The sequence below is a fragment of the Rutidosis leptorrhynchoides genome, chromosome 5, assembly GCF_046630445.1.
Source record: "Rutidosis leptorrhynchoides isolate AG116_Rl617_1_P2 chromosome 5, CSIRO_AGI_Rlap_v1, whole genome shotgun sequence".
Taxonomy (NCBI): domain Eukaryota; kingdom Viridiplantae; phylum Streptophyta; class Magnoliopsida; order Asterales; family Asteraceae; genus Rutidosis; species Rutidosis leptorrhynchoides.
In genome coordinates this window covers 121,136,755-121,208,843 of record NC_092337.1, presented here as the reverse complement: position 1 = coordinate 121,208,843, position 72,089 = coordinate 121,136,755, and the positions used below count along the sequence as shown (strand labels likewise).

Below are 72,089 nucleotides of genomic sequence, written 5' to 3'. Positions count from 1 at the left end.
TGAAGAATAAAGAAGTGATTCTAGTAAAGTTATATTCAAGTTCTATATTGCTTGAGGACAAGCAACGCTCAAGTGTGGAAATATTTGATAATTCTAAAAATGAACATATATTTCATAGCATTATCCTTCAAGAAAGACAAGCTTTTAGTTGCAATTGTTCTATTTCCAAGTGATATTCGTTTAAATAATAAAAGGTGAAGACAAAAGACAGATTCGACGATTTGAAGACGCAAACGACCAAAAAGCTAAAAAGTACAAAGTACAATCCAAGTGGTTCAAATTATTGATGAGAAACATCTAGAAATTACAAGAGTACAAGCCGTAAAATGCAAAGTACAAGATATTAAATTATACGAAAAGGCGTTCGAAAATCCGAAATCGAGACATGAACCAACTATCAACGTGCGACTCAACGGAGCAAAAATTACAAGTTAACTATGCGCAAGAATATAATATAATATATAATTAATTATATATATTATTATATATTATATTTATAAGCAGCCCACGTTTTAATCACTATGGTGAGCTGGAATCCATATCTCCTCACTCACGGAGCTGTGAGGCACAAAACCTCAGCACTCTCGGAGATGCACAGTTCAGAGTGAGCCTATAAAAGGCAACGAATTCTGCTCAATCGAGCACACCTTTTTCTTTTGATTTTTCATATCATATACGATATATATATATATATATATATATATATATATATATATATATATATATATATATATATATTTATATTTTATAATTATAATTTTAATTTAAGTTTAATAATAATAAGGTTATAGTGGCGAATGTTTTAAGTTTGTAAGTCGAAATTCTGTCAATATAACACTACGCGATTAATACTCATTGTAAGTTATTAAATTAATGTCTCGTAGCTAAATTATTATTATGTTTATTTAAGCCAAAGTAATCATGATGTTGGACTAAATATTAAGACGGGGTTATTGGGCTTTGGACCATAATTGGGGTTTGGACAAAAGACCGACACTTGTGGAAATTGGACTATGGGCTATGTTTAACTGAATGATAGTTCGTTAATTTAATATAGAGATTTACAATTTGAGGTAATTATAAGTAACCACATACACTCGATCGGACACGATGGGCGGGATATTTATAAATACTAATAATCGTTCATTTAACCAGACACGGGGGTGGATTAATAGTCAATAGACTCATTAAGACAGGGGTGGATTACATACAAGGACACTTGGTGTAATTGTTAACAACGTATTAAAACCTTGGGTTACACGCAGTCGATAACCTGGTGTAATCATTAACAAAGTATTAAGACCTTGTTACAATTTAAGTCTCCAATTAGTTGGAATATTTGACTTCGGATATAAGGGTAATTTGACTAGGACACTCGTACTTTATATTTATGACCGATGGACTGTTATGGACAAAAACAAGATGGACATATCGAATAATCCAGGACAAAGGACAATTAACCCATGGTAATAGATTAAAATCAACACGTCGAACATCATGATTACGAAAGTTTAAATAAGCATAATTCCTTTATTTTATATCTCATCGCATTTTATTTATTGCACTTTTAATTATCCTACTTTTAATTATCGCACTTTTATTTATCGTCATTTACTTTACGCTTTAAATTAAGTTGTATTTATATTTAATATTTTATATTAGGTTTTAATTGTGACTTAAGACATAAAATCGACAAACCGGTCACTAAACGGTAAAAACCCCCTTTTATAATAATAATAATACTATTTATATATATATTTTTATACAAATATAGTTTAAAATAAATATAGCGTTAGACTCAGCTAGCTCCCTGTAGAACGAACCGGACTTACTAAAAACTACACTACTCTACGATTAGGTACACTGCCTATAAGTGTTGTAGCAAGGTTTAGGTATATCCAATCTATAAATAAATAAATAACTTGTGTAAATTGTATCGTATTTAATAGTATTTCTTAGTAAAATATAATCTATTTCGTACTACACCTCGCATACATCAATACTTCTTCCCACTACAGCTGGCTATATTAACAGGACCAAAAAGATCCATATGAAGAAGGTGAACTGGTTTCTCAATAGATAAAATCTGCTTTGATTTGAATGAGGCATGGTGATGCTTCCCTTTTTCACATCCAGGACATAATCTGTCCTTCACATAAGACATTGTGGGTAGCCCAGACACCAAACTTTTACTAGATAACTTATGAATATCTTTGAAGTTGAGAGTCTCTTGTGCCATAACCACTTGAGGTTGCCTGCTGCCTTTGAATAAAAACAAGTATCAGTTATTGTGACTGCTGTGTTCATGTCAATTTGATACATGTTCTCGTGTCTTTTTGCTGTCAGCAGTGGCTTCCCTGTCTTATCAAAAATAGTGACAATCTTCCTTCTGAACTGGACTATCTTACTTTTGCTTGTCAGTTGGCTTATGCTGAGTAGATTATATTTAAGCCCAACGACATATGCTACATTTGAAAATGTAACATTACCATTTGTTAAAGTACCAAAACCCTTTGTGTAACCCAACGAATTATCTCCATATGATACAACTGGACCATTCTTTTCTTGATAGTCCATCAGCAGGGACTTACATCCGGTCATATGTCTCGAACAACCACTATCGAGATACCAAATTTGCTTGTTTTGAATGCCCTGCACAGTAGCTAAGAGATTAGTTCTTTTTGGGAACCCATCCAAGGATGAGTTCTGGAAGGGTCATCTTTGATGATCTCTTCCTGTCTGCTGGTTTACTTAAAGAGGCAGTAGCAGATGGGGTTAGGGTTAGAGTACATCGATTGGCTAAGTGAAACTTGCTGCCACACTTGTAGCATTTTCTCACATTTGGTATCGGTGACTGGTCATACCTTGAGTAAATGGGTGCAGTAAGATTGGGTCTACTTTCAGATATGGCAGCTATGAGCTGGTGAAGCTTGATAGTCATTATTTCAGTGATAGATGACCCAGCACTTGATTCTACAATTTGGTTTACTTTAGCTTTTCCCTAAAGGGCATCTTTCCTTTTAGAACCAGTACCATAATCATGGTATACTGCTTTGCCTTTGTTGTTCGACGAGTCAGTGTGGGAAGTTACTGACCCGTCAGCTGATGCTGGTCGATTCTTGTGAATCTTGATTGCTACCTTTGACTTGCCAGTATTGCGTTTTGCTGGTTTGTCAGCAGCTACTGGTTGACCAGTATAATTTTCATCAGCTGGCTCAGCATTGGTGGAAGTAGAACACGAAGGGGAATCAATTGATTTTAACTTCCTTTGATTGTTTTCAGTGATTTCCCTTTTAATGCGTCTTTCCTTTGGAGTCATATAGTAAATGTTTGAGGGATCAGTAGTTTCATCAATTGAAGTACTGGTTTCCTTGGCTTTTACTTCATCCTCCAAAATTTCTTTCATAGACGGTGGTGGGGTCTCAGTAGGTCTGACAAACTTATTTGTTAAGACCTTTTTACCCTTAACTATCTTGGCAAAGGTATTTGGCAAGACAGCTTCAGGATCTCTTTCAAGAATGGGGTCCATGTAAGTAACTTCTGCGAGAGCAGCAGCAGTAGCATAGTCACCAGCAAAGAAAGCTTCAACTTGGGTAGGTACCTGCTCATTTACACACTTAGCTGTGCGTTGAGTAGATGTACACCATGAAGAAACAACCTTCTTGAGGTAGTTTAGCTGGTTCTTAACATCTGTTGCCTCAACGTGAAGAGACTTTAAAGCAAAATTTTGTTTTTCAAGTTTTGAAATTTCATCCTTCAATATCTTAATTTCATCAGTTTTGCTTTTAAGTTTATCATTTAAAGATTTGTTATCATTTTTCAAAACTTCTTCAAGTTTACTGCCTCTACATAAATCAACTCTTAGGTAGTCAAACATTTCAGCTTTTTCATCATCAATATAAGTTCGAAAATTATTAACCTTATAAAGCATTTCAGATTTCCATTGAGGTGAATCCTTTTTTCGATCAGCTTCCCTCATATCAGCCAAAAACATACTACCATTATCATCCTCATCAGACTCCTCGACCTCCTTGGCCATTAAACACAGCTTTTTACCAGAAGCATAACCAGCATCATCATCATCAGTATCACTGTCAGAAGATGAAGAAGAGCAGGTTTCATCCCAATCATGATGCTCAGCAACTAGAACTTTTTCTGGCTTCTTTCCCTTCTTATCAGCCTTTGCACTTTCCTTCATCTGAGCCTTCATAGCTTTGTACTTGTTCTTGTACTTATCAGCTTTTGAGAAGGAGTTAGCATGTGATGTTGAAGGTTTCCTGGACATGCATTCAGCAGCAAAATGTCCAACCTTCCCACAATTGTAACACTCAGATTTAGGACCCTTTACTGATTTGCTGATATACCTAGCACTTGGTTTCTTACTCCCTTTGTATGGCTTGCTGGTTCTATTACGATTGAACCTTTTGAACTGCCTAGCCAGTAAAGCCATACCTTCAGCAAATCCTCCCACATCATCTTCATCATCACTGCTTTCTTCAGATCCAGTACCACTATCCACCTCATCTTCAGCTGACTCATCTTCTGCCATCAACTTTTGAACCAGTAAAGCTTTTTGAGCTTTCTTTTTAGCAGCAGCAATAAGAGCAGTATCATCAGTTTTTGAGGATTTTGAGGTGGTGGGGGCAGACTTAAAGTTTTCTTAAAAATTCAGTTCAAGTTTAGCTTCTGCCTTCTCATGGTTCCAAAGTGTACCATAAAGAGAGGACATGTTAAAGTTCTTTAAGGTCTGGGTGGTTCTTAAGGGGTCAGTGACAGGTTTCCATTTAGTAGGCAGTGAGTCAATGAATTTGTTTACTTATTCAAAATCAGTATATGTGATTTTTAAAGTAAGCAGGTCAGCAGCTAAGGAGTTAAACCTAATGAAGGTTTGCTTATGGGTCTCATTCTTATAGGGAAAGAACATTTCATACTCTCTTTTCAAAGCAATAATCTTGTTCTGCCTAACTTCATCCATGCCTTCATAAGTAACATCTAGATAGTCTAACATAAGCTTAGCATTCAGCTTTCCCTTAATCAGTTTGAACGGGTGGTTAGGTAAAGTTATAGCTAACAGAGTTCTGATCTTAGGGTCAAGTCCAACACGACGTTTGTCCTCAGCATCCCATTTGGCTGGAGTGAGAACAACCTCTCTGCCTGGAATGGCAGGAGTGTCAGCAGTGGCTGGAATGCTATCAATAGTTTCAGTTGGGAAAATGGACCATCTGTGGCAATACCAGGCATAAGTGGGTCAATAGACTCCAGGTGAAGCATGAACCTTGTCTTTCAAGTTTCATACTCATCTTCATCAAATTTGGGTGGTCTATTGGATGAGCCATTTTCAAGGTAAGTTGTATTTGAGTATGCAGCCATGAGAGAATTCAGATCCAAGATATTAAATTATCAAGACTGAAGCTCTGATACCAGTTGTTGGTCCCTTGATTAACAACAGGAGTATTGTAGAGCGGGGGTGAATACAATTTCTTTTAAATTAACTTACCAATTAATCACATATTAGTATTCAAGCATGTAATTTAAGTAGAGTCAAAGGTAATTTTTCAACCGTTCTTCTTTATTGATTAAATCACAAAGAATTACAACTATTCTTGACGGAATGATAGTTGGTTGATACAGATTTACCTAAGTATAGCTATGAGGGTAAACTTAAAGCTATTACACGTTTTGGACTATAAATAAATAAATCCACACCACTAGTTGTTACAATAGTGGATACAACAATTTATAGTAGTCCTATTAACCGTGTAATGGTTCTATTGTCCACTGGTATATAGGATGTCTGTACTTGTGGGAACAACTGCATCAAAGAGCGTGCTCTCCTCTTTCCTCTTTGGTAGCTATTTACAGGAACACCCCAATTTGGTTTGGCACCACTATTCATTTAAACAAATAGAAAGTTGTATTCCCTAGGCATTGACAAAGTATAGCACATGTCTGCACATGCGTTAAACTTCTGCATTCCCACGTGATCTTGTAAGGTCACTTGTCAGCCGCCGACGCGTTTCCTTTCCTGTTCAACTTTGTCTTTGACTTCTGTTGAATAGTACAATTGATGTAGACCACTCGGGAAACCACCATGCTTGTAATGGAGCATGGCTGTCTTGTGTTGTATGCTGCTTACCAGGTTTACTGGTTCTTCTTATACTGAGTCACTTGATATTCTTGAATTGCTGAGTACTCATCCTGTGCTGATTCGAAGAATACACTCTACATTGTGCTGGTAGACTAGGCAGCATACTGAACACTTGACATAGCAACATTTGTTGTTTATACATAAACAAACTTGTGCTGGCTGCACATAACATTTTAGTACAAATAAATTACAGTTTTGTCATAATTAAATCCTTAATTATTTTGGGGACTCAACAAGATTTTTACCGAACCTTGAACGATAGTTATCAAGAGAAGATTAGTGTGAACGTGGTGAAAAGTTTTGATGAGTTGTTTAATATGGCCAAAGGTTTTGAGTCGCTCGTCTTGAGAAAAAGTGGCTTTACTTTTGGCAAAAGGAAGTTTGAAGCTATTAGTTATTCGAACTTTTCAAATAAAAAGAACAAGAAGGGCTCCGAGAGTGTTGGTAGTGTGAAGAAGGGTGCTTCCGGAGATTTTACTTATGCGTGCTACAATTGTGGACAAAAGGAGCACATGGCTCTTGATTGTCCGAAACCATCATCTGCAACCAATCTCACTTGTTTTAATTGTGGTAAAGAAGGGCACAGAAGGACGGAGTGTCCCGATTTGCGGGGTGATCATGTTAAGAAATTGGAGAAAGCGGCGGGTACGGCTTGAGGGCGAAATTATTTGATGTCCAATGATGAGGCCAAGCAATCCAATGAAGTTGTCTCAGGTACTTTCATAGTTAACTCTAATCCGGCAAGGATATTATTTGATAGCGGTGCTAATTTGTCTTTTGTGTCGCCTCGATTTGTGTCTAAGCTTAACAAACCGCTAGCTAAGTTAAGTCATCCAGTAGAAGTCGAAATAGTGGATGGTAAGAAGGTGCTAGGGGTTGGTGTGTGTAAGGATTGCAATATTGTGTTTGGTACCGAAATGTTTAAAATTGACCTTGGGTGAGTTTGATATTGTTGTTGGTATGGATTGGCTCGATCGTTATAGAGCCGATATTGCATGCCATGAAAAGTTCATTTGTGTAAAGACCCCAAGTGGGGGAGAGTTGATTATTCATGGCGATAAACGAAGAAGACTCGTACCATTATGCACTTATGCACGGGCGCGACGTTTTCTTAAGAGTGGTGGTATGGTTTTTCTTGCCCATGTGGTTGATACTCATGATGAACCACCATCTATTCGTGAAATTCCGGTGGTAAAGGAATTTAAAGATGTTTTTTCGGAGTTACCGGGTGTTCCGGCGGAAAGACAAGTTGAATTTCGCATTAATTTGGTTCCGGGAGCTACTCCCATTGCTAAACCCCCTTATCGTTTAGCGCCGACGGAAATGCAAGAGTTGTTAAATCAAACCCAAGAGTTGCTTAAAAAGGGTTTTATTCGACCGAGTGCCTCGCCATGGGGTGCTCCGGTTTTATTTGTGAAGAATAAAGATGGTAGCATGCGGATGTGCATCGATTATCGAGAGTTGAACAAAGTGACGATCAAGAATCGTTATCCATTACCTCGGATTGACGATTTGTTTGACCAACTCCAAGGTGCAACCTACTTTTCTAAGATTGACTTACGGTCCGGCTATCACCAAGTGCGGGTCCGTGCGGAAGATATAGAGAAAACGGCTTTTCGAACGCGTTACGGGCATTATGAGTTTGTGGTTATGCCTATTGGTCTTACGAATGCACCGGCGGCATTCATGGATCTTATGAACCGGGTGTGCCAACCTATGTTGGACAAGTCGGTAATTGTGTTCATTGACGACATACTTATTTATTCTAAGAATATGAAGGAACATGAGTACCATTTGCGTGAAGTGTTGAAGATCTTACGAAAGGAGAAGTTGTATGCAAAATTCTCCAAATGTGAATTTTGGCTAAGGGAAGTGCAATTACTTGACCATATTATGAATCGAGAAGGTATTCAAGTAGACCCGGGGAAGATTGAGACGGTGAAGAATTGAGGAAAACCGACTACACTTACAGAAATTCGAAGTTTTCTTGGATTGGCCGGTTATTATCGTCGGTTTATCCAATACTTTTCTAAAATCGCTTCTCCGTTAACGAAGTTGACCAGGAAGAACGTGAGGTTTAATTGGGAAAACGAGCAAGAAATTGCTTTCCAATTGTTAAAGGAGAAATTGTGTCAAGCTCCAGTGTTGGTATTACCGGAGGGAATCGAAGATATGACGGTTTATTGTGATGCCTCATTAAATAGAATCGGGTGTGTTCTAATGCAAAGAGGTAAAGTCATTGCTTACGCCTCCCGACAATTAAAGGAACACGAAAAGAGATACCCGACTCATGATCTTGAATTGGCAGCGGTGGTTCATGCGTTGAAAATTTGGCGCCACTACTTGTATGGTGTCAAGTGTACGATTTATTCGGATCATAGGAGTTTGAAACATCTCTTTAATCAACGAGATTTGAATTATCGTCAACGTAGGTGGATGGATGTGGTAAAGGACTATGATTGTGAGATACTTTATCATCCGGGCAAGGCGAATGTGGTCGCGGATGCGTTAAGTAGAAAGAGTCAACATCCGGCAATACAAGTAGGATCGTTACGCATGATTATTACTAATGATTTTCTTGTGAAGCTCGGTGAGATTCAAATTGAAGCTTTTGTTAACAACAAGCATGAAAAACAAATCGTGGGGCAAACGGAGTCTATTACCTTAGGCCCGCATAGTTTGTTGTCCATTCAAGGTAGGGTGTGGGTACCCAAGATGGGCGATTACCGAAGGGTGCTACTTGATGAAGCACAGAAGTCAAAGTATTCTGTTCATACGGGTGCAACAAAGATGTACTATGATTTGAAGAAAGAGTATTGGTGGCCCGACATGAAACGTGATGTTGTTAAGTATGTTGAACAATGCGTCACGTGTTTGCAAGTTAAAGCCAAGCACCAAAATCCGTACGATAAGCTACAACCATTGGAAGTCCCAAAATGGAAATGGGAGCACATTACCATGGACTTCATCACCAAATTACCAAAGACGGCGAGAACCCAATTTGATACGATTTGGGTAATAGTTGATCGGTTGACGAAGAGTGCTTTGTTTCTTCCCATTCGGGAAACGATATCGTCGGAGACTTTGTCCAAGTTGTTTATCAAGGAGGTGATATCGAGACATGGGGTTCCTATATCTATTGTTTCAGATCGAGATACTCGTTTCACGTCTCGGTTTTGGAATAAGTTTCATGAAGATATGGGTACTCAATTGAAAATGAGCACGACGTATCATCCTCAAACGGACGGTCAAACCGAGCGTACAAATCAAACGTTGGAGGATATCTTAAGGGCGTGTGTTATTGATTTCGACGGTAGTTGGGATGAGCACTTACCATTGGTGGAATTCTCGTACAATAATAGTTACCACACTAGTATTGGGATGCCACCTTATGAGATGATTTATGGGCATAGGTGTCGAACTCCTATTTGTTGGGGTGAAGTGGGTCAAAGAGAAATCGGGAGTACCGATTTGGTTTTAGAGATGAATAGTAAGATTGAGATGATTCGGGCTCGACTTAAGGCGGCGCAAGATAGACAAAAATCTTATGCCGATAAATGAAGGTGACCGATTGAGTTTCAAGAAGGTGACATGGTGATGCTAAAGGTCTCGCCATGGAAAGGTGTTATTCGGTTTCGAAAACGAGGAAAGTTAGCTCCTCGGTTTATTGATCCTTTCAAGATTTTGGCACGTGTTGGCGAGGTTGCTTATAGACTAGAGTTACCCGAAGAGCTTGCGGGAATCCATAAAACGTTTCATGTTTCCCATCTCCGTAAGTGTCTTGCGGATGACTCGACTTGGGTGCCATTAGATGAGATTACTTTGAACAACAAGCTAGAGTATGTTGAAGAACCGATAGCTATTCTTGATGAAAAGGTTAAACTATTACGTAATAAAGAGGTGAGGACTTTTAAGGTCTAATGGCGTCATCGAAAGGGTTCTGAGTTTACGTGGGAATCCGAAGAGTTTGTTTTGGTTTATCTTCTGGCTTGTCATGTGGCATGGATCGTGAGGACGCGCTCCGATTCAAGTGAGGGAGAGTTGTAACATCCCGTTTTTTCCATACATGAATTAAGGTATATATTTAATCGTTAGTACGTTTATAATTCGTTTGTTTACGTGATTAAATGATTTAAAGAGTTAATTTGATGTATACGAGATATGTATATATATATTACGCATGAGAATGTATGTGTGTATGAGTATACATATGGTTTAGGAGTGTATTAAGTCCTGTAAGACTACGTGGTGAAGTCTAGACGAATATATAAAGCGGGAACGAAGTGTACAAGTCGTATAAATAATTGTTGATTTAAAATAGTCAAAACTGGTCAGTTCAGGCGTATTACCGCGCCGCGGAGGGTGAGTGTCGCGCCGCGACACGTAACACAAATCAAAATCAGGAGTCGATCAAAACAGCTTAAAAATCCTGTGAAACGCCGCGCTGCGGCTAGAAGTGGTCGCGCCGCGACCTTGCTGCCAGTCTGACTCCGGATTCAGTTTTAAAAAGGGCTAATTCGAGGGTATATTCATCTTTTTGCGTGTGGATCTGATTGGGACTCTAAATCTCAGCCACTTATCCATTTTTATTCATTTCTTTTCTATTTTCTTTCTCTATTTCCTCTCAAAACACAAAACCCATTTGAGTTCAAAGTGAGATTTGAGAGTGAAGATTTGAGATTCGATCTTTGGGGCAAGAAGTAAAATTGTTTCCTCGTTCTTAGCTACGAGTGGATAGTGTTGGTAAGTTATAACTCCGTGTTTTGAGTTTTAGTTAATTATGGCTAGGGTTTGGCCATTTGAGACTTGTAGGACCCATTTGGGGACTTAAAGGGGTGAATTTTGGTTAATTTGGTGTAAGGAAACCCAAATGGTGTTGATCTAGGGTTTGGTCATGTAGATTGGGATTTGTAAGTGTTAATTGTGTTATTAGTCACTAATACACTTGTAAAATGATGAAAGAGTGTTAATGGGCTAAGTTTGACTAAAATTGTAAGTCTAATTGTTAAAATGGGTCAAATGGGTAATGGTTGACCTAGTTAGGTGAGATGGGTATGAAATACCCATCAATTGTGTTAGTTGGTGTTAGTAGACTCTAATCACTAGCTTTTAGTGATTTATGATGAGTCATGGCCATTAATGGGCGGTTTTGGTGGATGTAAGTCATTTAATGCATTTAGGTCATTAAATGCTAAAGAGTTAAGTGTTGGTGGTTAGTCCACTAGATTGTATGTTAATTAAATGCATAATGTGATAGGTGCATTACATTGAAGGTTGCGAGCTTGATTCCTAGTTCACCAAAGGCGATAAGGTGAGTGGAATAATTATATGCGTGCATATATAATGTATTTATTTGTGTAGCATGAGTTGTGAAGTGTCGACGTGCTAAGGCACCACATATCATGTGATGAGTAAAGTGTCGACGTGTTAAGACACCACTCGGGGGTAAAGCATCGACGTGTTAAGATGCCACTTCGAGAGTTGTAATGGGTGAAGTGTCGACGTGTTAAGACACCGCCCGGGGTGAAGTATCGACGTGTTAAGATGCCACTCGTGGAGTTAGTGTACGACGTGTTAAGTTGTAACGACCCTACTTTTTCCGTTATCTTTTGCCGTTAATTATTTAACGACCGTTAATTGTTATTCGTGCCACGTCATTTCTATGACCTATATTATTATTTTTGTAATAACATATTAATTATTATATGTTAGATGAATATTTATATTCATATTTTAAATTATACGTTCCTACGAGTCGCGGATTTCTATCCGGCGAATCTTTTCGGTTTTCAAACCAACGGTCGAGTTTTTGGGATTTTTAAGTCCTAATTATTTTAAATATGATATTTTGATATCATATGATTATATATAGTGTTTATATATTTTATTCATCGCGTATTTGTTATTTCTCCGAGAAATCAATCGCGTAGTAGTGTTTTCGCTTTTCGGGCTTCGATTGGGTGTTTGGGCCACAAGCTATTGAACATTTATCAAATTTGGGCTACAAGGGGCCCACCCTAGTCAATATACAGCCGAAATTTTGAAGGGGAGGGGTGTTTGGTGCAATTTTTGCATACTTGTGGCTTTTAGTCAAAATCTCACTACTACTTTCATTTTAATCATACCCTAAAAGCTCTCCTCTCCTCCCTCTCATTTAGAACGAATTATTCAGCCTCCCTAGCCTCTTCCATCACCAAAAATCGGCCAAGAACAATAAAACATCAATTGATCATCATTTTGCAAGACTAGATACACAAACAGATTCTCCATTTCGCGATCTACATGCTTCATCTTCTTGATTCTTGATTAGGGTATAAACCCTAACCCTAGAATTTTCAATTTTTCAATACTTTTCTGTTTTTGATGCTTATTTTGATAGTATGTTAGTTACATGTTGTTGTTATGATGATTGTATGCGTAGAATTGCTCAAAAACATATGTTCTCGGTTTGATTTGTTTGGGACAGCAGCTTTTTATTCATTTCTGAGTTTGTGACTGATATAAAAGTGAAAATAAAGAAGTTATATGAGTTCCTCTCATCAATACATTAATTTTAGACTCCGGATTCATGTCGTTTCGATTCCCACAGCCCTTGATATGATCAAATTGATATTTTATTAAGATTGAAATGTGGAATTGGTATGAACCAGGTTTGGTCCGACTTTGTGACCATCTTTGGTGTCTTTAGGGTGTGTTAGTGTGTTAGGATTGATGGTGGGATGAACTTTCATGTTCGGGTCACCTAAATCCTTGCCAACGATCACCCGTTATGACTAAAACACGTTTTTGATTGAATTGAAGTTCCAAGTGGTGTCATGGCTGATCACCACAACTTTTGGACTGTTCTTGGTGTATTCTTGAGTGCACCAATATATCGGGTGGTTTGAATAGGCGAAGATATATATAAGGCTCGCCGAAAATCGACACCCGGGGCTCAAGATATGGCCCGATGAACTTTTGAATTAAAACTTATGGTTAATTATTAAAACTTATAATAAAAATAATGATTTTCATTATTATTAAATTATCTAAGATATAAGAAGTAATTATTATTATTTAAGACCTATGATATATATTTATTATATCATTTACTTATTACTTATGATTTAATTAATATTTTAATTAAAGTTATGACTAATAATACTTTTATTATTAATGGAAAATACTTATGATAAGTATTAAACTTATATTATGAGATTATTATTATAAGACTTATAATAAGGATTAATTTATTATTTAATTATTATAAGACTTAGTTATTATTTAATTATAATTTAATTATTAAATACTTATGATTTAATAATTATAATTAGAAACTTATGATATGATTAATAATTCATTATTAATTAATAATACTTATGATATGATTTAAAATTTATTATTAATTAGTAATACTTATGTTATGATTAATATTTAATTAATTAATTAATTACTTATGTTATATTAATTATATCATTTAAACTTATGTTAACTTTAATAATTCATTTTTTTATCTAATTAAACTTATGTTATAACATAATTATGCATATTTAACTTTAATAAACATTATAACTTATATTATTATTATAACTTACACTTTTAAAATTAATGTTGACTATGTTTGACCAAGGTTGACTTTTGAGTTGACTTTCAGTTGACTTTGACTTTCAGTTGACTTTTGTTGACTTTCTAATTAAGGAAACTTTCCTAACTTAAAATTTTCTAAAAATAGAACTTTCTAAATTTGGAAACTTTCCAAAAATAGAAACTTTCCAAAAATAGAAACTTTCCTAAAATAGAAACTTTCCTAAAATAGAAACTTTCTTAAAATAGAAATTTTCCAAAAATGGAAACCTGCTAAAAATAGAAACTTTCTAAAAATAGAAAGTGTGTGTCCGTACGCTGTTCCAATCAAACCGATGCATGTCGAGTATTATTCTATATCTACTTGCAACATGTACAATAGCTATCATACTAAGACTTGACCTAAGTTAGTTATTTATATCGACCTACTTGTTTATAGGTTGGCGTTGTGGTCATTCCTGATCACTTTACTCTCTTTGATGTTCGCTTAGTTTTGTGGTTTCTTCAGTTGCTTTTAAGGTGAGTTATAGTCCCATTTTCTATTTTAAATCTTTTGGGATGAGAAAATATGCAATTTATTTTATATTTTGGACACAAGTGGAAGTTGGTTTAAATTATTCATTGTGAGTTGAACAAAAATATTCCCTAGTCTGGTAACTGTAATCACTGGTTTCTACTAGTGAACGCGAATCCTACGGATAGATCTATCGGGTTTGACTACCCCATTTCGAGCTAGTCGCGCTAGCAATTTATAATCGGAATGTTTAGTACTTCGTAATTTGTTGTATATACACTTGTTCAGTGTATATTATTTATTGTGTTTGGCAAGGGTAAATAAAGGGTTAAGTGGTTACCAGGTGGCTCACGGAAAATGGAATAATGTTTTATTATATGTTTTCTAGCATATAATTTTGTGGTCCGAAAAGGGGTTTTTATGTTTTCAAACATAAATTTTTATGGTTTAAATTTAAATATTGTTCACAATATTAAACCTATAATTCACTCAACATTTTTGTTGACAGTTACTCGCATGTTTTATTCTCAGGTTCATGATTGATTGCTTCCGCTGTGCTTAGAGAGTCTGCATTTTTATGATGGCAGCTTTGTTGAACATTAACTTGCATTCTATTTTGATACATTAAATAGTGGGTATTTGTTGGCTTTGTTTTGGTCAACTTTTAGTTAAAGTATTTATGTATAGTTTTTCTAAACTTATACATTTTGGTAGATTTCCTTTATAAGAAATCATTTTTAAATAAAGAATGCAAGGTTGTTTTATTAAATTCATATAGAGTTTCAATCAAGCTGTGGGACCAAGATAACGATGGTCGTCAAGTGTACTTTGACGGGTCGTTTCAGTTGGTATCAGAGCATTGGTTGTAGGGAATTAGGCTGCATTGATGTCGTTACCCGAGTCAATAGGGTGCATTAGTGAGTCTAGTCTACAGCCCGACCTATTATATATTATTATATGTGATTATTTGTATCGTATTGGTATGTATATGGTTATCATACATACATTTCTATTATGTTCTGAATCCGGGAGGAACTCTCATTCCGATTTAAACGTATTTTCCGACTCAGTTCATCTTTTATAGGAACACCTCGGTTAGTGAAACAAAGGGGGTGTCATTCTTGACTTCTGAAATTCTCGACATTTCTATGTCATAATTTGTGTTTATTGATATAACGTTTGAGTCACATTACGTTTTCTAGAATTCTAGACATATCTATGTCATCTATTAGGGTTATGTATATAACGTTTGAGTTATATTACGCGAGATGTCATCCTTGACTTCTAAAGGCTCAGCATTTCAATGTCAGCTATTGTGTTTGGGTATATAACATTTTTGTTATATTACGTGCCTTTGTGCCGTTGTGCCTATGTGCTTTGGTTTTTGAAACGGAAAACGTCATTCTTGACTTTTAGAGATTCTTGGTACTTCGAAGACATTTTTATGTCATCGTTACTCATATTCATTACTTTCGATGTCTTTGTCTCTTGTGCTATCCTTAGCACATTGTTAAGAAATTGTTTTAGGGAAATTTTGTTGAAATTCGAGGTTGACCATGAAATGTCCCGTTCTTATTGATTAAAAACGTTCCATATTAATTGATTTCGTTGCGAGGTTTTGACCTCTATATGAGACGTTTTTCAAAGACTGCATTCATTTTTAAACAAACCATAACCTTTATTTCATCAATAAAGGTTTAAAAAGCTTTACGTAGATTATCAAATAATGATAATCTAAAATATCCTGTTTACACACGACCATTACATAATGGTTTACAATACAAATATGTTACAACAAAATAAGTTTCTTGAATGCAGTTTTTACACAATATCATACAAGCATGGACTCCAAATCTTGTCCTTATTTAAGTATGCGACAGCGGAAGCTCTTAATAATCACCTGAGAATAAACATGCTTAAAACGTCAACAAAAATGTTGGTGAGTTATAGGTTTAACCTATATATATCAAATCGTAACAATAGACCACAAGATTTCATATTTCAATACACATCCCATACATAGAGATAAAAATCATTCATATGGTGAACACCTGGTAACCGACAATAACAAGATGCATATATAAGAATATCCCCATCATTCCGGGACACCCTTCGGATATGATATAAATTTCGAAGTACTAAAGCATCCGGTACTTTGGATGGGGTTTGTTAGGCCCAATAGATCTATCTTTAGGATTCGCGTCAATTAGGGTGTCTGTTCCCTAATTCTTAGATTACCAGACTTAATAAAAAGGGGCATATTCGATTTCGATAATTCAACCATAGAATGTAGTTTCACGTACTTGTGTCTATTTTGTAAATCATTTATAAAACCTGCATGTATTCTCATCCCAAAAATATTAGATTTTAAAAGTGGGACTATAACTCACTTTCACAGATTTTTACTTCGTCGGGAAGTAAGACTTGGCCACTGGTTGATTCACGAACCTATAACAATATATACATATATATCAAAGTATGTTCAAAATATATTTACAACACTTTTAATATATTTTGATGTTTTAAGTTTATTAAGTCAGCTGTCCTCGTTAGTAACCTACAACTAGTTGTCCACAGTTAGATGTACAGAAATAAATCGATAAATATTATCTTGAATCAATCCACGACCCAGTGTATACGTATCTCAGTATTGATCACAACTCAAACTATATATATTTTGGAATCAACCTCAACCCTGTATAGCTAACTCCAACATTCACATATAGAGTGTCTATGGTTGTTCCGAAAAATATATAGATGTGTCGACATGATAGGTCGAAACATTGTATACGTGTCTATGGTATCTCAAGATTACATAATATATAATACAAGTTGATTAAGTTATGGTTGGAATAGATTTGTTACCAATTTTCACGTAGCTAAAATGAGAAAAATTATCCAATCTTATTTTACCCATAACTTCTTCATTTTAAATCCGTTTTGAGTGAATCAAATTGCTATGGTTTCATATTGAACTCTATTTTATGAATCTAAACAAAAAAAGTATAGGTTTCTAGTCGGAAAAATAAGTTACAAGTCGTTTTTGTAAAGGTAGTCATTTCAGTCGAAAGAACGACGTCTAGATGACCATTTTAGAAAACATACTTCCACTTTGAGTTTAACCATAATTTTTGGATATAGTTTCATGTTCATAATAAAAATCATTTTCTCAGAATAACAACTTTTAAATCAAAGTTTATCATAGTTTTTAATTAACTAACCCAAAACAGCCCGCGGTGTTACTACGACGGCGTAAATCCGGTTTTACGGTGTTTTTCGTGTTTCCAGGTTTTAAATCATTAAGTTAGCATATCATATAGATATAGAACATGTGTTTAGTTGATTTTAAAAGTCAAGTTAGAAGGATTAACTTTTGTTTGCGAACAAGTTTAGAATTAACTAAACTATGTTCTAGTGATTACAAGTTTAAACCTTCGAAAAAGATAGCTTTATATGTATGAATCGAATGATGTTATGAACATCATTACTACCTTAAGTTCCTTGGATGAACCTACTGGAAAAGAGAAAAATGGATCTAGCTTCAATGGATCCTTGGATGGCTCAAAGTTCTTGAAGCAAAATCATGACACGAAAACAAGTTCAAGTAAGATCATCACTTGAAATAAGATTGTTATAGTTATAGAAATTGAACCAAAGTTTGAATATGATTATTACCTTGTATTAGAATGATAACCTACTGTAAGAAACAAAGATTTCTTGAGGTTGGATGATCACCTTACAAGATTGGAAGTGAGCTAGCAAACTTGAAAGTATTCTTGATTTTATGAAACTAGAACTTTTGGAATTTATGAAGAACACTTAGAACTTGAAGATAGAACTTGAGAGAGTTCAATTAGATGAAGAAAATTGAAGAATGAAAGTGTTTGTAGGTGTTTTTGGTCGTTGGTGTATGGATTAGATATAAAGGATATGTAATTTTGTTTTCATGTAAATAAGTCATGAATGATTACTCATATTTTTGTAATCTTATGAGATATTTCATGCTAGTTGCCAAATGATGGTTCCCACATGTGTTAGGTGACTCACATGGGCTGCTAAGAGCTGATCATTGGAGTGTATATACCAATAGTACATACATCTAAAAGCTGTGTATTGTACGAGTACGAATACGGGTGCATACGAGTAGAATTGTTGATGAAACTGAACGAGAATGTAATTGTAAGCATTTTTGTTAAGTAGAAGTATTTTGATAAGTGTATTGAAGTCTTTCAAAAGTGTATAAATACATATTAAAACACTACATGTATATACATTTTAACTGAGTCGTTAAGTCATCGTTAGTCGTTACATGTAAGTGTTGTTTTGAAACCTTTAGGTTAACGATCTTGTTAAATGTTGTTAACCCAATGTTTATAATATCAAAAGAGATTTTAAATTATTATATTATCATGATATTATGATGTACGAATATCTCTTAATATGATATATATACATTAAATGTCGTTACAACGATAAACGTTACATATATGTCTCGTTTCAAAATCATTAAGTTAGTAGTCTTGTTTTTACATATGTAGTTCATTGTTAATATAATTAATGATATGTTTACTTATCATAATATCATGTTAACTATATATATAACCATATATATGTCATCATATAGTTTTTTTACAAGTTTTAACGTTCGTGAATCACCGGTCAACTTGGGTGGTCAATTGTTTATATGAAACCTATTTCAATTAATCAAGTCTTAACAAGTTTGATTGCTTAACATGTTGGAAACATTTAATCATGTAAACATCAATCTCAATTAATATATATAAACATGGAAAAGTTCGGGTCACTACAGTACCTACCCGTTAAATAAATTTCGTCCCGAAATTTTAAGCTGTTGAAGGTGTTGACGAATCTTCTGGAAATAGATGCGGGTATTTCTTCTTCATCTGATCTTCACGCTCCCAGGTGAACTCGGGTCCTCTACGAGCATTCCATCGAACCTTAACAATTGGTATCTTGTTTTGCTTAAGTCTTTTAACCTCACGATCCATTATTTCGACGGGTTCTTCGATGAATTGGAGTTTTTCGTTGATTTGGATTTCATCTAACGGAATAGTGAGATCTTCTTTAGCAAAACATTTCTTCAAATTCGAGACGTGGAAAGTGTTATGTACAGCCGCGAGTTGTTGAGGTAACTCAAGTCGGTAAGCTACTGGTCCGACACGATCAATAATCTTGAATGGTCCAATATACCTTGGATTTAATTTCCCTCGTTTACCAAATCGAACAACGCCTTTCCAAGGTGAAACTTTAAGCATGACCATCTCTCCAATTTCAAATTCTATATCTTTTCTTTTAATGTCAGCGTAGCTCTTTTGTCGACTTTGGGCGGTTTTCAACCGTTGTTGAATTTGGATGATCTTCTCGGTAGTTTCTTGTATAATCTCCGGACCCGTAATCTGTCTATCCCCCACCTCACTCCAACAAATCGGAGACCTGCACTTTCTACCATAAAGTGCTTCAAACGGCGCCATCTCAATGCTTGAATGGTAGCTGTTGTTGTAGGAAAATTCTGCTAACGGTAGATGTCGATCCCAACTGTTTCCGAAATCAATAACACATGCTCGTAGCATGTCTTCAAGCGTTTGTATCGTCCTTTCGCTCTGCCCATCAGTTTGTGGATGATAGGCAGTACTCATGTCTAGACGAGTTCCTAATGCTTGCTGTAATGTCTGCCAGAATCTTGAAATAAATCTGCCATCCCTATCAGAGATAATAGAGATTGGTATTCCATGTCTGGAGACGACTTCCTTCAAATACAGTCGTGCTAACTTCTCCATCTTGTCATCTTCTCTTATTGGTAGGAAGTGTGCTGATTTGGTGAGACGATCAACTATTACCCAAATAGTATCAAAACCACTTGCAGTCCTTGGCAATTTAGTGATGAAATCCATGGTAATGTTTTCCCATTTCCATTCCGGGATTTCGGGTTGTTGAAGTAGACCTGATGGTTTCTGATGCTCAGCTTTGACCTTAGAACACGTCAAACATTCTCCTACGTATTTAGCAACATCGGCTTTCATACCCGGCCACCAAAAATGTTTCTTGAGATCCTTGTACATCTTCCCCGTTCCAGGATGTATTGAGTATCTGGTTTTATGAGCTTCTCTAAGTACCATTTCTCTCATATCTCCAAATTTTGGTACCCAAATCCTTTCAGCCCTATACCGGGTTCCGTCTTCCCGAATATTAAGATGCTTCTCCGATCCTTTGGGTATTTCATCCTTTAAATTTCCCTCTTTTAAAACTCCTTGTTGCGCCTCCTTTATTTGAGTAGTAATGTTATTATGAATCATTATATTCATAGATTTTACTCGAATGGGTTCCCTATCCTTCCTGCTCAAGGCATCGGCTACCACATTTGCCTTCCCCGGGTGGTAACGAATCTCAAAATCGTAATCATTCAATAATTCAATCCACCTACGCTGCCTCATATTCAGTTGTTTCTGATTAAATATGTGTTGAAGACTTTTGTGGTCGGTATATATAATACTTTTGACCCCATATAAGTAGTGCCTCCAAGTCTTTAATGCAAAAACAACCGCTCCTAATTCCAAATCATGCGTCGTATAATTTTGTTCATGAATCTTCAATTGTCTAGACGCATAAGCAATCACCTTCGTTCGTTGCATTAATACACAACCGAGACCTTGCTTTGATGCGTCACAATAAATCACAAAATCATCATTCCCTTCAGGCAATGACAATATAGGTGCCGTAGTTAGCTTTTTCTTCAATAACTGAAACGCTTTCTCTTGTTCATCATTCCATTCAAATTTCTTCCCTTTATGCGTTAATGCAGTCAAGGGTTTTGCTATTCTGGAAAAGTCTTGGATGAACCTTCTGTAGTAACCGGCTAGTCCTAAAAACTGGCGTATGTGTTTCGGAGTTTTCGGAGTTTCCCACTTTTCAACAGTTTCTATCTTTGCCGGATCCACCTTAATACCTTCTTTGTTCACTATGTGACCGAGGAATTGAACTTCTTCCAACCAAAATGCACACTTTGAAAACTTAGCGTACAATTCTTCCTTCCTCAATACTTCTAACACCTTTCTCAAATGTTCACCATGTTCTTGGTCATTCTTTGAGTAAATAAGTATGTCATCAATGAAAACAATGACAAACTTGTCAAGGTATGGTCCACACACTCGGTTCATAAGGTCCATGAACACAGCTGGTGCATTAGTTAAACCAAACGGCATGACCATAAACTCGTAATGACCGTAACGTGTTCTGAAAGCAGTCTTTGGAATATCATCTTCTTTCACCCGCATTTGATGATACCCGGAACGTAAGTCAATCTTTGAATAAACAGACGAGCCTTGTAGTTGATCAAATAAGTCGTCGATTCTCGGTAGTGGGTAGCGGTTCTTGATGGTAAGTTTGTTCAACTCTCGGTAGTCGATACACAACCTGAATGTACCATCTTTCTTCTTGACAAACAAAACAGGAGCTCCCCACGGTGATGTGCTTGGTCGAATGAAACCACGCTCTAAAAGTTCTTGTAATTGGCTTTGCAGTTCTTTCATCTCGCTGGGTGCGAGTCTGTAAGGAGCACGAGCTATTGGTGCAGCTCCTGGTACAAGATCTATTTGAAATTCAACGGATCGATGTGGGGGTAATCCCGGTAATTCTTTCGGAAATACATCGGGAAATTCTTTTGCAATGGGAACATCATTGATGCTCTTTTCTTCAGTTTGTACTTTCTCGACGTGTGCTAGAACAGCATAGCAACCTTTTCTTATTAGTTTTTGTGCCTTCAAATTACTAATAAGATGTAGCTTCGTGTTGCCCTTTTCTCCGTACACCATTAAGGGTTTTCCTTTTTCTCGTATAATGCGAATTGCATTTTTGTAACAAACGATCTCCGCTTTCACTTCTTTCAACCAGTCCATACCGATTATCACATCAAAACTCCCTAACTCTACTGGTATCAAATCAATCTTAAATGTTTCGCTAACCAGTTTAATTTCTCGATTCCGACATATATTATCTGCTGAAATTAATTTACCATTTGCTAATTCGAGTAAAAATTTACTATCCAAAGGCATCAATGGACAACTTAATTTAGCACAAAAATCTCTACTCATATAGCTTCTATCCGCACCCGAATCAAATAAAACGTAAGCAGATTTATTGTCAATAAGAAACGTACCCGTAACAAGCTCCGGGTCTTCCTGTGCCTCTACCGCATTAATATTGAAAACTCTTCCACGGCCTTGTCCATTCGTGTTCTCCTGGTTCGGGCAATTTCTAATAATGTGGCCTGGTTTTCCACATTTATAACAAACTACATTGGCATAACTTGCTCCGACACTACTTGCTCCGCCATTACTCGTTCCGACACCATTTGTTCCTTTCGTTCTATTAACCCCTGGTCCGTAGACCTCACACTTCGCCGCGCTATGACCATTTCTTTTACACTTGTTGCAAAATTTGGTGCAGAACCCCGAGTGATTCTTTTCACACCTTTGGCATAGCTGCTTCTGATTGTTGTTGTTGTTGCGGTTATTATTGTTGTTGGGATGATTGTTGTAGTTGCTGTTGTTGTTGTTGTTGTTGTTGGGCCGTTTGTTGTAGTTGCGATTGATGTTGCGATTGTTGGGATAATTGTTGCGATTATTGTTGTAATTGCTGTTGTTGTTGTATTGGTGATTCTTATCACTGTTTTCCTCCCACTTTCTTTTGACTTGCTTCACATTGGCCTCTTCAGCAGTCTGTTCTTTAATTCTTTCTTCAATCTGGTTCACTAGTTTGTGAGCCATTCTACATGCCTGTTGTATGGAGGCGGGCTCGTGTGAACTTATATCTTCTTGGATTCTTTCCGGTAATCCTTTCACAAACGCGTCGATCTTCTCTTCCTCATCTTCGAATGCTCCCGGACACAATAGGCACAATTCTGTGAATCGTCTTTCGTACGTGGTAATATCAAATCCTTGGGTTCGTAACCCTCTAAGTTCTGTCTTGAGCTTATTGACCTCGGTTCTGGGACGGTACTTCTCGTTCATCAAGTGCTTAAATGCTGACCACGGTAGTGCGTACGCATCATCTTGTCCCACTTGCTCTAGATAGGTATTCCACCATGTTAACGCAGAACCTGTGAAGGTATGCGTAGCGTACTTCACTTTGTCCTCTTCAGTACACTTACTTATGGCAAACACCGATTCAACCTTCTCGGTCCACCGTTTCAATCCGATCGGTCCTTCGGTTCCATCAAATTCCAAAGGTTTGCAGGCAGTGAATTCTTTGTAGGTGCATCCTACACGATTTCCTGTACTGCTAGATCCAAGGTTATTGTTGGTATGTAGCGCAGCCTGTACTGCGGCTATGTTTGAAGCTAGAAAAGTACGGAATTCCTCTTCATTCATATTCACGGTGTGTCGAGTAGTCGGTGCCATTTCCTTCAAAATAGTTAAATGGAACAAGTTAATCATACAGAATATTAAGAGTAGTTAATAGTATTTCGTAGCATAATATGAACTCATTTATAAAAGCTTTTTCTTCATATTAGCGTTTTATAAGTTTAAATTCGGGTAGTACCTACCCGTTAAGTTCATACTTAGTAGCTAATATACAATTCAACTACTACAATTCCATATGAAAAACTGATTATAATAATATTTCGCGTTCAAACTTTTATACAATATTTTACAAACTTACAATACCGCTTATTTTACATAAAGCATGAAATATAGCACACAATAACTTTGATACAAGATAGTTGTGAAGACAATTCTAGCTAGTACACAAGTCGTTCAGCAAAGGCAATAAAGACACGTAATTCATACGTCCAGAAACAAGTCATGCATTCTGGTTTTACTAGGACTACTTCCCATCCTTGGTCTTGTGCAACATAACCGTTATGGCCGTTGATAAGACAGCGTGTTGTAACGTCATCAAAGGGACGAGGGTTACGTAATGTCCAACAGTCCCGTAATAATCTAAAAACCTCATTTCTTACCCCAATTACCGACTCCGTCACTTGTGGAAACGTTTTGTTTAATAGTTGTAGCCCGATGTTCTTGTTCTCACTTTGGTGAGAAGCGAACATTACTAATCCGTAAGCATAACATGCTTCTTTATGTTGCATGTTAGCCGCTTTTTCTAAATCACGAAGTCCAATATTCGGATATATTGAGTCAAAATAATTTCTTAACCCGTTGCGTAAAATAGCATTTGGGTTCCCCGCAATATATGCGTCAAAGTAAACACATCGTAACTTATGGGTTTCCCAATGTGATATCCCCCATCTTTCAAACGAAAGTCTCTTATAAACCAAGACATTCTTGGAACGTTCTTCGAATGTCTTACAAACTGATCTCGCCTTAAATAGTTGTGCCGAAGAATTCTGGCCGACTCTAGACAAGATTTCATCAATCATGTCTCCGGGTAGGTCTCTTAAAATATTGGGTTGTCTATCCATTTTGTGTTTTTAAACTGTAAAATAGACAAGAGTTAGATTCATAAAAAAAATACTTATTAATACAAGCAATTTTTACATATATCATAAAGCATAAGAACACTATATTCCATATATTACACCACACGAATACAACTATCTTATTCCGACTCGTTCGTTTCTTCTTCTTCGGTTTTGGTTCGTTTTGCCAAGTTTCTAGGGATATATGATGTTCCCCTAATACGAGCCGTCATTGTCCACATTGGTTTAGAAAAACCTGGTGGTTTAGAGGTTCCCGGGTCATTGTTACAACTTAAGGACTTCGGGGGTTGACGATACATATAAAGTTCATCGGGGTTGGAATTAGATTTCTCTATTTTTATGCCCTTTCCCTTATTATTTTCTTTTGCCTTTTTAAATTCAGTTGGGGTAATTTCTATAACATCATCGGAATTCTCGTCGGAATCCGATTCATCGGAGAATTGGTAATCCTCCCAATATTTTGCTTCCTTGGCGGAAACACCATTGACCATAATTAACTTTGGTCGGTTGGTTGAGGATTTTCTTTTACTTAACCGTTTTATTATTTCCCCCACTGGTTCTATTTCTTCATCCGGTTCCGATTCTTCTTCCGGTTCCGATTCTTCTTCCGGTTCCGACTCTTCTTCCGGTTCCTCTTCGGGAACTTGTGAATCAGTCCACAAATCATTCCAATTTACATTTGACTCTTCATTATTATTAGGTGAGTCAATGGGACTTGTTCTAGAGGTAGACATCTATCACATAATATCAAACACGTTAAGAGATTAATAGATCACATAATATTCATATGTTAAAAATATATAGTTTCCAACAAAAATGTTAAGCAATCATTTTTAAAGAAAACACGGTCGAAGTCCAGACTCACTAATGCATCCTAACAAACTCGATAAGACACACTAATGCAAATTTTCTGGTTCTCTAAGACCAACGCTCTGATACCAACTGAAATGTCCCGTTCTTATTGATTAAAAACGTTCCATATTAATTGATTTCGTTGCGAGGTTTTGACCTCTATATGAGACGTTTTTCAAAGACTGCATTCATTTTTAAACAAACCATAACCTTTATTTCATCAATAAAGGTTTAAAAAGCTTTACGTAGATTATCAAATAATGATAATCTAAAATATCCTGTTTACACACGACCATTACATAATGGTTTACAATACAAATATGTTACAACAAAATAAGTTTCTTGAATGCAGTTTTTACACAATATCATACAAGCATGGACTCCAAATCTTGTCCTTATTTAAGTATGCGACAGCGGAAGCTCTTAATAATCACCTGAGAATAAACATGCTTAAAACGTCAACAAAAATGTTGGTGAGTTATAGGTTTAACCTATATATATCAAATCGTAACAATAGACCACAAGATTTCATATTTCAATACACATCCCATACATAGAGATAAAAATCATTCATATGGTGAACACCTGGTAACCGACAATAACAAGATGCATATATAAGAATATCCCCATCATTCCGGGACACCCTTCGGATATGATATAAATTTCGAAGTACTAAAGCATCCGGTACTTTGGATGGGGTTTGTTAGGCCCAATAGATCTATCTTTAGGATTCGCGTCAATTAGGGTGTCTGTTCCCTAATTCTTAGATTACCAGACTTAATAAAAAGGGGCATATTCGATTTCGATAATTCAACCATAGAATGTAGTTTCACGTACTTGTGTCTATTTTGTAAATCATTTATAAAACCTGCATGTATTCTCATCCCAAAAATATTAGATTTTAAAAGTGGGACTATAACTCACTTTCACAGATTTTTACTTCGTCGGGAAGTAAGACTTGGCCACTGGTTGATTCACGAACCTATAACAATATATACATATATATCAAAGTATGTTCAAAATATATTTACAACACTTTTAATATATTTTGATGTTTTAAGTTTATTAAGTCAGCTGTCCTCGTTAGTAACCTACAACTAGTTGTCCACAGTTAGATGTACAGAAATAAATCGATAAATATTATCTTGAATCAATCCACGACCCAGTGTATACGTATCTCAGTATTGATCACAACTCAAACTATATATATTTTGGAATCAACCTCAACCCTGTATAGCTAACTCCAACATTCACATATAGAGTGTCTATGGTTGTTCCGAAAAATATATAGATGTGTCGACATGATAGGTCGAAACATTGTATACGTGTCTATGGTATCTCAAGATTACATAATATATAATACAAGTTGATTAAGTTATGGTTGGAATAGATTTGTTACCAATTTTCACGTAGCTAAAATGAGAAAAATTATCCAATCTTATTTTACCCATAACTTCTTCATTTTAAATCCGTTTTGAGTGAATCAAATTGCTATGGTTTCATATTGAACTCTATTTTATGAATCTAAACAAAAAAAGTATAGGTTTCTAGTCGGAAAAATAAGTTACAAGTCGTTTTTGTAAAGGTAGTCATTTCAGTCGAAAGAACGACGTCTAGATGACCATTTTAGAAAACATACTTCCACTTTGAGTTTAACCATAATTTTTGGATATAGTTTCATGTTCATAATAAAAATCATTTTCTCAGAATAACAACTTTTAAATCAAAGTTTATCATAGTTTTTAATTAACTAACCCAAAACAGCCCGCGGTGTTACTACGACGGCGTAAATCCGGTTTTACGGTGTTTTTCGTGTTTCCAGGTTTTAAATCATTAAGTTAGCATATCATATAGATATAGAACATGTGTTTAGTTGATTTTAAAAGTCAAGTTAGAAGGATTAACTTTTGTTTGCGAACAAGTTTAGAATTAACTAAACTATGTTCTAGTGATTACAAGTTTAAACCTTCGAAAAAGATAGCTTTATATGTATGAATCGAATGATGTTATGAACATCATTACTACCTTAAGTTCCTTGGATGAACCTACTGGAAAAGAGAAAAATGGATCTAGCTTCAATGGATCCTTGGATGGCTCAAAGTTCTTGAAGCAAAATCATGACACGAAAACAAGTTCAAGTAAGATCATCACTTGAAATAAGATTGTTATAGTTATAGAAATTGAACCAAAGTTTGAATATGATTATTACCTTGTATTAGAATGATAACCTACTGTAAGAAACAAAGATTTCTTGAGGTTGGATGATCACCTTACAAGATTGGAAGTGAGCTAGCAAACTTGAAAGTATTCTTGATTTTATGAAACTAGAACTTTTGGAATTTATGAAGAACACTTAGAACTTGAAGATAGAACTTGAGAGAGTTCAATTAGATGAAGAAAATTGAAGAATGAAAGTGTTTGTAGGTGTTTTTGGTCGTTGGTGTATGGATTAGATATAAAGGATATGTAATTTTGTTTTCATGTAAATAAGTCATGAATGATTACTCATATTTTTGTAATCTTATGAGATATTTCATGCTAGTTGCCAAATGATGGTTCCCACATGTGTTAGGTGACTCACATGGGCTGCTAAGAGCTGATCATTGGAGTGTATATACCAATAGTACATACATCTAAAAGCTGTGTATTGTACGAGTACGAATACGGGTGCATACGAGTAGAATTGTTGATGAAACTGAACGAGAATGTAATTGTAAGCATTTTTGTTAAGTAGAAGTATTTTGATAAGTGTATTGAAGTCTTTCAAAAGTGTATAAATACATATTAAAACACTACATGTATATACATTTTAACTGAGTCGTTAAGTCATCGTTAGTCGTTACATGTAAGTGTTGTTTTGAAACCTTTAGGTTAACGATCTTGTTAAATGTTGTTAACCCAATGTTTATAATATCAAAAGAGATTTTAAATTATTATATTATCATGATATTATGATGTACGAATATCTCTTAATATGATATATATACATTAAATGTCGTTACAACGATAAACGTTACATATATGTCTCGTTTCAAAATCATTAAGTTAGTAGTCTTGTTTTTACATATGTAGTTCATTGTTAATATAATTAATGATATGTTTACTTATCATAATATCATGTTAACTATATATATAACCATATATATGTCATCATATAGTTTTTTTACAAGTTTTAACGTTCGTGAATCACCGGTCAACTTGGGTGGTCAATTGTTTATATGAAACCTATTTCAATTAATCAAGTCTTAACAAGTTTGATTGCTTAACATGTTGGAAACATTTAATCATGTAAACATCAATCTCAATTAATATATATAAACATGGAAAAGTTCGGGTCACTACAGACCACATGTCCTGACCTTATGTAGTGATATTGGAATGGAACTATGAGTTAGTGAAATATAATGGCGTCAGGCCAACGTGATTATATTACGTTAATTCATAAAAAGTCCCAATATTGTGACATGAGGAATAGAAAGCGAGTCAAAGAAAATTTGTACACCACTAATTCGGAAATTCTAACGTTATTACATGAGTAAGGAAGATACTCATTATCTTATTTGTTGATATACGAGGGACTCGTCTTAACTGAACTACCTACCCCATGTTTTATCATTCATAACTCGCTTGTTAGTGACAGCTTCGCACGTGAATAGTTTTGACCCAAGGACTTGTGTCCTGATAAAAGTCAAAACAATATTTAACTCATTGGTTTTCATGACCTCGTAGCATTTATTGATTAGATGTCGCAAAATGATTCAAGTCCTTCACCCGAGCTTCAACGATCTTACTTCAACCCGTAACCTCTGAAATGCGGATACCCTGCTTTTCATTAAAAATTTTACACAATTGTGTAATTAGGCGGTTCTCACGAGATTTATGGGCGAATAGAAGTAATGAAATATTTTTTCATGTATACAATTTATAAAATCATATATGTACGTATGGATTCAAATGGATAAATTTACATTTACCTATTTTGGCTAGTATACACTAATTTATACCTTCAAAAATTTTTTAAAACCACTCTTATTGAGTTGTCTAGTTAACTCAAACTGTTTTACGAAAAATGGTACACGTTGTACATACTTCTAAATTTACTAAGAGCTTCGTTCCATTTATGGGGTTACATAAGACGTTTAAAGCTTTTTCAAAACTTCTTTGATTGATTACATTAGAATTTTCGCATTACTCAACAGAGTGTTTGGATCACAGTTCTTCTCATCCTCCGTTTAAGGATGAAATTTACCATTAAGTTCATTGATAGAAATCCTTACACCAGTTTGGATGTCGGTTTTATAAATTTGTGGGAAAGTCTTTGCGCTCATAAAATTTTCCCTCTTATGGTTGGACATGGCCGAAACGCAGACCGATAAATCAAGTTTTCTGAGGTACGTTCAGTGGTCACCCTATTGTAGAAAAGGCACCAGGTGGGTTTCTACCCCAACTGTTGTTATAGTGGGTATCATGGTTATATATTACACTAGACCGTTTGAGGAGTTTCTACTCTCAATATTCGCTGTCAACCGCAACACCCTCGTAAACATCAATCTTAGGATTCAATACTTTGAGGTGCACGGAATTATTTTTGGAGATTCATCTCACCTGGAGTCGACCATTCCTTATAACCCATGATTCGCGTTCTTTTCATCCGCACATAAATTTAAGAATGTGGATGAATTCTAGATTTCCTCGCTCATTGTACAAGGAATTTCACTCTCGTTGAAATATCACACCTTTCATACGTCTTCCTTTCGAAAATATAATGAAAATTTACTTTGAAGTCCATGATCCTCGTTATCCTCTTTTGAAGGAATTGTCTTAAACATCTATACCACTGATACGGCTACTCTATATATTTCTTCCTTCGTTGGTTGCAATTATATTTCATTCGTCCCAGTTCGTCCCCTTGGGGAGCTCCTGTTTCGTTTATTAAGAAGGAAGATGGTTCGTTCTGGTTGTGTATTGATTATTGCGAGTTAAACAAGCTTACAGTTAAAAACCGTTACCCTTTTCGAGAATTGATGATCTGTTCAATCAGCTCCAAGGTTCGTTCGTTTATTCTAAGATCGACCTTCGTTCCGGATATCTTCAACTGCGGGTTAAAGAAACTGATGTTCCGAAAACCGCATTTCGTACCCGTTATGGTCATTATGAATTTCTTGTTATGCCATTCGGATTAACCAACGCACCTGCTGTGTTCATGTACCTCATGAACCGTGTGTGTAGACCCTATCTGGACAAATTCGTTGTTGTGTTCATCAATGATATCCTTATTCATTCCAAGAGTGATCAAGAGCATGAAGAGCATTCGAAGTTAGTGCTTGATTTGTTAAGAAAAGGAGAGTTGTACGCTAATCTCTCTAAGTGTGCTTTCTGGTTAAGAGAAGTTCAATTCCTTGGACATATTGTTAGTAAACAGGGAATACAAATTAATCCTGCTAAGATTGAGGCAATTGAAAAGTGGGAAACTCCGAAAACTCCTACTCAGATCCGTCAGTTTCTAGGTTTGGCAGGTTACTATAGAAGGTTCATTCAAGGTTTCTCTCGTATAGCAAAACCTCTGACTGCTTTAGCGCACAAGGAGAAGAAGTATGAGTGGAAGGATGAACAAGAGACTGCTTTTCAGATTTTGAAGAAGAAGTTGACTACCGCTCCGATATTGTCACTACCTGAGGGTAATGATGATTTTGTTGTTTATTATGATGCTTCGCGTCAAGGCTTTGGTTGTGTTTTGATGCAACGAAAGAAAGTTATTGCGTATGCGTCACATCAGTTGAAGATTCACGAACAGAATTATACAACTCATGATTTAGAGTTGGGGGCTGTTGTTTACGCTTAAAATTTGGAGACATTATTTGGAGTCAAGAGTACTGTGTCCACAGATCACAAAAGTCTTCAACGTATTCTCGATCAGAAAAAGTTGAATATGAGGCAACGAAGATGGATTGAGACGTTGAATGATTATGATTGTGAACTTTTATATCACCTGGGAAAGGCCAACGTTGTGGCCGATGCATTAAGTCGTAAAGAAAGGGCTGAACCTCGCAGGTTTAGAGCCTTGAATATGACAATTCGAACAAACCTCGCAAGGCAGATTCTTGAGGCACAACAAGAAGCCTTGAAGGAGGAGAATTTTGTAACGGGAAGGTCCGAGGCTTGAGTAAACAGTTAGAGGCACGAACCGATGGTACTCGTTATTTTACGGGACGCCTTTGGGTTCCAAAGTTTGGTGATCTGCGACAACTTGTTTTAGATGAAGCTCATAAGTCTGGGTACTCTATTCATCCTGGTTCAGGAAAGATGTATCATGATCTTAAGGGGCTATATTGGTGGCCTAATTTGAAAGCTGATGTGGCTACGTATGTGGCTAAGTGTTTGACCTGTGCTAAGGTTAAATCTGAACATCAGAAACCGTCTGGACTTTTGGTGCAACCTGAGATTCCTGAGTGGAAGTGGGAAGGTATTACAAGGGATTTTATTACGAAGTTACTGTGAGCTGTGGGCGGTTATGATACCATTTGGGTGATTGTAGATCGATTCACGAAGTCGGATCACTTTTTGCCGATTAAAGAAACAGATTCGATGGAGCAGCTTACTCGTTTGTATTTGAAGGAGATTGTTTCTAGACATGGTGTTCCCGTATCTATTATTTCGAACCGAGACAGTCGATTTACATCGAGGTCTTGGCAGTCCTTACAAGATGATTTAAGAACTAAATTGGATATGAACATTGCTTATCATCCACAGTCAAATAGTTAGAGTGAAAGGACCATTCAAACGTTGGAAGACATGTTACGAGCATGCATCATTGATTTTGGTAATGGTGGGGATAAGTACTTGCCACTGGCTGAATTTTCTTATAATAACAGCTATCATGCAAGTATTAAGCCGCACCTTTTGAAGCGCTGTATGGTAGAAGGTGTAGGTCTCATGTCTGCTGGAATGAGGTTGGGGAAGCTCAACTCATAGGTCCAGGAATTATTCATGAGACTACCGAAAAGATCGTACAGATTAAGGAAAGATTGAGAACCGCCTGAAGCAGGCCAAAGAGTTATGCCAATAAGAGAAGGAACGATATTGAATTTCAGGTCGGTGATCGGGTTATGTTGAAGGTTTCACCTTGGAAGGGTGTCATATGTTTTGGTAAACGGGGAAAGTTGAGTCCTCGTTTTGTTGGACCATTTGAGATTATTGACAGAGTTGGGCCAGTGGCTTATCGTTTGAAATTGCCACAAGAGCTTAGCGCTTTTCATAACGTTTTCATGTATCGAATTTGAAGAAGTGCTTGGCCGAGGCCAATGAAACTATTCTTTTTGATGAACTTCATGTTGTTAAACAACTCCATTTTTGTGGAACCTGTTGAAATTATGGACAGAGAGGTTAAGACTCTCAAGCAGAGCAGAATTCCTATTGTCCGGGTTAGATGGAACGCCAGGCGCGGTCCTGAGTTCGCTTGGAAGCGTGAAGATCAGATGAAGCAGAAGTACCCGCATTTGTTCCCAGATGCTGAGTCAACCCCTGCACCTGCTTAAATTTCGGGACGAAATTTCCGTAACGGGAAGGTACTGTAACGACCCTACTTTTTCCGTTATCTTTTGCCGTTAATTATTTAACGACCGTTAATTGTTATTCGTGCCACGTCATTTCTATGACCTATATTATTATTTTTGTAATAACATATTAATTATTATGTGTTAGATGAATATTTATATTCATATTTTAAATTATACGTTCCTACGAGTCGCGGATTTCTATCCGGCGAATCTTTTCGGTTTTCAAACCAACGGTCGAGTTTTGGGGATTTTTAAGTCCTAATTATTTTAAATATGATATTTTGATATCATATGATTATATATAGTGTTTATATATTTTATTCGTCGCGTATTTGTTATTTCTCCGAGAAATCAATCGCGTAGTAGTGTTTTCGCGTTTCGGGCTTCGATTGGGTGTTCGGGCCACAAGCTATTGAACATTTATCAAATTTGGGCTACAAGGGGCCCACCCTAGTCAATATACAGCCGAAATTTTGAAGGGGAGGGGTGTTTGGTGCAATTTTTGCATACTTGTGGCTTTTAGTCAAAATCTCACTACTACTTTCATTTTAATCATACCCTAAAAGCTCTCCTCTCCTCCCTCTCATTTAGAACGAATTATTCAGCCTCCCTAGCCTCTTCCATCACCAAAAATCGGCCAAGAACAATAAAACATCAATTGATCATCATTTTGCAAGACTAGATACACAAACAGATTCTCCATTTCGCGATCTACATGCTTCATCTTCTTGATTCTTGATTAGGGTATAAACCCTAACCCTAGAATTTTCAATTTTTCAATACTTTTCTGTTTTTGATGCTTATTTTGATAGTATGTTAGTTACATGTTGTTGTTATGATGATTGTATGCGTAGAATTGCTCAAAAACATATGTTCTCGGTTTGATTTGTTTGGGACAGCAGCTTTTTATTCATTTCTGAGTTTGTGACTGATATAAAAGTGAAAATAAAGAAGTTATATGAGTTCCTCTCATCAATACATTAATTTTAGACTCCGAATTCATGTCGTTTCGATTCCCACAGCCCTTGATATGATCAAATTGATATTTTATTAAGATTGAAATGTGGAATTGGTATGAACCAGGTTTGGTCCGACTTTGTGACCATCTTTGGTGTCTTTAGGGTGTGTTAGTGTGTTAGGATTGATGGTGGGATGAACTTTCATGTTCGGGTCACCTAAATCCAAGCCAACGATCACCCGTTATGACTAAAACACGTTTTTGATTGAATTGAAGTTCCAAGTGGTGTCATGGCTGATCACCACAACTTTTGGACTGTTCTTGGTGTATTCTTGAGTGCACCAATATATCGGGTGGTTTGAATAGGCGAAGATATATATAAGGCTCGCCGAAAACCGACACCCGGGGCTCAAGATACGGCCCGATGAACTTTTGAATTAAAACTTATGGTTAATTATTAAAACTTATAATAAAAATAATGATTTTTATTATTATTAAATTATCTAAGATATAAGAAGTAATTATTATTATTTAAGACCTATGATATATATTTATTATATCATTTACTTATTACTTATGATTTAATTAATATTTTAATTAAAGTTATGACTAATAATACTTTTATTATTAATGGAAAATACTTATGATAAGTATTAAACTTATATTATGAGATTATTATTATAAGACTTATAATAAGGATTAATTTATTATTTAATTATTATAAGACTTAGTTATTATTTAATTATAATTTAATTATTAAATACTTATAATTTAATAATTATAATTAGAAACTTATGATATGATTAATAATTCATTATTAATTAATAATACTTATGATATGATTTAAAATTTATTATTAATTAGTAATACTTATGTTATGATTAATATTTAATTAATTAATTAATTACTTATGTTATATTAATTATATCATTTAAACTTATGTTAACTTTAATAATTCATTTTTTTATCTAATTAAACTTATGTTATGACATAATTATGCATATTTAACTTTAATAAACATTATAACTTATATTATTATTATAACTTACACTTTTAAAATTAATGTTGACTATGTTTGACCAAGGTTGACTTTTGAGTTGACTTTCAGTTGACTTTGACTTTCAGTTGACTTTTGTTGACTTTCTAATTAAGGAAACTTTCCTAACTTAAAATTTTCTAAAAATAGAACTTTCTAAATTTGGAAACTTTCCAAAAATAGAAACTTTCCTAAAATAGAAATTTCCTAAAATAGAAACTTTCCTAAAATAGAAACTTTCTTAAAATAGAAACTTTTCAAAAATGAAAACCTGCTAAAAATAGAAACTTTCTAAAAATAGAAAGTGTGTGTCCGTACGCTGTTCCAATCAAACCGATGCATGTCGAGTATTATTCTATGTCTACTTGCAACATGTACAATAGCTATCATACTAAGACTTGACATAAGTTAGTTATTTATATCGACCTACTTGTTTATAGGTTGGCGTTGTGGTCATTCCTGATCACTTTACTCTCTTTGATGTTCGCTTAGTTTTGTGGTTTCTTCAGTTGCTTTTAAGGTGAGTTATAGTCCCATTTTCTATTTTAAATCTTTTGGGATGAGAAAACATGCAATTTATTTTATATTTTGGACACAAGTGGAAGTTGGTTTAAATTATTCATTGTGAGTTGAACAAAAATATTCCCTAGTCTGGTAACTGTAATCACTGGTTTCTACTAGTGAACGCGAATCCTACGGATAGATCTATCGGGTTTGACTACCCCATTTCGAGCTAGTCGCGCTAGCAATTTATAATCGGAATGTTTAGTACTTCGTAATTTGTTGTAGATACACTTGTTCAGTGTATATTATTTATTGTGTTTGGCAAGGGTAAATAAAGGGTTAAGTGGTTACCAGGTGGCTCACGGAAAATGGAATAATGTTTTATTATATGTTTTCTAGCATATAATTTTGTGGTCCGAAAAGGGATTTTTATGTTTTCAAACATAAATTTTTATGGTTTAAATTTAAATATTGTTCACAATATTAAACCTATAATTCACTCAACATTTTTGTTGACAGTTACTCGCATGTTTTATTCTCAGGTTCATGATTGATTGCTTCCGCTGTGCTTAGAGAGTCTGCATTTTTATGATGGCAGCTTTGTTGAACATTAACTTGCATTCTATTTTGATACATTAAATAGTGGGTATTTGTTGGCTTTGTTTTGGTCAACTTTTAGTTAAAGTATTTATGTATAGTTTTTCTAAACTTATACATTTTGGTAGATTTCCTTTATAAGAAATCATTTTTAAATAAAGAATGCAAGGTTGTTTTATTAAATTCATATAGAGTTTCAATCAAGCTGTGGGACCAAGATAACGATGGTCGTCAAGTGTACTTTGACGGGTCGTTTCATAAGTACTCTAACGGTTGTTATGAACAACGATGGGAAATGCGAGTACCATCCTTTGTATTATTGGTTAACCATGGTTGTGTGTCGTAATGTAGCGAATTAGATATCTTCACAAACGAGCTTCACTAATTTTCTCGTTGGCATTAATCTCTGATATTTCATAACAGAGATTTTTGACCCGTAAGAAATATTCAGAAACAAGGATAACTTCTTGTCTTAAGATTGCTAACTCGTTTTCCAAGAATTTTAACCTTGCGGTGTTTTTCTTAGAAAAGAGTTTCAAAAGAGTATCCCATGCTTCTTTTGGAGAAGTAATATAACGAACGTGTTCTATGAACTCTTTGCTAATTGAAGTTCTCAATGCAAAGAGAACCTTTCCACACCTTACCTTCCATTTTCTTCTTGACTCTACATTCTCTAGAGTTTCTACGGGAATTATGGCATCACCTCCGGCCACAAGTTCCTAGATCATGACCTTGAAGAAAAGTCTCCATACACATCTTCCAATACTTGTAGTTGTTGCCTACAAATTTCTCCATTTCATTGACCATACCACCATTGTTTCCATTCGTGCCTTCCATTTTTGAAAGCAAGATAACTAGTTTGGAACTTTGAGTAAACTTTGAGTATTTGCACACAAGAGTTTAACTTAGAACCAAGCTTTAGAAATCATGAGACAACAAGTTATTTGCTATGAATGAAAGGTTAAGGAAATAATATGAAAAACTAAATGTGTTGGATTAATTTTAAATGTTTAAAATCAAATCCTTATATAGAGGATTAAAGCAAAACATAATCATAACATACCAACAACTAGACTCACTAGTAAAGCTAGATGATAACTAGCATACATGTGAACACACCCGTATGACAACTAGCATACATGTGAACACACTAATATGACAACTAGCATAAATGTGAACACACCAACAACTAGACCCGATAAAACAAGATAAAAGGCAACTTGATTATGCAAGTATGCCATAAAAGATAATGTCAAGTTGGCCACTAAATACCTTAACCATTAATTTGGTCAATAATAGCCGGAACCCATTTGGACAAGTTGGGCAACTTGAGCAATGAAGTCCGGAATCAAGTTGAGCAAGTTGAGCCACTTAAGTTGTGCACTAACATTTTAACATGTTTAAATTTTTTTTTTTTTTTTTTTTTTTTTTTTTTTTTTTTTAAGGCAACTCACACACCCACCTAAATCTAACTCGAATATATACATCACGAATTGTCCTAAGCAGGACTCGAACCCTCAACCTCAAGGTTGTAAGGGTGACCTCGATACCATCAAGCCATTGGCTCTTTGGTTTAACATGTTTAAATTGTAGGTGTGCACAGTGGCGATTCCAGAATGCAAACTCAATGGGGTCCTGAATTTTTTTTCAATACTAATTATATTTGAATTATATTTTAGTGGTCGTTTACTTTCAAAAAACTACAAGTTCGGAGAATATATTGGGTCCGAGTACTGGTGTCATATACATTTTAAAGGAAAAACTATAAATTCGAAAAGGATATGGGGTCCTCCAATTAAATTTAGTGGTGTCCTATACAATTTACAGACTATTTTCTACCGATAATTTTCAAACTAGCGGTGTCTCGTGACCCCACATGATACCATGTAGACTCGCCACTGGGTGTGCATATTCTATTTGGTTATTTGTCCTCTTGACCTTCAGCATGTAAATATGTCAGTATGTCTCAACTCGTACGTTTAGCTAACTTCACGTAATTACATTGATATAGAGTCTGATTTATTATATTGCTATTATCAGGTTATGACATGAATCCTAACACATGTTGCTTTAGATGCATAATAATACTTTCTTATGAACTGCAGGTTATACTCTTTTTTGGTTGCATGAGGTTTAAGATACTTTTTTTGGTAACAGGTGTTAGGATCAGAAAACGAAAATCTTCTGAATTGGTTTCATCAGTGATGTGTGATAAGTATGATGGATGGATGGATGGATGGATAAGAGAAGTAATAACTTGCAATTAGAATGTTAACGAAATTACATAAGCTCGTCTCTAATCACAATTTACCGCATTTTATATGTTTTTATCAATTCATTTGATCAAGCAAATATTTCTGCAAAATTTTATTACATATTTTATTTAAATTGCAAATGAAATGTACAAGTTTAATTTATTTAATTTATATTTATATTTATATTTATTGAGTCATCATCAAGAGGAAACACTTTTTGGGAGGAAGTGGAGGAAGTAATTTTTTTTTTTTTTTGAATTTGTTTTTTCAAATATTAAGATCACATGAAAATGTGAATATTTAAAAAATACACTTTGTGACAAATGTTATTATTTTAGCAGTAAAACGCTCGAATAAAATAAATGATAACATTCATCATGAGTAATGTTTTAATTAGAGTTTATTTTCATCGTTTTGTTTTCATCTTGTGTTAAGTTTTTTTTTTTTTTTTTTTTTTCAAAATTTAGCCGATTTAGAGTTTAGGGTTTAAGGTTTATTCCCTAAACCCTAAACTCTAAACCGTTCGTATAAAAATTCAATACAAACTTTAATTTCTAAATCGTAATTTCTAACCACTTAAAAATACTTTAATTAAAATATTACATATGATACATGTTATCATTTTTTTTCTTCGAACGTTTTTCCGCCAAAATAATAGCATTTATTACAAACTTTTTTTTTCTTAAATATTCATATTTCATTGATCTTAATGTTTGAAAAAAAAAAAGTTAAAAAAAAAAGTTACTTCTCTTCACTTCCCCAAAAAAAAAAAAAAAATACCAAAAAGTGTTTCCTACTATATTTATATTTATATTTATATTTATACTTTGTCATTTTTTACCGCATAAAATAAATATTGATTGACTGGATGTGAGAGGAATAGAATTAGAATCACAATACTGAACCCCACTTGGACGACGTCGTCACCACCATCTGCCGTCAACCGTTCTTTCCGTCCATTTCTCCCCCCTCCTTTTTTCCCCGATTCCATCCAACCCCACCACCACCATCTTTTCAATCTCAATTCTGCAACACACACACACAACACACACACACACACAAACACTATCTAAAATCTGTATCCCCTTTACTTGATTTACCAAAAATCAAATGGACTTGAAATCAAAAGTTAACGGCGACGTTAACGATGAAGTGAAACAAAATCATCATCGTCATCCTACAATCCCTGGTCCCACCAATACAATGGTAACGCCGCTCTTAACTGATCTCTATCAGTTCACCATGGCCTATGCTTACTGGAAAGCTGGAAAACATAACGAACGTGCTGTGTTAGTATCTTCACTTGTTCTCTTCATTCATTTTTTATTTTTTTATTATTTTATTATTTTATTATTTATAAACTAATTGCCACTTCCTGTATAATATTACTACTTTGTCTAGCACATATGATATTATGATAGGAATAAACATTAATAATTAATAAATAGATAATTATAAGTACTTTTTAAAGTGTGTATCCTTGGTGGGTTTATTAAAACAGATTGTTAAACAATTGTCTAAGAAGATCCCATAAAGTCATTAGTATCATTTATTGATTTAGAGGTACCCAAAAGACCGGTAATTTTAGATTACATAAAGTCGAACGGGTTTGTGTTTTCGCTCGAACATGTGTGATACGTGCAAATAACGAGAGTTGTTGAAATAAATAATCTACTGATGCCAAAAGATCGCCAGCTGATTTGTTGGGCATTGTTGATTTATACTACTTTCAGTTACTAATCTAAGTAAAAGCTAATGCTTGAATCGATGATTAATTCTTTTAGTTAGTTATATCGTATTGTATGATAGTATTGAATATCTAACTTGTTTATAAGCTTTTTGATTTATTTCAGGTTTGATCTGTATTTTCGGCGTAATCCATTTGGTGGTGAGTACACAGTTTTTGCAGGTCTTGAAGAGTGCATAAGGTTCATTGCAAACTTTAAGCTTTCAAAGGAAGAAATTGCTTTTGTTCGAGAAAGTTTGTCTCCTTCGTGTGAGGTAGGCAAATTCAACCCGTTTACTTATCTGTCGATTTGGGTTTTCTGAAATCCCAAATGGGTCAAAATAACAGGTTAACCTAAAAGGGTGGGCTAATTATAATAACCCTGTGTTATGATTAGGATGGCTTCTTTGAATATCTTGAAGAGCTCGATTGTTCCGATGTTGAAGTATACGCTATTCCCGAGGGTTCTGTCGTATTTCCGAAAGTACCCTTGATGCGGGTTGAGGGCCCGGTTGCTGTAAGTTGTAATAACTGTGTCATTCTAATATTCTAATATATATTTATTAAAACATCTTTATATGAAAGCCTTTGAGTGTATTTTGTTGCTGACAGGTTGTTCAATTATTAGAAACACCGTATGTGAATCTTATAAATTATGCATCTTTAGTCACTACAAATGCTGCAAGGCACCGTTTTGTTGCTGGAAAATCCAAGCTTCTTCTTGAGTTTGGGCTACGTAGGGCCCAGGTTATAACATTTCCGATTTTTAATATCGACAATGGTCCTAATAGATTAACTTGATTGTTATCTATTTATAATTTGAAGTCATTTTTTTTTTATATATAAATAAATAGGGCCCAGATGGCGGTATAAGTGCGTCAAGGTATTGCTATATGGGAGGATTTGATGCAACAAGGTATTGAATAAATGATGATTCAACGTATCTTGCACAAAAAATGGATTTTATATTCTCATTTTTGTGCATAATAGTAACATAATCAATATTATCGTTTTATTTTGGCATGTGTTGACAGCAATTGTGCAGCTGGAAAAATGTTTGGAATACCGCTCCGAGGAACACATTCTCATGCTTTTGTTAGCTCGTTCTTGGTTCGTCTAATATATAGTCATTTTGTTCAATTTAACGGAAGCTCTTTTTAATATGTTGATATATTATTATTTGTTCGGCTGTTTAAAAGCTTTTTTGATTTAATTATTGATCATATTTTTGCTACACTATCTTGAAACATGAATCTCTTCTTTTTTTTTTTTTTTAATAAAATTTTTGCAGGGACCGGATGAGGTTGTAAAGAAATCACTCAAAAGTCGCGATGGCTCTCGACTTTGTGAGGATTTTTTGAGTGCTGTGCAGACGTGGTTAAGCAAACTAAAGGTTTATTTCTACTAATAGGGTTCAATAACAAATCTTATAAATAGCTAACTATAGATGATACAAATGATTTAAAAGTATAGGCATGTTGACATTGTCGTTTTGCTGCTTACCCTCGAAGTGAAATTTTCTTTTAACTCGATGTTTCTGAGTTTTAAGCATTTATTATGTCTGACCAATGCTTAGGGTGTGTTTGTTTACCTCTTAATTGAATGGTTCAATGCTGAATAGCATTCAACGCGTTTGTTTTGGACCTCTGAATTAAGGTGCTGAATTATTCAACATCATTCATAGCTGAAATCCTCTCATAACCATTAAGCACCTAAATTTTATGTAATATTCTCTTTAAATTATATTAAGAAACTTATTAAACAACTATTTTGTCATTTTTATTCATGTAAAAGGTTATTAAGGTAGTTTTACATCATTCAAATTATTCGTTCAAAATGATTATCAAATAGGTTATTGTCATTCAGCAATAACTTCATTAAGAACTTTTGTATCATTTAGATTATGAACAACTCAGCACTAAATCATTTAGTTTTATCAAACGCAACCTTAGATATATATATATGTATAATAATTTAGTTATATTTATATTTTGTCTATTGTTTCAGAGGCTAAGTATAATGAAGGGTGTTTTTGGCGATACTAATCAGAGTGAGCTAGCTGCTTTCGTTTCATACGCCCTCGCATTTCCCGACAACTTTCTAGCTCTTGTAGACACATATGATGTAAGTTCAAATTTTCTTTGTGCTATTTGTATACGCACTCACGTTTTTTATTTACCTGTATAGTATCGTGTTTTAACTTAGTGAACTCACCCATAAGAATATGTACATTTTACCGAATCAAGTTCTTAACCTTCATTTTAGGCATGTCTCTCATATTGTAATAATGTGTTACAATAATGTTTGTATTACTTTTACCCCGAGAAGCTGCGATCCATGAACAGTAGTTATGGTGTAATTTCATTCTGGCCCGTAGTTTTGTGCGTGAAATTGAATTGACATATTTAATCAGCTAGAAGGTTGGTGTGTTAATTCTTTCAGGTGATGAGGAGTGGTATTCCAAACTTTTGTGCTGTTGCTCTGGCATTAAATGATCTGGGGTAAGTCCATAACTTTTATACTGTTGACCAAGTTTGACTTTGACCCATTTTGACCGAGTTTTGATCGAATTTCCGAGTAATCCCGAGTTTTGGCAGAGTTTGACTGAGTTTTGACCGATTTGACCAAGTTTGACCGAGTACTCGCCGAGTTGCAAAAACCGAGCACTCGTTGAGAAATTATGAGTTCTGCAACCCATATGTCATGTGGTGGTACTTTTAAATATCTGCCCATTAGTCATATATATATATATATATATATATATATATATATATATATATATATATATATATATATATATAAGATATCGTGTTTTACGAGAGCACTTTTGAAATTTTTGCTAGCTTGTATTGTTTACTGAAGTAAATATGTGCTTCTGTTTTTTGCAGGTACAAAGCAAGGGGAATCAGATTAGACTCTGGTGATCTTGCTTATCTATCATGTGAAACGAGGAAGTTTTTTCAAACCGTCGAAAAGGAATTCGAAGTTCCCGGTTTTGGAAAAACTGGTATCACTGCTAGCAACGACCTTAATGAAGAAACTTTAGACGCGTTAAACAAACAGGGTCATGAGGTTGATGCGTTTGGAATCGGGACGTATTTGGTGACTTGTTACGCTCAAGCTGCTCTCGGTTGTGTTTTCAAGCTTGTCGAGATTAATAACCAGCCCCGTATTAAGCTTTCTGAAGACGTCTCGAAGGTTTGGAATTGTTAACTGTCGATGTTGCGTTTTGAACCTTTATTAACGATTGTGTATTGTTGTTGTAGGTTACAATTCCGTGTAAAAAACGATCTTTTAGATTGTACGGTAAGGAAGGTTATCCTCTTCTAGACATAATGTCGGGGGAAAACGAACCAGCTCCTAAGGTAATTGGTATTCTTGCTCATAATCTTTTGTAGTGTTGCAAAATTCTGAATTACTCACCGAGTACTCGGTTTTTGCACTTCTGGGAGTAACATGTACTCGGTCAAGCTAGGTCAAACTTAGTCAAACTCGGTTAGACTTGACCAAAACTCAGGATTACTTAGAAAATTGCTCAAAAATCGGGATTACTAGGAAAATCTGTCAAAATTGGTCAGAACTGGAAGTCAAACTTGGTCAAAATCCGAGTACTGCCCGAGTACTCCTTAACAAGTCCGAACCGAGTACTCCCCGAGTAGCGATTTCTGCAACATTGCCTTGCTACAAAAAAGTGTTCCTCATGAGTTCATATATTCAATATAAATAACAATTATTGGACTACAGGTAGGCGAGAGAATTTTATGTCGTCACCCATTTAATGAATCGAAGAGAGCGTATGTGGTGCCACAACGTGTTGAGGAGCTTTTGAAATGTTATTGGCCCGGGAAAACAGGTGAGGAGCTCTTTATCTTTTAACATTTTGACTTCACTAAATATTTACCTAGTTCACTCGATTTACATTCCTTGACGAACATGTTTGTGCGTATATGAAGACAAAAAAAGAGAAGAATTGCCGACGCTTGAGGAGAATAGGGAACGTTGTGCTCAACATTTGGATCAAATGCGTCCTGATCACATGAGAAGACTCAACCCAACCCCCTATAAGGTAAGCTTCCCGCAGTCTCCCTAAGTGATATATAAAGTGACCAGTGTTGTAAACGGCAGCCATCTCGGCGAATAGTCGGTTTGGTGAGTAGCCCGTCACTTTTTGCTGAAAAACGTCTAATTAGTCGGTCAACACTAAAATGTAAGGTCAAATTCAGTCAAAGTCGGGTTGAGTCGGTCAAAGTCAAGGTTGGTCAAAGTTATGTCAAAATTTGCAATAGTTTTATACTCATATTTCGTGCCATGTACATATGTTTGAAATATTATATATATGCTAATTATAAATATTTCTATGTTTGTCAACGACCGACTTGACCCCAACTCGACCGACTTGTCGTTTCAAAGTCCCGACCAACTCTTCTCCCTCATGCGACTTTTCCAACCTTGAAACTTGAAAGTGAGCGGGTTGAATGAGGGGTCAAGAAAATATGAATATTTCAGTTGATAATTCTATTTTATTAGATAAAGTAATTTTGAAGATTGTAAATCGCCAACACTGGGCTGCTTTTTTTTTTTTTTGGAAAAGCTGAGCCCAACACTTTGGGCTACTACTTGAAACCTCATAAATTCAAGTTTTATGGTCGTTCGAAATAGAAAAGTTGTGAATGGCTTGTTCGATTTGTTTGAGCAGGTTAGTGTAACTGCAAAGTTGTACGATTTCATTCATTTCCTATGGCTCAATGAGGCACCTGTGGGGGAGTTACAGTAGGGTTCTGCAACTGTAAATGCTGCTTCGAGGTTCAAACTTACGGGTCACAACAACCACCTATGAAAAACTTACGGGTCATACCTGCTAATATGCGAGGTTACTAATCCTCATACAGTAATAAAGTACTAGTTTCTTCACCAGTATTGGGATGGAACTTAGATTTTGTTTTGTGTTTTCAACCTGCTTGTATTATAACTGCAACCAATGAAATGTATGTCTTCCAGTGTCACCACATAAGAATGTGCGCATTCATCACTTTTATTTTTTTATTTGTGTCACATGACTAATCTTTGAATGCAATGCCGAATTAAGATTTTTCATAGCGATCAGATTGATATTAGAGCTTAATAAATGTTGATAAAGTCGAAATTTTGCATGGAGAAGACTTGCGAAGGCATAACTTAACCTAATGTTTTTGAGTGAAATTAGTTCATTAGTTCATATTAGTACACCCCATAAGTAAAAAACATCTAAAGCTATGTAAACTATATGTTATGATCATACAATATGGAAAAATGATCATGCAAATTTTTTTAAGCATATAAATACATCATCTCTATCCCTCTTCATTAACATTATGTAAGCGCATATGAAATGATACTGTGTGGTCATTTTTTTAATCCTTTTCTGAGATAACGAATTGTATAAGATCCAAGAATCTTCGTCGGTCATCAGATGAAAGAAGTCTAAAACCGATACAGACAACAAATGATGAGGCTCGAAACTAGAGAACAAGGGTCAATACAACAACAGTACCCAATCTTGCACATGCGAGGTATGAGGGATGTGAGATGTAAACAATCCTTACTCCACCCTAGAATAGAGGAGAAGTCATTTCTCTAACCATGAGTCGGGAGGAAAAAAAATTCTCTGCCCACAAGAAGAGAAAATCATCCCTCTCTTTACTACAAGGTAGAGAGATTGCTTCCATGAGAACCTCCGGCAAAAAGAAAGAAAGAAAAAAAAGACGTCATGGAGATGGTAGAATCGAATTTCCATGTGTTTTAAAGTATGCCAGAAAATTCGATTTATACTCTAAGCGGCAATCAAGTCGCCACTAAATCGGCGTTTGCTGTTGCCTCAATTAATAGAGCCAAAAGTCATTGAAAGCAGAACTCAAAAGGCATGTCATGTGGAAGTTGTTGCGCAAGCAAAGAGCCAACCACCCGTAGCAAACCAAAACCACTTATGCACATTTACGGTAGACATCCTCGAAATCATACGACTAAATGAAAACCAACCAAGCTCATGGGCAAAGAAGATCATCCTTCGCCATAATGACCCCAAGATGCACGGAACGATGTGAGGCACCTAATCATACATACAAACCTACATACATACATACATACATACATATGTACGTACGTACGTACGTACATACATACATGCATGCATGCATGCATGCACAGGGGCGAAGCCAGGATTTCATATTAGGGGATGCTTACGCAGTATAAAAAAAATTCAACATAATCACTCTGTCAATAATAAACGTTCTCCGTACCTAATCAACTATCAATGATAACAAATCCATATAATAATAATGTATCATTACAAAAGAATGAAAACGACGACCATTTTTAGATAAAAGAACAAGTTTTTTTAAAAGAAATCATCAAAAAATAGATTAATATCTACCACATGTTGATCCGCTTTCTCATCGAGTAACCTACAAAATAGTTACAATAATTGTATAAGTTAAATATGTATAAACATACACTATAAAAATTGGTGGTTAATATTGTACCTTTGGCAATTGAAGTTGAACACGCCTACGTTTCTTGGTAGCGAAATCATCTATTATCTCATCTATTGAAAGGCTTTCAACAATATCCCTCTCAATATAAAGAATCAAGCAATTTCTAAGAAACTCGTCACCCATGCTGCAACGAAGCCTTGTTTTAACAATTTTCATTGATGAAAAAGCTCTTTCACTTGTAGCAGTTGAAACGGGAAGAGTTAATATAAGACGAATCAATCTATCAAGCAAAGGATACGATTCTGACTTCTCAGTTTCTCATAGGCCTCTACATAACTCAGCAGCAGTTTGAACCTTTTTTAACTCTGGATTCTTAAGCACATCTAGCTCATAATGTTGCAACTCAAGTTTTAAATGGATCATATCTTGCTCTGTAAAGTTTGAGGGATAGAACGTTTTTGCTAACTTACAGATGTCACTTTTATTGAAGGGTTTTTTTGGGTCTAAAGCAACACTGAGCTGAAGAAGTTCTGTCACTGACTTATTAAATCTAGAATTCAACTCTTGCAACTGACTATCAATAGCAGCAATGAACACATCAACTCGATAATGATGTTCGACAGTCACATTATCTTTTTTTGAACGAGATCGAATAATATCTTTGTAAGTTTGTGTCATTTCAGGAACTTGAATGCTATTAGATCCACAGAAAACAACAACTTTTTCCAAAAGTGACTGCCATCCTTGATCCCTTAGATTTTGAATCAACAATTTTGTTGTGGAAACCAAACTCAAAGCGTTAAGTATATCTTGAGATTTGCGTTGTAAAGATTGACAAAGCTTGTCGGTTGATTTCATTATCTTCTTCATTAAATGCATAACAATAACAAAATCAAATGATAATAATTCGGTAAGAGCAAATGAAGCATCACCTCTTTGAGAAGGAGTAGACCCGTTAATAGCAATTTCACGTAAGACTACAATCGCGGGACCATACAATTTCAACAAGCTACGTATGGATCGATAATGTGAACTCCATCTTGTATCTCCAGGTCTTTGCAAACTTTGAATTTGATTTGCTCCTTTGCCACTTTCAAGCTCTCCAATTTCAGCCAGATGTGCAATTTCACTAATCTGAGCATCTTGTAACTGATTGTGACGCTTAGAAGAAGAATCAATGACATTAATAATAAAGTTAAGATTCTTGAAAAATTTGTGCACCTCAACCACATCTTTTGATGCTGAAACTAAAGCTAGTTGCAACTGATGGGCAAAACAATGAATATAATAGGCATAAGGGCATTCCTTCAATATTAAAGCTTGTAACCCGTTCCATTCTCCACGCATGTTACTAGCTCCATCATATCCTTGACCTCGAATATCTTGAACATCAAGCTTATGAAAAGATAAAGAAGACAGGATTTCATTTTTCAAAGTTAAAGCACTTGTATCTTTTACATGAACCAAGTCTAAAAATCTTTCTTTAACGTACCCCTCTCGATCTACAAATCTCACAACAATTGCCATTTGCTCCTTTTTAGATTCATCTCGACACTCATCAACTATCAAACAAAATTTGGATTTTCCAATTTCATCTCGAATCGATTGTTGCACATTTCTAGCAAATATTTGCAAAATTTCCTTTTGCACATCCGGAGAAGTATATCTGGCATTTTGAGGAGCATTTTGCAGCACAACTTTTTCAACATCTTTATTATAAGAAGCAATTAACTTTAACAATTCAAGGAAGTTTCCTTGATTTTTTGAATCAGGTCGCTCATCATGACCTCTAAGAGCACAAGCTTGCATTGTGAGCCATTTAATCGTCTCAACAGAAGTTCTAACTCGAAGCCTACTATCTATGATCTCTTTAGTTGTCTGTTTCTCAATCACATGCTCTATATGACCTATTTGATTTTTTAAATCTTCATAACATTTCACAGAATAATTATGAGCTGAAGCTGAAGTTTTACCTACATGTTTGACGAAAGGACAATCTTGGCCACAATTTACTTTTCTCCAATTTTTGAACCCTTGCTTGATGAATGTTTCTGAACCAGCTCGTCCTATAGGCTTCTTAATAAAAAGGTAACATGGAAAACAATATGCAGCATCGGTTTTCTCAGAATATTCTAACCACCAAAATTTACGAAACCAAGCTTCTTGAAAGCTTCGATTACCACTACCTGAACCACTTGAACTTTGAGGATACTTTGACTTTCGTAGTTGATAAGGTCCATGTTTAATATATGCTCATCTGATCTCGTCATGTTGGTTAATTGGATAATCCATGAATGAAGGTCTTAAGCCAGGATCTCGAACTAATGAATCTAATTTTAACTCCCCTGAATTTGAAGCATCATTTTTTTCACTTTCAACTCTCGGGGGTTCATCCATAATATAATCATCACCAACATGTGCTTGTGAGTTTTTAGCGACCTCTTCCATAACATTATCTACATACATGCATACATACATACATACATACATACATACATACATACATACATACATACATACATACATACATACATACATACGTACATGAGCCTATATACATACCTACATACAACCGTACATAAACATACCTACATACATACATGAGACATACCTACGTACATGTAGTGACCCGAACTTTTCCATGTTTATATATATTAATTGAGATTGATATTTACATGATTAAATGTTTCCAACATGTTAAGCAATCAAACTTGTTAAGACTTGATTAATTAAATATGTTTCATATAGACAATTGACCACCCAAGTTGACCGGCGATTCACGAATGTTAAAACTTGTAAAAACGACATGACGATATATATATGGATATACATATGGTTAACATGAGATTATGATAAGTAAGTATCTCCATAAGTATATTAACAATGAGTTATATACATATAAACAAGACTACTAACTTAAGGATTTCGAAACGAGACATATATGTAACGATTATTGTTGTAACGACATTTAAATGTATATATATCATATTAAGATATATTAATATATCATAATATCATGATAATATAATAATTTAACATCTCATTAGATATAATAAACAATGGGTTAACAACATTAATTGAGATCGTTAACTTAAAGGTTTTAAAACAACACTTACATGTAATGACTAACGATGACTTAACGACTCAGTTAAAATGTATATACATGTAGTGTATTTAGATGTATTAAAATACTTTTGGAAGACTTCAAGACATATATCAAAACACTCATACTTAACGAAAATGGTTACAGTTACTTTTCCATTCTTTTCTTTCATCAAGAATTCTAGTCGTATTCTTATCCGTATTATACACAGCTTCAAAACGTACTTACTATGAGTATATACCAATATGAACTAGCATGGGATTCCACTCTTGATTATGTCATGTATGACTAATCAATTTTAACTTCTACCATGAGCTAGTCAACTAACTAGAACTCCTTTTAACCCCACTCACCACTCACCAATTACCACTCATCATTCAGTCCATTTCACTTCCAATTCTCTTTCTAATTCTCTCTCAACACACACACACACACACACACACACTATTATGAACGTATTTTTCCAGTAGTTAATCATCATCTTCATCAAAAATCACTTCAAGAATCAAGCTATAATCATCATAGGAAGAACACTTCAAGAACACTTCAAAAATCCCTTCAAGTTTACTAATTTACTTCCAAGCTTTCTAATCCATTCCAAGTAATCATCTAAGATCAATAAACCTTTGTTATATACAGTAGGTTATCTTTCTTATTCAAGGTAATATTCATATTCAAACTTTGATTCAATTTCTATAACTATAAACTATCTTAATTTGAGTAAAAATCTTACTTGAACTTGTTTTTGTGTCATGATCCTACTTCAAGAACTTTCAAGCCATCCAAGATCCTTTGAAGCTAGATCATTTCTTGTCACTTCCAGTAGGTTTACCTACTAAACTTTAGGTAGTAATGATGTTCATAATTTCATTCGATTCATATATATAAAACTATCTTATTCGAAGGTTTAAACTCGTAATCACTAGAACATAGTTTAGTTAATTCTAAACTTGTTCGCAAACAAAAGTTAATCCTTCTAACTTGACTTTTAAAATTAACTACACACGTGTTCTATATCTATATGATATGCTAACTTAATGATTTAAAACCTGGAAACACGAAAAACACCGTAAAATCAAATTTACGCCGTCGTAGTAACACCGCGGGCTGTTTTGGGTTAGTTAATTAAAAACTATGATAAACTTTGATTTAAAAGTTGTTATTCTGAGAAAATGATTTTTATTATGAACATGAAACTATATCCAAAAATTATGGTTAAACTCAAAGTGGAAGTATGTTTTCTAAAATGGTCATCTAGACGTCGTTCTTTCGACTGAAATGACTACCTTTACAAAAACGACTTGTAACTTATTTTTCCGACTATAAACCTATACTTTTCTGTTTAGATTCATAAAATAGAGTTCAATATGAAACCATAGCAATTTGATTCACTCAAAACGGATTTAAAATGAAGAAGTTATGGGTAAAACAAGATTGGATAATTTTTCTCATTTTAGCTACGTGAAAATTGGTAACAAATCTATTCCAACCATAACTTAATCAACTTGTATTGTATATTATGTAATCTTGAGATACCATAGACACGTATACAATGTTTCGACCTATCATGTCGACACATCTATATATATTTCGGAACAACCATAGACACTCTATATGTGAATGTTGGAGTTAGCTATACAGGGTTGAGGTTGATTCCAAAATATATATAGTTTGAGTTGTGATCAATACTGAGATACGTATACACTGGGTCATGGATTGATTCAAGATAATATTTATCGATTTATTTCTGTACATCTAACTGTGGACAACTAGTTGTAGGTTACTAACGAGGACAGCTGACTTAATAAACTTAAAACATCAAAATATATTAAAAGTGTTGTAAATATATTTTAAACATACTTTGATATATATGTATATATTATTATAGGTTCGTGAATCAACCAGTGGCCAAGTCTTACTTCCCGACGAAGTAAAAATATGTGAAAGTGAGTTATAGTCTCACTTTTAAAATCTAATATTTTTGGGATGAGAATACATGCAGGTTTTATAAATGATTTACAAAATAGACACAAGTACGTGAAACTACATTCTATGGTTGAATTATCGAAATCGAATATGCCCCTTTTTATTAAGTCTGGTAATCTAAGAATTAGGGAACAGACACCCTAATTGACGCGAATCCTAAAGATAGATCTATTGGGCCTAACAAACCCCATCCAAAGTACCGGATGCTTTAGTACTTCGAAATTTATATCATATCCGAAGGGTGTCCCAGAATGATGGGAATATTCTTATATATATGCATCTTGTTAATGTCGGTTACCAGGTGTTCACCATATGAATGATTTTTATCTCTATGTATGGGATGTGTATTGAAATATGAAATCTTGTGGTCTATTGTTACGATTTGATATATATAGGTTAAACCTATAACTCACCAACATTTTTGTTGAAGTTTAAAGCATGTTTATTCTCAGGTGAATACTAAGAGCTTCCGCTGTTGCATACTAAAATAAGGACAAGATTTGGAGTCCATGTTTGTATGATATTGTGTAAAAACTGCATTCAAGAAACTGATTTCGATGTAACATATTGGTATTGTAAACCATTATGTAATGGTCGTGTGTAAACAGGATATTTTAGATTATCATTATTTGATAATCTACGTAAAGCTTTTTAAACGTTTATTTATGAAATAAAGGTTATGGTTTGTTTTAAAAATGAATGCAGTCTTTGAAAAACGTCTCATATAGAGGTCAAAACCTCGCAACGAAATCAATTAATATGGAACGTTTTTAATCAATAAGATCGGGACATTTCAGTTGGTATCAGAGCCAGGTTCTTAGAGAACCAGAAAATTTGCATTAGTGTGTCTTATCGAGTTTGTTAGGATGCATTAGTGAGTCTGGACTTCGACCGTATTTTCTTTAAAAATGATTGCTTAACATTTTTGTTGGAAACTATATATTTTTAACATATGAATATTATGTGATATATTAATCTCTTAACGTGTTTGATATTATGTGATAGATGTCTACCTCTAGAACAAGTCCCATTGACTCACCTAATAATAATGAAGAGTCAAATGTAAATTGGAATGATTCGTGGACTGATTCACAAGTTCCCGAAGAGGAACCGGAAGAAGAGTCGGAACCGGAAGAAGAATCGGAACCGGAAGAAGAATCGGAACCGGAAGAAGAAATAGAACCGGTGGGGGAAATAATAAAACGGTTAAGTAAAAGAGAATCCTCAACCAACCGACCAAGGTTAATTATGGTCAATGGTGTTTCCGCCAAGGAAGCAAAATATTGGGAGGATTACCAATTCTCCGATGAATCGGATTCCGACGAGAATTCCGATGATGTTATAGAAATTACCCCAACTGAATTTAAAAAGGCAAAAGAAAATAATAAGGGAAAGGGCATAAAAATAGAGAAATCTAATTCCAAACCCGATGAACTTTATATGTATCGTCAACCCCCGAAGTCCTTAAGTTGTAACAATGACCCGGGAACCTCTAAACCACCAGGTTTTTCTAAACCAATGTGGACAACGACAGCTCGTATTAGGGGAACATCATATATCTCTAGAAACTTGGCAAAACGAACCAAAACCGAACAAGAAGAAACGAGCGAGTCGGAATAAGATAGTTGTATTCGTGTGGTGTAATATATGTAATATAGTGTGCTTATGCTTTATGATATATGTAAAAATTGCTTGTATTAATAAGTATTTTTTTATGAATCTAACTCTTGTCTATTTTACAGTATAAAAACACAAAATGGATAGACAACCCGATATTTTAAGAGACCTACCCGGAGACATGATTGATGAAATCTTGTCTAGAGTCGGTCAGAATTCCTCGGCACAACTATTTAAGGCGAGATCAGTTTGTAAGACATTCGAAGAACGTTCCAAGAATGCCTTGGTTTATAAAAGGCTTTCGTTCGAAAGATGGGGGATATCACATTGGGAAATCCATAAGTTACGATGTGTTTACTTTGACGCATATATTGCGGGGAACCCAAATGCTATTTTACGCAACGGGTTAAGAAATTATTTTGACTCAGTATATCCGAATATAGGACTTCGTGATTTATAAAAAGCGGCTAACATGCAACATAAAGAAGCATGTTATGCTTACGGGTTAGTAATGTTCGCTTCTCACCAAAGTGAGAACAAGAACATCGGGCTACAACTATTAAACAAAACGTTCCCACAAGTGACGGAGTCGGTAATTGGGGTAAGAAATGAGGTTTTTAGGTTATTACGAGACTGTTGGTCATTACGTAACCCTCGTCCCTTTGACAATGTTACAACACGCTGTCTTATCAACGGCCATAACGGTTATGTTCCACAAGACCAAGGATGGGAAGTAGTCCTAGTAAAACCAGAATGCATGACTTGTTTCTGGACGTATGAATTACGTGTCTTTATTGCCTTTGCTGAGCGACTTGTGTACTAGCTAGAATTATCTTCACAACTATCTTGTATCAAAGCTATTGTGTGCTATATTTCATGCTTTATGTAAAATAAGCGGTATTGTAAGTTTGTAAAATATTGTATAAAAGTTTGAATGCGAAATATTATTACAATCAGTTTTTCATATAGAATTGTAGTAGTTGAATTGTATATTAGCTACTAAGTATGAACTTAACGGGTAGGTACTACCCGAATTTAAACTTATAAAACGCTAATATGAAGAAAAAGCTTTTATAAATGAGTTCATATTATGCTACGAAATACTATTAACTACTCTTAATATTCTGTATGATTAACTTGTTCCATTTGACTATTTTGAAGGAAATGGCACCGACTACTCGACACACCGTGAATATGAATGAAGAGGAATTCCGTACTTTTCTAGCTTCAAACATAGCCGCAGTACAGGCTGCGCTACATACCAACAATAACCTTGGATCTGGCAGTACAGGAAATCATGTAGGATGCACCTACAAAGAATTCACTGCCTGCAAACCTTTGGAATTTGATGGAACCGAAGGACCGATCGGATTGAAACGGTGGACCGAGAAGGTCGAATCGGTGTTTGCCATAAGTAAGTATACTGAAGAGGACAAAGTGAAGTACGCTACGCATACCTTCACAGGTTCTGCGTTAACATGGTGGAATACCTATCTAGAGCAAGTGGGACAAGATGATGCGTACGCACTACAGTGGTCAGCATTCAAGCACTTGATGAACGAGAAGTACCGTCCCAGAACAGAGGTCAATAAGCTCAAGACAGAAATTAGAGGGTTACGAACCCAAGGATTTGATATTACCATGTACGAAAGATGATTCACAGAATTGTGTCTATTGTGTCCGGGAGCATTCGAAGATGAGGAAGAGAAGATCGACGCGTTTGTGAAAGGATTACCGGAAAGAATCCAAGAAGATATAAGTTCACACGAGCCCGCCTCCATACAACTGGCATGTAGAATGGCTCACAAACTAGTGAACCAGATTGAAGAAATAATTAAAGAACAGACTGCTGAAGAGGCCAATGTGAAGCAAGTCAAAAGAAAGTGGGAGGAAAACGGTGATATGAATCACCAATACAACAACAACAGCAATTACAACAATAATCGCAACAATTATCCCAACAATCGCAACATCAATCGCAACTACAACAAATGGCCCAACAACAACAACAACAACAACAACAGCAACTACAACAATCATCCCAACAACAATAATAACCGCAACAACAACAACAATCAGAAGCAGCTATGCCAAAGGTGTGAAAAGTATCACTCCGGGTTCTGCACCAAATTTTGCAACAAGTGTAAAAGAAATGGTCATAGCGTGGTGAAGTGTGAGGTCTACGGACCAGGGGTTAATAGAACGAAAGGAACAAATGGTGTTGAAACGAGTAATGGCGGAGCAAGTAGTGTCGGAGCAAGTTATGCCAATGTAGTTTGTTATAAATGTGGAAAACCGGGCCACATTATTAGAAATTGCCCGAACCAGGAGAACACGAATGGACAAGGCCGCGGAAGAGTTTTCAATATTAATGCGGCAGAGGCACAGGAAGACCCGGAGCTTGTTACGGGTACGTTTCTTATTGACAATAAATCTGCTTACGTTTTATTTGATTCGGGTGCGGATAGAAGCTATATGAGTAGAGATTTTTGTGCTAAATTAAGTTGTCCATTGACGCCTTTGGATAGTAAATTTTTACTCTAATTAGCAAATGGTAAATTAATTTCAGCAGATAATATATGTCGGAATCGAGAAATTAAACTGGTTAGCGAAACATTTAAGATTGATTTGATACCAGTAGAGTTAGGGAGTTTTGATGTGATAATCGGTATGGACTGGTTGAAAGAAGTGAAAGCAGAGATCGTTTGTTACAAAAATACAATTCGCATTATACGAGAAAAAGGAAAACCCTTAATGGTGTACGGAGAAAAGGGCAACACGAAACTACATATTATTAGTAATTTGAAGGCACAAAAACTAATAAGAAAAGGTTGCTATGCTGTTCTAGCACACGTCGAGAAAGTACAAACTGAAGAAAAGAGCATCAATGATGTTCCCATTGTAAAAGAATTTTCCGATGTATTTCCGAAAGAATTACCGAGATTACTCCCACAGCGATCCGTTGAATTTCAAATAGATCTTGTACCAGGAGCTGCACCAATAGCTCGTGCTCCTTACAGACTCGCACCCAGCGAGATGAAAGAACTGCAAAGCCAATTACAAGAACTTTTAGAGCGTGGTTTCATTCGACCAAGCACATCACCGTGGGGAGCTCCTGTTTTGTTTGTCAAGAAGAAAGATGGTACATTCAGGTTGTGTATCGACTACCGAGAGTTGAACAAACTTACCATCAAGAACCGCTACCCACTACCGAGAATCGACGACTTATTTGATCAACTACAAGGCTCGTCTGTTTATTCAAAGATTGACTTACGTTCCGGGTATCATCAAATGCGGGTGAAAGAAGATGATATTCCAAAGACTGCTTTCAGAACACGTTACGGTCATTACGAGTTTATGGTCATGCCGTTTGGTTTAACTAATGCACCAGCTGTGTTCATGGACCTTATGAACCGAGTGTGTGGACCATACCTTGATAAGTTTGTCATTGTTTTCATTGATGACATACTTATTTACTCAAAGAATGACCAAGAACACGGTGAACATTTGAGAAAGGTGTTAGAAGTATTGAGGAAGGAAGAATTGTACGCTAAGTTTTCAAAGTGTGCATTTTGGTTGGAAGAAGTTCAATTCCTCGGTCACATAGTAAACAAAGAAGGTATTAAGGTGGATCCGGCAAAGATAGAAACTGTTGAAAAGTGGGAAACCCCGAAAACTCCGAAACACATACGCCAGTTTTTAGGACTAGCTGGTTACTACAGAAGGTTTATCCAAGACTTTTCCAGAATAGCAAAACCCTTGACTGCATTAACGCATAAAGGGAAGAAATTTGAATGGAATGATGAACAAGAGAAAGCGTTTCAGTTATTGAAGAAAAAGCTAACTACGGCACCTATATTGTCATTGCCTGAAGGGAATGATGATTTTGTGATTTATTGTGATGCATCAAAGCAAGGTCTCGATTGTGTATTAATGCAACGAACGAAGGTGATTGCTTATGCGTATAGACAATTGAAGATTCACGAACAAAATTATACGACGCATGATTTGGAATTAGGCGCGGTTGTTTTTGCATTAAAGACTTGGAGGCACTACTTATATGGGGTCAAAAGTATTATATATACCGACCACAAAAGTCTTCAACACATATTTAATCAGAAACAACTGAATATGAGGCAGCGTAGGTGGATTGAATTATTGAATGATTACGACTTTGAGATTCGTTACCACCCGGGGAAGGCAAGTGTGGTAGCCGATGCCTTGAGCAGGAAGGACAGAGAACCCATTCGAGTAAAATCTATAAAAATAATGATTCATAATAACCTTACTACTCAAATAAAGGAGGCGCAACAAGGAGTTTTAAAAGAGGGAAATTTAAAGGATGAAATACCCAAAGGATCGGAGAAACATCTTAATATTCGGGAAGACGGAACCCGGTATAGGGCTGAAAGGATTTGGGTACCAAAATTTGGAGATATGAGAGAAATGGTACTTAGAGAAGCTCATAAAACCAGATACTCAATACATCCTGGAACGGGGAAGGTGTACAAGGATCTCAGGAAATATTTTTGGTGGCCGGGTATGAAAGCCGATGTTGCTAAATACGTAGGAGAATGTTTGACGTGTTCTAAGGTCAAAGCTGAGCATCAGAAACCATCAGGTCTACTTCAACAACCCGAAATCCCGGAATGGAAATGGGAAAACATTACCATGGATTTCATCACTAAATTGCCAAGGACTGCAAGTGGTTTTGATACTATTTGGGTAATAGTTGATCGTCTCACCAAATCAGCACATTTCCTGCCAATAAGAGAAGATGACAAGATAGATAAGTTAGCACGACTGTATTTGAAGGAGGTCGTCTCCAGACATGGAATACCAATCTCTATTATCTCTGACAGGGATGGCAGATTTATTTCAAGATTCTGGCAGACATTACAGCAAGCATTAGGAACTCGTCTAGACATGAGTACTGCCTATCATCCACAAACTGATGGGCAGAGCGAAAGGACGATACAAACGCTTGAAGACATGCTACGAGCATGTATTATTGATTTCGGAAATAGTTGGGATCGACATCTACCGTTAGCAGAATTTTCCTACAACAACAGCTACCATTCAAGCATTGAGATGGCGCCGTTTGAAGCACTTTATGGTAGAAAGTGCAGGTCTCCGATTTGTTGGAGTAAAGTGGGGGATAGACAGATTACAGGTCCGGAGATTATACAAGAAACTACCGAGAAGATCATCCAAATTCAACAACGGTTGAAAACCGCCCAAAGTCGACAAAAGAGCTACGCTGACATTAAATGAAAAGATATAGAATTTGAAATTGGAGAGATGGTCATGCTTAAAGTTGCACCTTGGAAAAGCGTTGTTCGATTTGGTAAACGAGGGAAATTAAATCCAAGGTATATTGGACCATTCAAGATTATTGATCGTGTCGGACCAGTAGCTTACCGACTTGAGTTACCTCAACAACTCGCGGCTGTACATAACACTTTCCACGTCTCGAATTTGAAGAAATGTTTTGCTAAAGAAGATCTCACTATTCCTTTAGATGAAATCCAAATCAACGAAAAACTCCAATTCATCGAAGAACCCGTCGAAATAATGGATCGTGAGGTTAAAAGACTTAAGCAAAACAAGATACCAATTGTTAAGGTTCGATGGAATGCTCGTAGAGGACTCGAGTTCACCTGGGAGCGTGAAGATCAGATGAAGACAAAATACCCGCATCTATTTCCAGAAGATTCGTCAACACCTTCAACAGCTTAAAATTTCGGGACGAAATTTATTTAACGGGTAGGTACTGTAGTGACCCGAACTTTTCCATGTTTATATATATTAATTGATATTGATATTTACATGATTAAATGTTTCCAACATTTTAAGCAATCAAACTTGTTAAGACTTGATTAATTGAAATATGTTTCATATAGACAATTGACCACCCAAGTTGACCGGCGATTCACGAACGTTAAAACTTGTAAAAACGACATGACGATATATATATGGATATACATATGGTTAACATGAGATTATGATAAGTAAGTATCTCCATAAGTATATTAACAATGAGTTATATACATATAAACAAGACTACTAACTTAAGGATTTCGAAACGAGACATATATGTAACGATTGTCGTTGTAACGACATTTAAATGTATATATATCATATTAAGATATATTAATATATCATAATATCATGATAATATAATAATTTAACATCTCATTAGATATAATAAACAATGGGTTAACAACATTAATTGAGATCGTTAACTTAAAGGTTTCAAAACAACACTTGCATGTAACGACTAACGATGACTTAACGACTCAGTTAAAATGTATATACATGTAGTGTATTTAGATGTATTAAAATACTTTTGAAAGACTTCAAGACATATATCAAAACACTCATACTTAACGAAAATGGTTACAGTTACTTTTCCATTCTTTTCTTTCATCAAGAATTCTAGTCGTATTCTTATCCGTATTATACACAGCTTCAAAACGTACTAACTATGAGTATATACCAATAGGAACTAGCATGGGATTCCACTCTTGATTATGTCATGTATGACTAATCAATTTTAACTTCTACCATGAGCTAGTCAACTAACTAGAACTCCTTTTAACCCCACTCACCACTCACCAATTACCACTCATCATTCACTCCATTTCACTTCCAATTCTCTTTCTAATTCTCTCTCAACACACACACACACACACACACTATTATGAACGTATTTTTCCAGTAGTTAATCATCATCTTCATCAAAAATAACTTCAAGAATCAAGCTATAATCATCATAGGAAGAACACTTCAAGAACACTTCAAAAATCCCTTCAAGTTTACTAATTTACTTCCAAGCTTTCTAATCCATTCCAAGTAATCATCTAAGATCAAGAAACCTTTGTTATATACAGTAGGTTATCTTTCTTATTCAAGGTAATATTCATATTCAAACTTTGATTCAATTTCTATAACTATAAACTATCTTAATTTGAGTAAAAATCTTACTTGAACTTGTTTTTGTGTCATGATCCTACTTCAAGAACTTTCAAGCCATCCAAGATCCTTTGAAGCTAGATCATTTCTTGTCACTTCCAGTAGGTTTAACTACTAAACTTGAGGTAGTAATGATGTTCATAACATCATTCGATTCATATATATAAAACTATCTTATTCGAAGGTTTAAACTCGTAATCACTAGAACATAGTTTAGTTAATTCTAAACTTGTTCGCAAACAAAAGTTAATCCTTCTAACTTGACTTTTAAAATTAACTACACACATGTTATATATCTATATGATATGCTAACTTAATGATTTAAAACCTGGAAACACGAAAAACACCGTAAAACCAGATTTAAGCCGTCGTAGTAACACCGCGGGCTGTTTTGGGTTAGTTAATTAAAAACTATGATAAACTTTGATTTAAAAGTTGTTATTCTGAGAAAATGATTTTTATTATGAACATGAAACTATATCCAAAAATTATGGTTAAACTCAAAGTGGAAGTATGTTTTCTAAAATGGTCATCTAGACGTCGTTCTTTCGACTAAAATGACTACCTTTACAAAAACGACTTGTAACTTATTTTTTCGACTATAAAACTATACTTTTCTGTTTAGATTCATAAAATAGAGTTCAATATGAAACCATAGCAATTTGATTCACTCAAAACGGATTTAAAATGAAGAAGTTATGGGTAAAACAAGATTGGATAATTTTTCTCATTTTAGCTACGTGAAAATTGGTAACAAATCTATTCCAACCATAACTTAATCAACTTGTATTGTATATTATGTAATCTTGAGATACCATAGACACGTATACAATGTTTCGACCTATCATGTCGACACATCTATATATATTTCGGAACAACCATAGACACTCTATATGTGAATGTTGGAGTTAGCTATACAGGGTTGAGGTTGATTCCAAAATATATATAGTTTGAGTTGTGATCAATACTGAGATACGTATACACTGGGTCGTGGATTGATTCAAGATAATATTTATCGATTTATTTCTGTACATCTAACTGTGGACAACTAGTTGTAGGTTACTAACGAGGACAGCTGACTTAATAAACTTAAAACATCAAAATATATTAAAAGTGTTGTAAATATATTTTAAACATACTTTGATATATATGTATATATTATTATAGGTTCGTGAATCAACCAGTGGCCAAGTCTTACTTCCCGACGAAGTAAAAATCTGTGAAAGTGAGTTATAGTCCCACTTTTAAAATCTAATATTTTTGGGATGAGAATACATGCAGGTTTTATAAATGATTTACAAAATAGACACAAGTACGTGAAACTACATTCTATGGTTGAATTATCGAAATCGAATATGCCCCTTTTTATTAAGTCTGGTAATCTAAGAATTAGGGAACAGACACCCTAATTGACGCGAATCCTAAAGATAGATCTATTGGGCCTAACAAACCCCATCCAAAGTACCGGATGCTTTAGTACTTCGAAATTTATATCATATCCGAAGGGTGTCCCGGAATGATGGGGATATTCTTATATATATGCATCTTGTTAATGTCGGTTACCAGGTGTTCACCATATGAATGATTTTTATCTCTATGTATGGGATGTGTATTGAAATATGAAATCTTGTGGTCTATTGTTACGATTTGATATATATAGGTTAAACCTATAACTCACCAACATTTTTGTTGACGTTTAAAGTATGTTTATTCTCAGGTGAATACTAAGAGCTTCCGCTGTTGCATACTAAAATAAGGACAAGATTTGGAGTCCATGTTTGTATGATATTGTGTAAAAACTGCATTCAAGAAACTGATTTCGATGTAACATATTGGTATTGTAAACCATTATGTAATGGTCGTGTGTAAACAAGATATTTTAGATTATCATTATTTGATAATCTACGTAAAGCTTTTTAAACCTTTATTTATGAAATAAAGGTTATGGTTTGTTTTAAAAATGAATGCAGTCTTTGAAAAACGTCTCATATAGAGGTCAAAACCTCGCAACGAAATCAATTAATATGGAACGTTTTTAATCAATAAGAACGGGACATTTCAGTACATACATACATACATATATACATACATACAACCCTACATACATAACATACTTACCAACTTAAGCATACTTACATACATAGATATATAAATACATAAGCATACATACAAAACATACATACATAAATACACGTGGGTAGATACCAAGTCATACATACTCCTATGAACATAAACGTACATACATTCATCCATATATACACACCTGCAAATGAGCAAAAACCTACATGCACACAAAAAACAAGCTAACTTACATAAACATGAGTACATACATCCATACATACATCCCACATACCTTTACGCACCTATAAACACATACTTGGAAGAGGTCTGGGTAAACAGCAGAAGCGAGAAATACACAAATCACTCAACATGATACATACATGCATAAACATACATACATAGGTCAATTAAAAAGAAGATACATAAACATGCATACGTCCTTACATTCCTCGTAGGCAAAACGTACATACATAAACATAATTACATACATTACAAAACCTACATACATACATCCATAAACATACGTACGTACATACATACATACATACATACATACATACATACATACATACATACATACATACAAACCAACATACATGCATGCATGGATACATCCACATACATACAAATACTTACTCGTCTAATAGTAATAACAATATTTCATTAAAATAATAGTAATATTAATATTAATGATAGTAATAAGAATAATATTAATATTAATAATAACAATAATAATTGTAAAAAGTTGTTAATAAGGGACCAGTAGTCAATAATTGCAAAAAACTAACCGGGTATTTTCGGGTTTCAACTAAAAACCATGGTGAGAGATACTAATTAGCCACATCTTTGAGCTTATAAGGGACCAATACTTTCTTACAATATCCGAAGTGGGATGGGGTTGTTACACTTCTTCACTCTCTTATAAACACCTTTTTTCAGTTGCATATAAGAAACAAACACCTTTTTTCAGTTGCATATAAGAAACAAACATTGCAATCAATCATCTTCTTCATTGTTCTAAAACCTCAAATGAATGATTCAAACTGTCCAAACAAATCTCAAGTTCTCACTAACAGTGCTCGTCTCAACAATTTAGAAGGCCATGTGTGAAAATAAAAATGAGCCCTTATACACGTTAATTTTTTTGATACATAGATATAATGTCAATACACTCTAATATCTAATTTTCTCAATAGCTATCAAAGTCATCCATTGAGTCTTTCTTTTTTGTGTGTGTGTGTGTGTGTGTGTATATATATATACACTCACACACACATATATACATATTCAAATTTGTGGGTCCTCGTCGGTTGCCCATCTTTTTGAACAGGCCCCGAAGATGCATATTCTCACTAAGGACCAAGATGCATATTATACAAATTTAGTTTAACCACTTCGAGGCTTCTATAATTTATAAAACGTGTTCAAACATGCTTAGAATAGTTGCCTAATCTATATCCAAAAGAGTTTTGGTCACTAGAACGCTAATCTTGGTTAATCACACCTAATGACACCTTAATGACGATTTAACATTGATTAAGGATAACATATAAGTGTTATAGGAAAACATGTACTCTTAAAATGTATTTAAACATACTTAGGATGGTCATCAAGTCCCAACCAAAAGTTGCTCCTTCCCTTGTATATGTGTTGGACATTAATGTATACTTATACATTAATCTTGCAAATACCACTTTGCAAGTAAAACTTATATAGCCTTGGTTCAATGTTATGTCATTGCTATATGTTTAATCCTAGATTAATTAGTGATCTCTTGCTAGTCATTACATGAATATTACTTGACTACTTGTTATTAATACATGAGTATTATTTGACTATATGCTACATGTTAACTTGTTAGTAGTTACTTAATATATACATGTATGAACTTTGTCTTGCTATGTACTACAAGTTGGAAAATTATCAACTTGTATTTGGACTACTTCAATATATGTTTATGTTACTTGGATAACATTTAATGTGTCATAATCTAGTAATCTTAAAAGATTGAAAGAATCATTAATACACTTAAGATTTGCTTAAGTCTAGAAACAAGTTTAAGAATGGTTTAGACTTGGTTAACTTGTTATCTTCTAACATGCTTAATTGATATTACTTGTTACGACATCATGAGCACACTTAATTAATTCACAAACAAGTTTAGAATTGAATATTATTGTGCTTTGTGATTAAGTGGGTTATTGTCATCAATGACATGTTGACCAACTAATAGAATTTTAGCAAATGTGTTTATTACAAACAAAAGATTATGACATAACTGAGATTGCCCCAAATGATTATTGAAGCGACCCGTCCTAATCCATAAGGACGAATACAATAACATATGATTACATTGCGAGGTATTTGACCTCTACATGATACATTTTACAAACATTGCATTCGTTTTTAAAGACAAACTTTCATTATATCGAAAGTTGACAGACATGCATACCATTTCATATTATCCAACCTATAAATGATCTAATCTGTCATTTACTTAATAATAATCTCTATTGAACTCAACGACTGTGACGACCCGGAAATTTTTGATCAAATTTAAACTTATTCTTATATGATTTCGACACGATAAGCAAAGTCTGTAATGTTGAGTCTCAAAAATTTTAAACTGTTTTAATATACTCATTGGACCTTCGACTGTTCCCGAGGATTCATTAACAATTGTTTGTAAATAAATATGTGTGTATATATATATATATATATATATATATATATATATATATATATATATATATATATATATATATATATAATGCGAGTGTATATATTAATTTGAATTATAAAATATAATTTAAACATTTGAGTTAAATATATAAAATAAGACATAAAATAATTAAGTGTAATTTAAAATGAAGCTATATATAAAAATATATGATTTGTATAAAAAATTATTACAATATGTATATTTGAATATATATAAAAGATATAAATATTATATGCATTACATAATTATTGAATATTACATAACTACTTTACGTAATTAATAATATGTAATATTAATGTATTAAAATACAAGTTAAATTATAATTGTTATATTAATATTATTACTTTCATTATCATTATAAATATTAATATTAATATTAATATCAGTATAATTAATAATATTATATATATATATATATATATATATATATATATATATATATATATATATATATATATATATATATATATATATATATGAAACTTATAATTAATTGATGATTACAAGTACATTACTATATATTAAAATGTATAATAATCAATATATGTTATTATATAATAGGTAACTAATAAGTATTATATAAATAATTAAACATAAAATTTTTATATTAAAGTTAATTGAAAAGTTAAAATATATGTGTTATATTAATATCCTTATAACTATTAGAAAAATTATAACATTAGTTATTATTATGATTATTATTACTAAAAGTTATCATGTTTATTATTAGTATCATTATTTCTCTTATTATTACTTTTATCATTATTCTTATTATTATTTTGATATTATTATTAATATTATTAATTCTATTATTATTATTATTAATATTTTTATTATTAGTAATAAAAATTTACAGTATTTATATTTATATTTTATTATTACCAAATCAGATAAAAAAAATTGTGAACTATATATAAATCGAATATAGATGAATTCTGTTAACCATCACCATCGCTTAATTTCTTTTCTTCTTCTTCTATTCTTAATTGGTACGTTTGTCAACATAATTGGAGCTATACAATAATATCAAACAAATCTGTTAACATCTCGTTTAGCTTTATATTTTTTATTTTATCTACCGTCCTTCTTGTCTGTTTGATTTATTATGTCGATCTCATAGTCTTTACCCAATAAAATCGATGGTATTATATTATTACTCCACTCATTCAATTACTGTCTATCTAAAATACCATTAAACAAACTACAATTCGTGATTTAAAGCAAAAGAAAAAGAATATCAGTCAGGTATTATTATTCAATTACAAATTTTAAATGATTAAGTTAAAATCTGAAAAGGGCTGTTAGTTGGTCGATTCAGTTTTATGGTGAAGAAGAAAACTTAACAGATTAATAAGGGGTTATAAATAAATTGGTGGTGTTTAAATCAGAAAGACATGAGTGGAAGAGTGGTCTGGTGTGGTTGTAACATCTCGCATTTTTCCGTTAAATTATTTTGACGCTGGTCTTTTTATTTTAAATAATATCCTTCGTATCTAGATTCGTATCCTCCGTTAGCTAACATTCTTAATATTTTTCGTTATCGGATTATAACATCTCCCGTACTCTCGTGTAATTCAAAATAATTCATTCGGTTAATTCCCGCACCCGACAACAAACTTGAGGGACTAAACTTGTCAAGAGACTAAACTCTTGACTAGGTCAACTAGTCAAGGTATCCTCCCCACCATTCATTCACCACCACCACCATCTTCATACTTCCACTTTTCTCTCTAATCTTCTCAACACAAAATCATCATCTAAATTCGATCTAGGAAGCAAACATCAAAACAAATTACATTTTCGTGATCCTCTCTTCATCCTCTTCGATTTGGTACCAATTTCACTACTTGGGGTAAGGTTTCTAAAAACACTAGATTTCTCTAAATTCGTGTTTTTGACATGAAATGGTGTTAGTTAGTGTCTATGGCTCGTGTCTAGCATGAATATATGATTTACTTGCTCGATTTGTTGTTTTGAGTAACTAGTATGAACAATTGAAATGGGTGTGCTTAATCTTTGATTTTGGATGAGTTATTGTTGTTAAATTGTTAAAGTTCATGTTTTAATTATGTTACTAGTATCACTAGCTTCAATTTGATGTGTAGGTTGCTTTAGAAAACTTCATAAACTTGATTATTGATTTTGTGAACTTTGGGTTAGGGTTTGACGAACTTGAAATAAACTTTTGATGCCTTGAATGACATGAGATGTTGTTAACAAGTGTTTAGTTGGATTGTATGCTTGATTACCTTCGAAACGGCATATCATACATGTAAATTGGTTACCCGAAACATGAAATGAGATTTATGAACTTGAATGTGATAAATGATGAACATTAAATGCAGTTTTGGTTGTTGTAAGTGGTAGATTGATTGATGTAAAGTGCTTAGTTGTTTTCCTCATCAAAATACTTTTGCGGTGATATAAGATACATGTTTTGATTGTTTGCGGGTCATAAATTGGGTTTGTTTGAGTTTTGATTCGTACATTTGTTTGTTGCAGCAAAACAGGGTCTGCCTACAGATCTGGACACCGTCCAGATTATTGGACGCCGTCCAGGCCTTCAATGCTGGACGCCGTCCAGCAAATCTGGACACCGTCCAGATGCACTGCCAGTGACTGTTTTGGTTTTCCATTTTAAGAAAAATGTTTGCTATGCTACGCACCTCCGATTCACATGTAACTTGTTCTAACATGCTCATATATGATTAAAAACCTCAGAAAAATAGTTCGAGACCCGACCCGAACGTGTTGACTTTTTTGTTGACTTTGACCCGACCAAGTTTGACTTTTAGCCAAACTTAACCGAATACTTATGCAATCTTTCTAACTTGCTTCTATGCTTGTATCTTGCATGAAACTTGACAATTTGATTCACATGCTACATAATCGAGTCGTAATGAGCCATAGGACTAATTGAACATCTTTGATCAACCGTAGTTACCGTTATTGATACAACTTATTTGTTTAGGTCAAGACTAGCATTTGTTCTTTGCACGTTACTTGTTGAAGTATCTTTTTACTCTTACACTCAAGGTGAGATCATAGTCCCACTTTTACTCTTTTGAACTTACATTTGGGATGAGAAAACATAAACGTTTCTTTTTAACTAAGTGAACAAAAGTACAGGAAAACAAACATTCTACATACGAGTTTAGAACAAAATCCTCAATTCGATTATTATTAGTTACACTTGTCGGGTGTAAGCGAGAACTTATGTTGTATGGATCCATATGGGTTTGACAAACCCTCATTCAGACGGTTCGCTACCGTCTACGAATGAAATATATTTTCGAGAAACAGTGTATGTTCTAACACTATTGTGATGGGGTTCTATGGAAGGAATGTTAAGCATTGATAATTGGGTGCTCTTGAATATTAAATTTTAGAATGTATTACTATTATTTCAATGTTGCAAATCTTGTGGTTCAACTTACCTTTTTACTCACTTACTTACTTAAACCTATGATTTCACCAACGTTTTCGTTGACAGATTTTACGTTTTTCTCAGGTCTTTGAACGATATGTGATACATGCTTCCGCTCATTATTTTGATACTTGCATTGGATGTCGAGTATATATGCATGCATGGAGCGTCTTTTGACTTTATTTAAAACTTTGTCGCATAGGTTTCATTTGTACTTATAACTTTGTAACGTAACTTTGGTTGAACATTTCTTGTAAACTTTTAAACAATCTTTACTTTTGAAATGAATGCGACATATCTTTGGTCAAACGTTATTTTAAAGACTTATGACCACGTAACGGGACCTAAGTAGACGGCGCCGTCAATGACGATTTTGCCGGGTCGCTACAGTGGTGTCGGGTTAGCATGTGGTCGAGGGTTCGAATCCCGACTTGGGCGGTTTACCATTTTTTTGAAGCCTTTAAAGGTTCGTGAATCCGAGGTCAACCCTGCATTTGTTCAATGTCATCATATGTATTTTTACTACAAAATACAATAGGGTGAGTTAATTTGATTCCCTTTTACTCTTTACATTTTTGGGACTGAGAATACATGCGCTACTTTTACAACTGCTTTATTAAATGATTTTGAAATACATTTTGAACTACGAATACATGAAATGCTTTTATAAATGTTTGACGCGATAGACACAAGCAAAACACTCCTTGAATGAATTATGTGGACGTGATAATTGCCACCATTGAATTATGCGGACACGATAAATGCCACAATTGATATGAATATTTTTCCCCTGATTATTATTGCTTAGTAACCTAAGAATTAGGGAACATCACTAATTTTGAGAATTAGTGCACGCCTAATTGACGCGAATTCTAAAGGTAGCTATCGGGTTTAACACCCCCACCCAGAATGTTCACTAGACGGAAGGGCTAGTGGGCGTGGTGTTTAGTACTTCGAAGTTCATATGATTATTATACAGACGAGATGTTCTATTTTGGGGATATTATTATGCGCATTATATGTTAAGGTCAGTTACCAAGCCAAGCTATGAAAGCAATGAAAGCAATGAAAAGTGAATGTTATGTATCGAGAGAATGATTTTATACACAAGTTTTGTGTATGTTATTTTTTGCACGACATATGTGTACGGTTACTAAGATTTATGAAAGATGATTTCGTATACGAGAAAGGTGTACGGTATTTAAAAGATATCGCATGTACATTATAGGTGGGTATAGGATTCGGGCTCATTTGTACCATGCAGCATTTAAATCTTGGTCTATCAAAATGATGAATTTTATTGTTTTATGATAAACCTATGAACTCACCAACCTTTTGGTTGACACTTGAAAGCATGTTTATTCTCAGGTATGAAAGAAATCTTCCGCTGTGCATTTGCTCATTTTAGAGATATTACCTGGAGTCATTCATGACATATTTCAAAAGATGTTGCATTCGAGTCATTGAGTTCATCAAGATTATTATTAAGTCAATTATAGTTGAATATATTATGAAATGGTATCCATGCCGTCAACTTTTGATGTGAAGAAAGTTTGTCTTTTAAAAACGAATGCAATGTTTGTAAAATGTATCATATAGAGGTCAAGTACCTCGCGATGTAACCAAATGTAATGTATTCGTCTAGATGGATTAGGACGGGTCCTTTCAGTTGGTATCAGAGCGGTGGTCTTAGCGAACCAGGTCTTACATTACTGTATCTAACTGATAGTTGTTTAGATGCATTAGTGGGTCTGGACTTCAACCATGTCTGCATGTCAAAAGTTTTGCTTATCATTTCGTGTCGAAAATCATCTACTTATGATCCTTAGGAAATTACCTGCTTATCATTCTTAGTCTAGACACTTCTTATTGCATTGATTGCATGAATAGTGTAGAGACAAAAAAATTCAGATCTTAGCGTATCTGTTACTGTAGACTTTATCTGACATGTTTCCTTAATTTCCTCCGTAATCTACAGGATCTTTTGTACTATACATAGATATTCTATGTAATTAGAATATCATCCGATATCCGAAAATCATATCATAAAATCCTTTACCGAACCGTGCAAGATGAATTCCGCAACCAGTTCAAGTTCGTCGGATTCTGATAACTATTCCGATATGAATTTCCACTCGAGCTCTAAAAGCAGTGTAACCGGAATGGATCAACCGATTAGCCATCATCTATTCTGGATGAATTGGGGCTGGGTTCGTAGCCTCCTCAATCATTGGAGACAAGAAGAAGGTGATCCTTTTCATCCACCACATTGCCCTCTTGACGAAGAACCTGAAGCACTTACCGGCGAACCTGTCCGAAACACCATTTTCTCTCTCATTTCTAGAGTATCTCACCATGATTATATTCTATCTAAAATTCTAAACCTTATTCATTCGCTCGTTCTTACCGACAATCATCCCAGAGTAATCGAAGAAGTCAACGAGCTTCGCGTTTGAGTAATCAATGTGGAGAATATGGTGCAAAACTTACCAGCTTCAGCAACATCAATAGTACCATCACCACCACCAACAGCAACATTCGCATCCCACACCTCAACATCACAATCTGTCACACGAACATCAATGTCATACACACCATAGATACCAAGGAGTACCAACAACAATGAACGATGAAGTATTAATTCATAACTTCATTGAAGAAATATTCTGCGAAGAATATGTGGTTTCTAAAAGTTTTAGAGATTATTTATTCTAGCTCAAACCGAAAATCAAATGAGTTTAATATCATATTAACTCATTAAATCCATGATTATATCTGAAGAAAATATATATGTATATATGTTTTCATAAAGATTGTAATTAAAATTTCTTTTGTACAAACTGTTAATGGTGAAAATATTTTAACGGGTAGGTTATACCCGAGGAATATTTAGATTTCACGTTAATAAGTTACACTGTACATTCTTTCAAATCTGATTCAACAGTCATTTACTATCCTACTTACAACCACCGATATACGAATCCGTTCACCACAGAATAACCATTTTCATTCAATTTCATATTTAAATTTTGATTTATCAGAATCCAACAAGTGGCATAATGAAGAAAACATTGGACAAAATAAAATTTGTTAAAAACAAACAAATTAATTAATTATGAGAAATTTTGTTAAGAATCCACTCTAACTGTTCCTAGCTAACTGTTCCTAGCTAACTGATTACATTTTATTTATCGCAATTTATTTATAGTAATTTATTTATCGCAATTTATTTATCGCATTTTATTTATCGCAATTTTAATTCTCGCAATTTTATTTATCGTCATTTAATTTCTGTTATTTATTTTACGCACTTTAAATATCGGGACGCGTATACAATGTTTTGACATATCATATCGACGCATCTATATATATTATTTGGAATAACCATAGACACTCTATATGCTGTAATGTTCGAGTTCGCTATACAGGGTTGAGGTTGATTCTTAAATAATATATATACTTTGAGTTGTGATCGAGTCTGAGACATGTACACGGATCACGATACGTATTAATTAATTCGAATATTATAAACTATATATGAATTATTGAGTTAGTGACTG

At 34.6% G+C, this 72,089-nt stretch overlaps 2 protein-coding genes across 2 annotated transcripts; one reads left to right on the top strand and one right to left on the bottom strand.

The window, feature by feature from the left end:
• The first annotated feature begins 39,342 nt into the window (after window positions 1-39,342).
• LOC139846817 (nicotinate phosphoribosyltransferase 2-like) lies at window positions 39,343-45,264 on the top strand. Its single transcript, XM_071836352.1, has 14 exons — window positions 39,343-39,731; window positions 40,296-40,443; window positions 40,566-40,685; window positions 40,781-40,915; window positions 41,023-41,084; window positions 41,203-41,278; window positions 41,460-41,561; window positions 42,176-42,292; window positions 42,611-42,669; window positions 43,057-43,366; window positions 43,435-43,533; window positions 43,913-44,021; window positions 44,122-44,234; window positions 44,865-45,264. Exons 1-14 carry the CDS (start codon window positions 39,553-39,555, stop codon window positions 44,940-44,942), a joined length of 1,707 nt encoding a protein of 568 aa, XP_071692453.1. The 5' UTR covers window positions 39,343-39,552; the 3' UTR covers window positions 44,943-45,264.
• A 1,692-nt stretch (window positions 45,265-46,956) lies between these two features.
• Window positions 46,957-48,878, bottom strand: LOC139848984 (uncharacterized). Its single transcript, XM_071838663.1, has 2 exons — window positions 48,825-48,878; window positions 46,957-48,711 (listed from the first exon to the last, which is right to left on the bottom strand). The coding sequence occupies exons 1-2, from the start codon at window positions 48,876-48,878 to the stop codon at window positions 46,957-46,959; spliced, it is 1,809 nt and encodes a 602-aa protein (XP_071694764.1).
• Window positions 48,879-72,089: the final 23,211 nt, after the last annotated feature.

What these genes read in the sequence shown, in the direction of transcription:
- LOC139846817 (XM_071836352.1), top strand. Translation starts at nt 39,553, where the DNA reads ATGGACTTGAAATCAAAAGTTAACGGCGACGTTAACGATGAAGTGAAA. An exon ending in TTGGGCTACGTAGGGCCCAG is followed by an intron (nt 40,916 to 41,022) that starts GTTATAACATTT and finishes ATAAATAAATAG; the next exon opens with GGCCCAGATGGCGGTATAAG. An exon ending in AAAACGAACCAGCTCCTAAG is followed by an intron (nt 43,534 to 43,912) that starts GTAATTGGTATT and finishes ATTGGACTACAG; the next exon opens with GTAGGCGAGAGAATTTTATG.
- LOC139848984 (XM_071838663.1), bottom strand. Translation starts at nt 48,878, where the DNA reads ATGGACCTTATCAACTACGAAAGTCAAAGTATCCTCAAAGTTCAAGTG. An exon ending in TCAAAGTTCAAGTGGTTCAG is followed by an intron (nt 48,712 to 48,824) that starts GTAGTGGTAATC and finishes TTTATTAAGAAG; the next exon opens with CCTATAGGACGAGCTGGTTC.